A 72089-nucleotide genomic window follows, 5' to 3' on the forward strand; every position below is an offset into this window, starting at 1 on the left:
GGGACCTCTCTCCTCTGCCTGGGTGCCGGGGCCTAAATATATGACAATGGACTGTTACAGTGGTGGGTGACGTAAAGCCTGATTCTCTGCTATGACATGAAGACTGATTCTCTGCTGACATGAAGCCAGATTCTCTGTTACGGGACCTCTCTCCTCTGCCTGGGTGCCTGGGCCTAAATATCTGACAATGGACTGTTCCAGTGTTGGGTGATGTGAAGCCTGATTCTCTGCTATGACATGAAGACTGATTCTCTGCTGACATGAAGCCAGATTCTCTGTTATGGGACCTCTCTCCTCTGCCTGGGTGCCGGGGCCTAAATATATGACAATGGACTGTTACAGTGGTGGGTGACGTGAAGCCAGATTCTCTGCTATGGGACCTCTCTCCAATTGATATTGGTTAATTTTTATTTATTTTATTTTTATTTTTATTCATTTCCCTATCCACATTTGTTTGCAGGGGATTTACCTACATTTTGCTGCCCTTTGCAGCCCTCTAGCCCTTTCCTGGGCTGTTTTACAGCCTTTTTAGTGCCGAAAAGTTCGGGTCCCCATTGACTTCAATGGGGTTCGGGTTCGGGACGAAGTTCGGGTTGGTTCGGATCCCGAACCCGAACATTTCCAGGAAGTTCGGCCGAACTTCTCGAACCCGAACATCCAGGTGTTCGCTCAACTCTAGACATGTTCTATCTTTGAACAGAACGGAAATACGGAAACGGAAGGCATACGGAATACCTTCCTTTTTTTGCGGATCCATTGAAATGATTGATTCCGTATATGGTCCGTATACGGAATGCAAAAGCCTTATCTTTATTCACTAGACCTCCAGAACCGCTCCAAATGGTAGGTCTTTATTGCTTACTTATATTACACCAAAACTGCATAGTAGATACTGCTAAAATAATAAAATTAAACTGTAAAAACCAAAATTTAAAATAAAAATAAAATAAAAAAACAACAATTGTTAAAAAGTCATTCGTATGGGTGCTAGTACCATATTAGATAAGATATTGACATTGAGAGGTCGCTGTTGCATGCATGTACAATCAAGCAATCATGTAGGGCTAATTCTATATACTGCCCAAACGGCACCTTGCCGAATTCGCTGTTGTAATTAGATTGTTTCAAGTGCTTGGTTACAGAATAGAAGTAGCTGTAATATCACAGTAATTTCGATCTCTATTCAATAGTAATGTGCCTCAATTTTGCTTGATGTTGAAATAATTAAACGTGCACACTGTTCAGAAGAATGTCTTATATACAAAATATAAAATGTCCAGGGCTATGATACAGTCTTTAACGTTATATCAATAAAGAAATATACTTCTATAGGTTGTATATAGCTGTTTACTCTGATGTTATAATTTCCATTCACTGGTTTAAAACCGCTATTGTTACGGTGCCCCGATGTTACTACATACTATGCCAGTATGTATTTCTAAATTTATTAAATATCTATAAATCAATGCTTGGCTGAGATTGCAATGTCCTGTTCACACACACTTATTTCTGCAGTATAGCCGTCATTTACTCACTTTTAGATGTGCCGATCTATCAGAGCAAGGTCTGGAGCGAGGCCCGGTATCTGTTGTGGAGTCCCACGTGTTTTTTTTTTACATTTACAGTTGCTGACGGAGTTTAATTTCAACTCAACCCCTTGAAAACCTGTGCTGCAATTATAATAGACATGTCTGATTTACCTCTACATATCCACAAGTATTTTAGCCTCTTTACCTTTCATACTGCAGCCATGGATGCAGTCATACACACACTCTCCACATACATGGACGCAGTCATACACACACTCAACATATACATAGATGCACTCATACACGCACTCACCACACACATGGATGCACTTATACATGCACTCACCACACACGGATTGTCACGGTAGGTAAGATAAGAGAAGGAAACAGAACACGACAAGGCAAACAAAACAACTGACTAGGCTCCAAATGCTAGGGAACAAAGGGGTCACCTCCTAGCAATCCCTCAAACACTTTCCCTAAGTTGCTATGCCCATGTGCATATCTCGATGGTAGATATGCACATGCCCACGTACCTAAGACTATAACACACTGAACCAAACCCTCAGCTGTAGGGAAGAGGGAAACAGACACCCAGCTCCTTCAACAACCAAAGGAGCTAGCGTCACCCTAGAGGCCTAGTAAAACAGACACAGAAGGAAAAATGGAAAAGGACTTATCTAGAAATGTGTTGGAGCAACTGATACACCAAACTTCAGAGCTCACACAAGGCAGAACTATAACCCGCAAAGGCTATAGGGAGAGGGAGGAATAAATAGCCTCACCAATTACCTAAAGAACAACACCTGGGAGGAGGTAGGATTCAGTTCAAACCCACAACAAAACAAACTGTCAGATCCAGTCACATGCAGCAACTCTGACAGATCTCCTCAGAACACCCACAGGACAGGGCGTGACAGGGATGCACTTATGCATGCACTCTCCACATACATGGACACACTCATACATGTGCTCACCATATGCAACACGCCAGACCTGCAGGGGATGACGAAGCGAGGTCACAGTTATGGGCAATCGAGGGTACTCACTATATTTGAAGAACCCTGGGCAGGCGCGTGGCAGTGAAGGAGAGGTAGACACAGTTCCTCTGGGGCACGCTCTGTAGATAGGGACCAGGCCTGATGGTAGTTGAGGTGCCCTGGATGTTACAGGTATTTTGTGTGCCTGGGGCAAGGTCCCTGTGGTATTCGTGACGCCAGTGCCTTTGGACGGTGGCACGCCGGTTGATGGTTGGAATGATGAAGGTACACAAGTATGCAGTGAACCAAACGTAAACTTTACTGGACAATCCAACTTTGTACAGCAGGTGTAGTACAGTCTTGATATTACAGTTCCACAAAGGGGCTTATTCACAATATGGCAGGCAATAGTCATGCAAGATACGCTGAGGGTAAATTCCACAAGCACTCAGCAGCAGGTTGTACCTTTCTCAGAATCAATGTACAGTGTCCCTTCTAGAACTCCTGCTCTGGCTTTATATCTCCCAAGGCCCGGATGCCTAAAAGGGTGGCTTAAATCCTTGGTTACTGACTTCCTCAGGTATTATACTTCTTGCTGTATTTTCTAATGTCTTCTGCCCATCAGGGTCACTTTGCTTACCCTGGGTCGCCTCCTCCTATCAGGTGGATAACTGTAGGTTTCTCCCAGGAGGTTGGTTCCTGCAACTGGGGTATCTCTACTGAGCTGATCCTAGCTTCAGGAGCTTCAGGTGGACGAGGTGACTCCTCTAGTCCCCTGGAATGAACTAACACTTCCCTGTCTGGGCCTTCCTATATGTAATTAGGGCTCTCCAGCTCCCTCTAAAGTCTGGGAGGCTAAACTACACCCTGACAGGCCTGACACTCAGATAATACAGGGAAAAACATGCACATGACATTTAATGCAATTAAACACATTAACCTGTGCAGTGCCCACCTTTACCTAGTGGGACACTAAACATATACATAGATGCACTCATATACACACTCACCACATACATGGACGCACTCTCCACATACATGGACGCACTCATACATGCACTCACCACACACATGAATGCACTTATACATGCACTCTTCGCATAAATGGATGCACTCATACAGGTGAAACTCGAAAAATTAGAATATCATGCAAAAGTCCATTTATTTCAGTTATGCAAATTAAAAGGAATTGCATTAATGCAGCTTAAAATTAGAATTTTGTGAAAAGGTTCAATATTCTAGGCTCAAAGTGTCACACTCTACTCAGCTAACTAATCCATACCCCCTGAGCAAAGGGTACCTCAAAGTTGTGACTTTGGGGTTTCATAAGCTGTAAGCCATAATCATCCAAATTATAACAAATAAAGGCTTGAAATATCTCGCTTTGCATGTAATGAGTCTCTCTCATATGTTAGTTTCACCTTTTAAGTTGCATTACTAAAATAAAGAAACTTTGCACAATATTCTAATTTTTTGAGTTTCACCTGTACATGCACTCTCCACATAAATGGACGCACTCATACATGTGCTCACCATATACATAGATGCACTCATATACACACTCACCACATACATGGACGCACTCTCCACATACATGGGCACACTAACCACACATATGGATGCACTTATCCATGCACTCTCCACATACATTGACACACTCATACACGCACTCAACATATACATAGATGCACTCTGTGGGGAATTACTCCGGTAGACAGGGGTGCGGGTGCAGTATAGAGGCAAATGGAGTCCAGGTAATGAAGAAAAAGAGCGTTTATTTCACACTTGCTCAAACAGAAAAAAGCCGAACAGTCACTTGGTGTTAGTTCACACACAAAATAACAGAGAGCTTCACCTGGCTCCTTTACTGGAATGAGTCCTGTCCTGGCCGATCGCACAGCCACATAAAGTTTTCTCACAGGATGCTGGGCACTCTGTACGCCTGTGTCTGGGTCCAGGCCTCAGCTCCACACACTGCAAAAAAACACCCAGACTCACAGTGATTTTCCCTCCTTCTCCTCCCAGCTGAGGTTGCTGCCTGGGAATTTAAATCCCAGCTCCAAAACCTGGTTCTGGAACGCAGGGAGTAGACACCCGCCCAACTCTTTACCTAGTCCTAATAAAAGCCGGCCCGGATTGGCTTTGCAGCCATACTAAGTAATAAAGGGGTTGTCCTAGTTATGAAAAAAAAAATATAGCACTGAAAATCTGATGGGCAGCAATATATAACTAAGCTAAGCAAGTTTTATGCAAAAAAAAAAAATATATTTCCTCATTTCCATGGTTCTTTTCTGGCCCTTTGTTTACATGCAATAAAAACAATCTCTGCTCCTCCCCCTGCTCTGCTAAGGGAATGAATACAAGAGCTGCCCTGAGTGACATGTCTGCCTGCTGGGAGACTCAGCAGCATGTTGTATGTGTAGGACTACAAGTCCCAGCTGTATAATGACACTGCTAAGGGAGTGGATGCAAGAGCAGCCGTGAGTGCTGGGAGAATCAACAGCAACTTGTCCCAGCTGTATAATGACACTGCTAATACACACAGGATCTTCCCCCTACCTTCTTGTGCAATGCACTCTCTAGTCTGTCAGCTCCTGTGCCCAGAATGGTCACTGCTGCAGCTACACAGTCTGTGCAGCCGAAGGGGTTAAGAATCCTAGGAGAGAGCAGACGGCAGTGAAGGGGGAGGGGGGGGGGGGCGTGGCCAGCACAGTGACGTCTGGTTTACAGGCTTGTAAACAAACTTTATCAGAGCAGGGAGAGAAGCTGACATCACAGGTCATGTGACCCTCAGTGAAATCTGAGAAACCAGCCACTGGAGATAAAATTAGTTAATTGGAAAGCTGTTACATTTGCCTAGTTAGGAACATAGAAAGAACAAAAAAATAACTCAGATAACCCCTTTAAAGGTGTCAACAGCTTCTGCTGTTAACACACAAAATCCGGCTCTTACCTCACCGAGGCCAGGAACCTCGGTGACACATATCTGCCATCCATTACGGTACCCTGCACCTTACCACATCTCATACACGCATTCTCCATGTACATGGATGCACTCATACATGCGCTATATATACCATATATATATAGATGCACTCATATACACACTCTCCACATACATGGATGCCAGGGGCGGACATATCTCCCGTGCAGCCGGTTCAGCTGCACAGGGGCCCGATGTGTGAGGGAGCCCATTCATACTAGTGAGAGCTTCTGGAAGCGCTCACTAGTATGCAAGAGATCGGCGCTTGCTTACTTACCCCTGCGGCGCTGGTCTCCTCCAGCCTGACTGCGTGCAGCGCGCTCTATGACCTGACGCTGTACGCAGTCAGGTCACGTGTGCAGCGCGGGCTGTTGGAGACAGGATAGGGAGAGCAGGAGAGGTAAGTTTTAATTATTTATTTTAGTCTGATCTGAGGTCTGATATCATGGGGCCCTGGGATCTGTCACATCATGGGGGGCCTGAAATAAGCATATGGGGCTGTCTGACTCTGGGGGTCCGACTCCTGACTGAGCAGGGGGGGGGGCCTGAATGAGCATATAGGGGGGGCTGAGCCACTGACATATGGGGGGGTTGAATAAATAAATAACTGATATTGGGGGGGGCTGAAAAAAATAAATAACTGATATGGGGGGGCTGAGCAACTGACATATGGGGGGCTGAATAAATAACTGATATTGGGGGAGCTGAGCAACTGACATAGGGGGAAGGGGCTGAATGAATAAATAACTGATATTGGGGGGGCTGAGCAACTGACATATGGGGAGGGCTGAATACATAAACAACTGATATTGGGGGGGTTCCTCCTGAGTAACTGATATGGGGGGGTCCTGGTCAACTGGCATATGGGGGTCTGTGCAACTGATATGGGGGCGTGAATGGGCATCTGATAGAGGGGTCCTGAGCAACAGATATGGGGGCCTATCTGAGCAAGTGAAATATGGGGGGGCTGCCTATTTTATATACTGTAATATGCAAAATAACTGTTTTATATACTGGCACTCCTGGAGGGCACTATGGAGGGGGGAGAAATATGGGGGCCCTATCTTATACACTGGAACACATGGGGGGGCACTATGGAGAGGGAGAAGCACTATGGGGACCCTATCTTATATACTGGCACACATGGGGGGCACTATGGAGAAGGGGGGAAAGGAGCACTATGGGGCATGTTCCGGGGCCCTATCTTATATACTGGCAGACATGGGGGGCACAATGGAGGGGAGGAGCACTTTGAGAGCCCTATCTTATATACTAGCACACATGGGGGGCACTATGGAGAAGGGGGAGCACTATGGGGGCATCTACTGGGGACGTCACTACGCTCATCACATGGTCATTCACATCACTACTTTGATGATGTCACTACGCTCATCACATGGTCATTCACATGATCCATCACCATGGTGATGGATCATGTGATGGACCATGTGATGAGCGCAGTGACGTCACCACAGGTCCTTTACCCAGGTCCTGAAGAAAGAAGACAGAAGAGATGCCGGCTGCGCGAACAAGTGGATTAAGGTGAGTTAAAATATACAGTATATATATATTTTTTTAACCCCTCCAGCCCTATTTTACTATGCATTCTGTATTCATAATGCTATTATTTTCCCTTATAACTATGTTATAAGGGAAAATAATAATGATCGGGTCCCCATCCTGATCGTCACCTAGCAACCGTGCGTGAAAATCGCACCGCATCCGAACTTGCTTGCGGATGCTTGCGATTTTCACGCAACCCCATTTATTTCTATTGGGCCTGCGTTACATGAAAAACGCACAAAGAGGAGCATGCTGCGATTTTCACGCAACGCACAAGTGATGCGTGAAAATCACCACTCATGTGCACAGCCCTATAGAAATTAATGGGTCCGGATTCAGTGCGGGTGCAATGTGTTCAGGTCACGCATTGCACCCGCGCGGAAATCTTGCCCATGTGAAAGGAGCCTTAGGATGCGGTTTCACACTATTGTGTGCAAGCACGACCTCCGCTGCTGGATTGCAGGGTGGTCGTAACCATGGAAACAAGCAGTGTATAATGTCATGGAAAAATGAATCAAGCCAGCAAAGGAAGCAATATGGACAATTACAGTACATTAGTAAGTGCCTTGTATTAACTTCCTCTACATGATAAATGAAGTGAGACAGTAAATCCACATGACAGATTTCACAATCTTCTTATACCTGGGATACTATTATTTGAAGGGATTGTATTAAGATTTGAAAAGAAAGTATTTTTTAATTTAATTTTGTTTCCAGAAACAGTGCCAGTCTTGTTCATGGCTGTGTCTGGTATTGCAGCTCAGCTCCATTCACTTGGCTGCAGTAAATCGTATACGTTCTCTTACTTTTTCTACACTTTTGTTGCACTCCTTCTATTTATAGCACATAACAGGGTGAACGTCATCCGGTCAGGCTTAGTTTTGCATGTTCTACTATATAAAAAGTATTTTGTTTGCTTTTAATAGGTTCCTGCATTTAACACTAATTGAACTGAGAGACTAAATCCAGGTCATAGAACCTGCTGAGAGCAACATCTAGAGATATTTCTCATCAGAGCGGTGATGTTACGGAGCTGCGCGCTGTTTACTTTCATGTCTTATATCGCCTACAAGGTTTCTATTCAAAGGTAGCTTCACATTTTAGGCCCTATAGGCAAGCAGTGAGTCATGCTACAGTTGTCGTCACCCACTATGCTATTTCATCAAGGGATTGTGCACCGCAGTGTGTCTTCTTTTTTATATTTTATTAAGAGAAATAGAGTCCAAACTAATTGCTGCAGTTTTAAAGAAGGATATTTGACAAAACACATAACCTGCATATAACACACATCTGTACATGTAAAGTAAACTTGCACATAAAGAGTATTTGACAGTATAAAGTGTGGTGCTAAAGTACAGTGGCATGCAAAAGTTTGCGCACCCCTGGTCAAAATTAGGCCTCATGCACACGACCGTTGTGTGCATCCGTGGCCGTTGTGCCGTTTTCCGTTTTTTTTTTGCGGACTCATTGACTTTCAATGGGTCCGTGGAAAAATCGGAAAATGCACCGTTTGGCAGCCGCATCCGTGATCCGTGTTTCCTGGCCGTGAAAAAAATAAGACCTGTCCTATTTTTTTCACGGCCAACGGTTCACGGACCCATTCAAGTCAATGGGTCAGTGAAAAATCACGGATGCACACAAGATTGTCATCCGCGTCCGTGATCCGTGTCCGTGATCCGTGTCCGTTTTTTCCTATCATTTCAATGGCAAACTTGACTTAGATTTTTTTCTCATTTTTCATGTCCGTGGATCCTCCAAAAAACAAGGAAGACCCACGGACGAAAAAACGGTCACGGATCACGGACCTACGGACCCCGTTTTTGCGGACCTTAAAAAAAAAACGGTCGTGTGCATGAGGCCTTACTGTTACTATGAACAGGCAAGTTGAAGATAAAATGACCTCTAAAAGGCATAAAGTTAAAAATGACACGTTTCAAACATGGCGCCCACTCGCCCCGTGCATTGGGTGTCATGGCTGGTGGGTCTTCGCTGTTAGAAACAGCAGAGACCCGCGGCTAATGACCGGTAATAATGCCGATCGCGGTCATTAAAGCCTTTAGATGCTGTGATCAAGTGAGATCACGGCATCTAAAGGGTGACAAACTGGGAAGCGGCATCCTCTGCAGCCAATGAGGATGCCGGTAATTGAATTCAATGTGCTGAGTGTTTCTGAAGAGACTCCGAGTATCGAAGCTGCAATTCTTATCTTGGCCAGCAGGTAGCAGGCCAACATAAGAAATGAGGAATTCTGTACAAATAATGGATCCATGATTATTCAGAATAAAAAAAAATATATATACACAGTATATTTTGTAGGCTCAAATATGAGCTTCAAAATGATAAAAAAATGTAAAAAAAAAATGTTAAAAATATATAAAAAATAATTAAAAAAAATTAAAAAGTTTAAATCCCCCCACTTTCTGTAGAATAAAAAATAAATACATACTAAATCATCAGAAAAAACGCCCAAAACAGCATCTGTGGACAGCCCAATGGTAGTGGTACTGTCTACAGGCACCTGTGGACAGTACCACTCCCATTGGGCTGTCCACAGATGCTGTTTTTGGCGTTTTTTCTGATGCTAAATACCTCTGTACAACTCATACTTACCATTGAGCCATCATAACCTGATGAAGGGGACCTTAGCATCCCTGAAACGCATAGTTTTACTTGGCTAAAAGAATACTCAATAAAGAAGAAGATTCCTATCCTACATTCAAGTGTCCTGGGCGGTGTTATTAACAAGTGCTATATCTACACTTGTTAGTCAGTAGACACTTTTGACATACTTTTGCATGCAATTCTTATGGTATTCAGATATATAGTAAAACTAGGTTCACAGCACATTTGGGCATTACATTCGGTAAATTTCTTCTGACGCATATATCTAACACACTCATAGGTCATTAGCCAAATGTACTGCAATGTTTTAATTGTATACAATGGGAACTCTTTGTCTCAGCTGAATTGTAAAGTAGTGGACTATGCTTTTCAACACAGTAGATATGAGAGAATTGATTCTACATAAATCAGATTTGTTAAAAATGTCCCACATGAATGGCTCAAAATGGAAGCATAATTATAAGAAAACAAAATGGCTGCACACCATTATGTGTAAAGGCCGATTCATTGGCCTGTATTTGTGGGAGGGGCTTGGCCACCTACTTCAACGGCCGGCGCCCTCCCACAAGCGTACGTAGTGCAGAGTCCTTTGGAAGCGCGCGCTCGTACCTGGCTGTTCCTTCGGTGGATCGGGTAAGTGCACAGGCGTGCGTGCAGTGGTCGGCCCTTTGGTGCGTAGGGGCCGCCATACGCTGCGCCTGATTTCACCCCTCCTGCCCGCTTCATAAGCGGCACCTCGTCAGCCTCTGGAAGGGGGGGGGATGGAGCCAACACGGCACCTCATGCCAGAGGGCTGCGCTGCTCCCCACGCGGCAGGAGTGCTCAGCCGGCGGACGGCGCCACCCTGGGACAGAGAGGGCCCCGCACTGAGCACCCTGTCAGGGACACGCGTCAGCTCTCCACGTGGCACTCGTCTCATGTTTGCAGGGAGTGTCAGCCGTTGCCATAATCCATCCCCACGTGGTTCATGATACCAGGGAACTCCGCGTTCCCCACGCGGTTACCATGGAGCACGGCGGCGCATGCAACGGCTCGCTCCTCGCCCACATTAAAGTCTGGCACGGGCCGCCGTGCCGCCTAGATAGGTAGGGGTTTCCATCGTCAACGTCAGGCACTGGTCAAACAAAAAAAAAAAAAACACCCACTCCCACCAGTCACCATACGAACACGTCCTGGTAATTGAGCCTCACGCATTGACTGGTTCTTTTGCATTTGTTCCGTTGTTGTTTTCCAGGTTCTATACAGTGGTTAGTCTGAGAGAAGTTGGTGGGATCTCAATTGATTTTCCTTGGCTACCAAGGTAGTGAGGTACACGTCGGGGGATGGGAAGTGGCTGCCTTCAGGCTGGGGTCTCATGTTTTTTTTTTTAACGTACAGGTCATTTTCATTTTCATTATATACTTCCGTGGAAGTCAGTGCATAGGGATTCTCAGTTGGTAAGTACGTCAGGTCTCCTTGCATGGACTTCCGGGTGGCGGTTCCTGGCCATTCCTTCACGGCTTTTCTGGTTCAGTGTGCATACCTCACGGGAATTGTTCACCTTTTTCATTACGTGGTTAGACAGCTGCACGGGTGCCAGCGATCATCCAGGCTAGTCGGTCATGTCACGTTACTGTTTCCACAGCCGCAATGTCACGTGCATCGGACATTGTCGACGCGTCGGTGGACGAGGTCGTAGCACAGACGTCCGAAAGGGGCAGTACACCGTCCCTACGTGCTTGGACAATTCCTAGGCTGATGGCGGAGTTGACAAAGTGGGGCGTTCCTTTTCCGGCAACCGCCAGGAAAGCAGAGCTATATCGGCTGTGGAGAGACTCCCTGGCACCCAGCGCCAATGATCCCCCTGCAACTACGATGCAAACATCGCTGACTCAGATACACGTCATGCTAAACAGTCTGACGTCGGCTGTCACATCCATGCAGGCGAGGTTGGAGTCCATCGAGGCTCACAGCACAGTCGCACCAGTTTCCTCCCTCGAGGTTCCGGTCGCCTCCACCTCTGCCATAGCAGACTTTCGTTCTGCCCAGTCCGTCCCTAACGTGACTCCCTCCCACTATGTCCCGCTCATCATCAGGAAGGACATCCTAGAGGGTAGGGATGTCAATCTTGCGTCTCTACTCATAGCCTCCAGGGACCTTTCCGACAACAAGATTATAGCCTGTGGGTAAGTGTCAGTGGTGCTAAGGAGCCGTGACCACCGGCTCAACCGCAAATTGTCCATCCCAGAATTCGTAATGGCGTTTAGTCTTTTCAGAGATGTCATTTGCACTGCCAGGCCGGACAGGAGGGAGGATCTAGACCTTTATCTCTTCAGGGTCACAGAGTTGGGTCATAGGTATGGAGGAACCGCGTTCTACGACTACCACTGTTCGTTCGCAGCTAAGGCGGCAGCGGCTCTCTCCCAGTTCCAACACGTCACTGACTGGTCCAACCGGGACACTGAGCTTTTCTGCAGACACTTTGCAGGTCTGAAGGCTCCCTCCTGTTCCGCCTGTCAGTCTATCTTCCACTCGGTCGAGTGGTGCGATAAGTCCGCCGTCAGCACGGCGTCCTACCCCTCCAGCTCCACAGCTGGTCCTCTGGAGGTCTTCAGGCCCCCCAGCTCAGTAGACAAGCTGGGCCGGCCCATCATTCAGCTAGGAAGGGCACAGATATGCAACAACTTTAATTACGCCTCTTGTAATTTTGGGCAGTGCCGGTTGTTGCATATCTGTACCAATTGTTTTAGGGCCCACCCCCGAGTAGCATGCTCATTAAAATCGGTAAGAAATTACATGAGTGTGGTCAATATCAGCCGTCTACAAGAATTCTTGCAAGGTCACCACAACCCTGGGTTTGTACAGTTCCTGGTGACAGGATTTCACGAGGGCTTCCACACGGGACTGATCACGACTCCAGAGTCCACACACGAGTGCAAAAACCTTCAGTCAGCCGAAAGAAATCCCGCCTCGGTAGACGCACTAATAGAAGCCGAGTTGAGCAAGGGGTTCCTAATCGGTCCCTTTGGTGTGCCCCCCTTTCAACGCTGGAGAGTCAGTCCCGTAGGGGTAGTCACAGGCAAGTTCAGCGGGAAGGAAAGACTCATCATTGACTTGTCAGCCCCACACGGCTGCCAGGTCCCCAGCCTCAACTCCCTCATTCCTTCGGAGGAAGTGGGCATGAGATATGCTTCGATCGACCAGGCTATCGCCATCATCATGAAAACGGGCCCAGGGTCCTGGTTATCCAAAGCCGACATATCGGATGCCTTCAAGTTGCTTCCCATCATGCCAGCCCTCTGGCAGTGGCACGGCATCAAGTGGAAAGGACTGTACTATTTCTCCACTAAGCTCACCTTCGGTTCCAAAAGTAGCCCCTGGCTCTTCGATCAGTTGGCTCAGGCACTCCACTGGATCTTGGAACACGTAGTCCTCTGTGAGTTTGTCATCCATTACTTGGATGACTTCCTGCTGATTGAGAGGCCAGGGGCACTCCCCCTAGGGCTGGGCAAGTTACTCAGGTGCTTTTCCCAGTTAGATGTCCCGGTGTCCCCCAAGAAAGTAGAAGGCCCGGCCACAGTCATCACCTTTCTGGGCATCGAGTTAGACTCCCAGCATATGCTAGCTAGATTGCCAGCGGACAAGTTAACTAGGATCAGAGGAGTCATTCACAGGTTCACGGTCACGACCGTGGTCACTAAGGCTGACCTTCAGTCTCTACTAGGCATGTTGAACTTCGCCATGCACATCATCCCGCAGGGCAGAGCGTTCATATCCCGCCTACTCGCGCTCTTGAGTTCCGCCCCAGAACAGGACAGCCCGGTGTGCTTGGACAGTCTAGCCCTAGCGGACCTCCACATGTGGGACCATTTCCTGAGCCAGTGGAACGGGGTCTCCTTATTTGTACCAGAGCTGTTGTGTCAGTCGCCTACAGTCTTTTCAGATGCAGCTGCGGGCTCAGGGTTTGCCGCCATTCTTGGCACCCACTGGGTGGCAGACGCATGGCCTGCCGAGGTGGGACAAATCCCGGGCTTCCTCCAGACCTCGGCGCTGTTCGAGCTGTACCCCATCGTGGTGGCCGCCCACATTTGGGGCAAATTTTGGGCACGTCAGTCTGTTCTGTTCGTAACTGACAACACAGCTGTAGTGGACATTCTCAACAGTGGGCTGTCGAAATCTAGCCCAGTCATGTGTTTTCTCAGACGGTTAGTGCAGCTCTCCCTACTACACCACTTTCATGTCTTTAGTGCGCATGTGCCAGGTGCGCAAAACGGGGCTGCTGACGCCTTGTCGAGGGCTAACTTCTCCCGTTTTTTCCAGATCATGCCAGAGGCAGATGCGACAGGCGCCACCATCCCTCCTCTCGAGTCCTTAAGGCTAGTGTAACCGACCACCTTGAGACGGTCCACGCTCTAATACGCCATTCCCTCTCGCCTAACACTACCAGGGCATACAACACCGGGTGGAAGACGTTCTGCAGGTTTCGAAGAGAATGTCCTCGGGAGGACTCCAGTTTTCCAGATTACATCCTGGCGTTCATTGGTTATTGCCACTCAGTACGCAAGCTCTCCCACGCTACAGTGAGGTCGTACCTGGCGGGAGTGCAACACTTCCTCTCCGTTAGCCATCCCGAACTAGCATCAGTGTTCACCATACACGCTGTCAAAGCCGCCCTCAAGGGTTTGAGCAAGTGCGGGCCTCAAAGCCAAGTACGCAGGCAGCCGGTCACCGGCCCTCTTTTCGCAAACTGTCCGACGCCTTGGACGGTAATCCTTTCGGGGTTTTGGCCAGCTTGGTACTTAAATCCGCCATCTACTTAGCCTTCTACGGCTTCCTGAGACCTGGGGAGTTTACCTGTTCACCAGGCAGCAACAGTTTCCTCACAGTCAGCCAACTGGTCCAAAACTCCGACGGGTTCACATTACTGCTCAAGACGTCTAAGACCTCCCAGTTGGGACCCCCTGTCCAGGTATCCTACTTTCCCACAGCACATCAATGGTGTCCCGTCACGGTGCTTCGTCGGTTACGGTCCGCCTTGTCCGGGGCCGGACCGAACAGTCCTTTGTTACCCTTCAGGGTGGTTCCGCTCACCACCCAGCAGTTCATATCCCACGTAAGGTCACTAGTGGCCAGCACGGGCGGCGACCCTGCCACCATTTCGGGCCATTCGTTCCGCATAGGCGCGGCATCCGCGGCCTCTAAGAACCGAGTACCTGCGCATGTCATTCAGAAACTGGGGCGTTGGCACTCGTCTTGTTTCAACCGTTACATACCACACCCCGAAACCGAGATGTCGGCAGCCTTTCAAACTTTAGCTTTGTAACGTACTTGCAATAAATTACTTCTGCCTACCCGTATGTCTTTTGCCCTCTTTCAGGCGTCCCTCCACGACACGGTCACGGCACAACTCTGACCGCTTAGGGGTAGGGTAGCCCAGGTAGGACAGACACGTACTTGGTTGCCACGACCACAAATAATAGAGATAAGAAATGAGGGTCATTCCAGATAAACGTGGTACAATACCGACTATAAATGGGTTAATGGAAGCTCTTAGCGCACATATTTGATCAAACGTGTGTCGGGCCCATCTACCAGGCGTCAAGGTGGCTTCCGCATATGGGTCCCTAACACTAAATATACTGCCTCTCTGTGGACTTACCTGGCCTACAATATTCAGGGCAGTGTAGAAACCAGCTACATACGTACATTGCTCAGAAGTCCCAGGTAGATGGGCGTGTTCAGTCTAAAAGAGGTGCTACCCTCAATATATTGCAAGAAAATTTAGACTAGAACCTTCAGAATCACAGGTGCATATCCATGAAGCAAACATAATTACAAAAAACAAAATGCCTGCACACCGTTAAATATATAAACAATAGAGCTAAGAAATTGGGTCATTCTAGATAAAAGTGGTACAATACCAACTATAAATGAGTAATGGAAGTTCTTAGCGCACATACGTGTTGGGCCCATCTACCGGGCGTCAAGGTGACTTCCGCAGATGGGTCCCTAACACTAAATATACTGCCTCTCTTGGACTTACCTAAGCCTACAATATTCAGGAACCAGCTACATACGTACTCTGCTCAGAAACCCCAGGTAGATGGGCATGTTCAGTCTAAAAGAGGAGCTACCCTAAATTAATACTACGAGAAAATTTAGACTAGAACCTTCAGAAATCACAGGTGCATATCCATGAAGCAAACATAATTATAAAAAACAAAATGGCTGCACACCATTATACATACAAACATCGGAGCTTCATGGATATGCACCTGTGATTCTGAAGGTTCTAGTCTAAATTTCCTTGTAGTATTAACTGAGGGTAGCGCCTCTTTTAGACTAAACACGCCCATCTACCTGGGGTTTCTGAACAGAGTAAGTATGTGGCTGGTTCCTACACTGTCCTGAATATTGTAGGCTTAGGTAAGTCCAGGAGAGGCAGTATATTTAGTGTTAGGGACCCATCTGCGGAAGCCACCTTGACGCCTGGTAGATGAGCCCAACACGCGTTTGATCAAACATGTGCACTAAGAGCTTCCATTAACCCATTTATAGTCTATATTGTACCACATTTATCTGGAATGACCCTCATGTTTGCTTCAAAAAGGAAGCAGTCGTTTTATAGATCAGAAGACAGAGATAAAGGCATGTTCCACCAAAAAGGGAAATTTTGGGTAATTTTTTATTTATTTAAAAGTAAAATCCAAAAGTGCAGCATAGTATTAACCCCTTCAGGATATCAACTGCACATGTAAGGTGGATGTCCGCACTTTAAAACATCATGCCTTGGAGCCATAGCATTCATAGCATTTCTCCTGATCCTCCTCCTTCAAACCCCAGAGAAGCCTTTTAGTTTCAGTTGCATCCTCTCTATCTTCACTACCCCCTTTCAGTAGGGTGCCTTCTTTTTTCCTTAGCAGAGGTAACAAAACTGAGGAGTTTCTTTCTGTTAATGACTTGTGGAGGAGGATCAGGGGAATGTGGGGGACCCAATGCATAACTGTGTTGTTGGTGATGGTAGTAGTAGTAGCACAGTAGTAGCACAGTGGTTGCAATAGGGGCAGTGGTAGCGCTTGGGGAAAATACAAATCAGTTTATTTAGGAGGCGAGCCAAGGAATCCACAATGACGTATCACAGTCTGATAAAAGTGGTGAGGAGTTCTGAGGAGTGGCCATGCCGGCAACATACAGCTGAAACCTCCAAAAGAACATGGTCAGCATGGAAACTAGTGTTGAGCGCGAATATCAAATTTTTTAAGCGAATATCGGCACTTTGCTAATTCGCGAATATTTCGAATATAGTGCTATAAATTCGATATTTCAAATATATATATATTTTTTTTTATTGTTATATTTTTTCCTTTTTTCACTTCCCTAAAGTTGTTCTTACCTGTCCTTTGGATTCCTGGCTTCCTGGCTGCTCCAGTCAGTGCCCGTTGCCGCTTCTGCCGACTTCCGTGCTCATGGAGCGCCCCCATCACCATGGGAACGTCTCCATATACTAGAATGTACTGTCGGATTTTAGAATTACGTTGAAATCGCAATTCGATTATTTCAAGTTATAATAATCGAATTGCGATTTCAACTTAACACTGCTATATTCCATATTAGGATAGAATTAACGAATTATAACTTGAAATAATCGAATTGCGATTTCAACGTAATTCTCAAATCCGACAGTACATTCTACTATATGGAGTCGTTCCCATGGTGATGGGGACGCTCCATGAGCATGGGATATAGCATTACTAAGTTGAAATCGCCATGCGATTACTTCGAGTTATATTAATCGCATGGCGATTTCAACTTGGACCTGGTTTACTATGGTTGGCTTCAATAGCTTGGTAGAATTAGCGAATATGACGAATGTATTCGTCATATTCCAGAAAATGAAGATAACAAAGTATTCTGCATCTTCGTTTTAGCTACCTATTCGTCAACTTTGCTAATTCTAGCAATCATATAGGAAAGTTGACTATAGAGACAGCTAAGTTTAATTCGCTATGCGATTATATTACTTTGCTTTTTTTTTTATAAATATAATAATTATCAGGTATTATAATTATTCTATTTATAAAAAAAAAAAGCAAAGTAATATAATCGCATAGAGAATTAAACTTAGCTGTCTCTATAGTCAACTTTCCTATATGATTGCTAGAATTAGCGAAGTTGACGAATAGGTAGCTAAAACGAAGATGGAGAATACTTTGTTATCTTCGTTTTGTGGAATATAACGAATATATTCGTCATATTCGCTAATTCTACCAAGCCAACCATAGTAAACCAGGTCCAAGTTGAAATCGCCATGCGATTAATATAACTCAAAGTAATCGCATGGCGATTTCAACTTAGTAATGCTATATTCCATGCTCATGTAGCGTCCCCATCACCATGGGAACGACTCCATATACTAGAATGTACTGTCGGATTTAAGAATTACGTTGAAATCGCAATTCGATTACTTCGAGTTATATTAATCGCATTGCGATTTCAACTTGGACCTGGTTTACTATGGTTGGCTTGGTAGAATTAGCGAATATGACGAATATATTCGTTATATTCCACAAAACGAAGATAACAAAGTATTCTCCATCTTCGTTTTAGCTACCTATTCGTCAACTTCGCTATGCGATTATATGACTACTTTTAAAAAAAATAAATTAAATAATTATAATACCTGATAATTATTATAATTATTCTATTTATAAAAAAAAAAGCAGTCATATAATTGCATAGCGAATTAAACTTAGCTGTCTCTATAGTAAACTTTCCTATATGATTGCTAGAATTAGCGAAGTTGATGAATAGGTAGCTAAAACGAAGATGCAGAATACTTCGTTATCTTCGTTTTGTGGAATATGACGAATATATTCGTCATATTCGCTAATTCTACCAAGCCAACCATAGTAAACCAGGTCCAAGTTGAAATCGCAATGCGATTAATATAACTCAAAGGAATCGCATGGCGATTTCAACTTAGTAATGCTATATTCCATATTCGTTAATTCTAGCCTAATATGGAATATAGCAGTGCTAAGTTGAAATCGCAATTCGATTAATTCAAGTTATAATAATCAAATTGCGATTTCAACTTGGACCTGATATATTCCATATTAGGCTAGAATTAACGAATATGGAATGTAGCAGTGCTAAGTTGAAATCGAAAGTCGATTATTATAACTTGAATTAATCGCATTGCTATTACAATAGCAGAGTAGCCTTTAAGTTAAAATCGCAATACGCGATTATTTAAATCGCATATTAATCGCGATAACTAGAATAATGCCGAATATTCGATTTTGACGAATATAAAACGAATATTTGCTAATTTCGTCGAAATCGAATATGGCACCTGCCGCTCATCACTAATGGAAACTAGTGATGCCAATGATACTGTGGGTGTATGCTCAAAACATGCCAGACCTAGGCCGAGCTCAGTTACCGCTAGCCCTGTGTGAGTATTTCCTCTATGGTGTTTTTTCTTCACAAGGCTGCTTCACAAAACCACAGCCATGTGAAAAATCTGCAGGATTAAAATAAGCCGCCGGCATTCAAACACATAGACACCAACTTTATTGCAGTACATGAGGTGCCTTCAGCAGATCCTGTGGGAAAATAAAATTGGCCAGCATTCCGAATCCAGAAATTTTCTGAATTTTTTGTCCATTTTGCAAAGAAGAATGAACAAAAATTTCAGCCTCTAGATGTGCAAACCTGGTAGAGACATACCACAAAAAACTTGTAGCTGTAATTGCAGTGAAAGGTGGTCCTAGAAAGTATGGACTCATGGGTGCTGAATACAAATGCATGCCACACTTTCCAGATTTTTTTTATTTTTTTTATTTTGAAAACCATGTATCATTTTCTTTGCCCTTCACAATTACTTGCTAGTTTTGTTGGTCTATCACATGAAATCCCAATAAAATACAGTTAGGTTTGTGGGAGTTAGATGAAAAAATTTGGAAAAGTTTAAGGGGTATGAATACTTTTTTAAGGCACTGTAGTTATGGTAATTGTAGAGCAGTTCCTCGCCTTCACCAAAATGTAATTCTTCTCTAAAATGTAATTCTTCTCTATCCTATCAGGTGCAGTATTCTCCATATCCCATCTGTTGGACTTCTGGCCAGGTATCCATAGTGGTGCAGTTCACCGCCTTCAACAAAATGTTATTATTTTGAAAATGTAATATTCTGTATGTCATCAGTTGACATTTTTGCCAGGCAGGTGTCCATAAAAATTGTCTTGTCATTATGGAAATATGGTGCAATTCCGCACTTTCACCAAGATTTAATTCTTTATGATATTTGTACTTCTTCCCAACTGTCCATTTTTTTCTAAATGACTATGGCAGGGGTACTCAACTGGCAGACTGGATTCGGACCGCAGTTGCCAGCTGTCCGGACCCCTGCATGCAGTGGCATGCTAAAGGTGCCGGGTCTCATGCGGTGCCAGAGCCTAGAAGCAATGAGCACTTCCATCAATACAGATGGAAGCACTCATTGCTGGAGTGCTGGGAGCTGCGGTCCTGTCACTCACTGCTCAGCTCCCAGGTCTCCTCCCCTCCTTCAGGCCAGCAGTGCTCTGGATGGTAAAGTAGGAAGACTTCTCCCCGCTCCAACATTCAGCCTGCAGGCATGGATCGTGCTGCCAGCCTGTGTGGGAGGAGCCTGCAGCCCGGAAATCTGCATGGCTCCGCCCACATAGTGTTGCAGAGTGATCTGTGTCTACAGGGGAGAGAGGACTGTGAGCTTCAGGAACGGGACAAAGTGAGTAGTTACTGTGTTTTTTGTTTTGTTTTTGTTTTTAACACAGAGGGGGCACAATTGACATTTATACTCTGGAGGGGGCACAATGGGCATTTCTACTCTGGAGGGGCCACAATGGGCATTGCTAATATTAAGGGGGCACAATAGGCATTTCTCCTCTGGAGGGGGCACAAAGGGTATTTCTACTCTGGAGGGGGCACAAAGGGTATTTCTACTCTGGAGGGGGCACAATGGGTATTTCTACTCTAGAGGGGGCACAATGGGTATTTCTACTCTGGAGGGGGCACAATGGGCATTTTTACTATGGAGGGGGCATAACAGGCATTTCTTACTCTGGAGAGGGCACAATGGCCATTGCTAATGTGAAGGGGGCACGGTGGGCATTGCTACTATGGAGGGGGCACAATGGGCATGTCACCGCCGGCCCTGGGAGAGATCTTAGAAGTTCAAATAGACGGAAGATTCAGGTGTCTATCTGACAGATCTCTCTTGTTTTCATGGTTGCTTACAGGTTTCCAGTTTAGTCATCACTGAATACTTTGGGCAGTTATTGTCACCCAAGGTGAGTAAAAAAAGTAAAAAACATAAAAGTACAAATCACCCCCTTTCCTTAAAATAAAAATACTTAACCACTAAAAAAATAAACATCATGGGCATCGCTGCTTGCGAAAATGCCCATACTATTAAAATATAACAATATTAATGACATACGGCAAATGGCGTAGCGGGAAAAAAAATAAAAACAGCCATTTGCCATTTTCTGTAACTTCAACCACCCAATAATTTTTTTATAAAATGTGATCAAAAAGTTGCACACACTTAAAATTGGTATCACTGAAAAGAACAGATTGCCCCGCAAAAAATGAGTCCTCACACAGCTCCGTACACATAGCTACAAAAAAGTTTTAGGGGTCAGATTATGGTTATGAAAAAATAAAAGTTTTTCCTTAAAGGTTTAAAAAAAAAATGTGTATTAAAACGCAAGAACAATTATACAAGTGTGGTATTGTTGGAACCGTACTGACCTGAAGAATGAAGATAACTGGTCAATTTTACCGCATAGTGTACAGTGTAAAAAAATAAATAAAAACCTTTATCAAAATTGCGTTTTTTGCCATTCTACCCCATTTTGAACTTTTTTTCCTGCTCCCTACTACATGGTATGCAACCGTAAATGGTGCCATTAGAAAGTACAACTTGTCCTGCAAAAAATAAGCCCTCATAAGGCTATGTGAATGGAAAAATAAAAAAGTTAGGACTATGGGAATGTGGGGAATGAAAAACAAAAACGCAAAAATGGAAAATCTCACGGTCCTTAAGGGGTTAATGCTTGGGTTCTCCCATTGACTTCCATTGTGCTCGGGTGCTGGGTGGAGCACACGAGCATCCCGAAGTGTTCTACTCGAGCACCCAAGCACTTTGGTGCTCGACCAACACTAGTCAACAGGCATGAAAATTCTGAGTATCATTTTGAATCTCCATAAGGCCTCATGCACACGGCCATGCAGTTTTTTACGGTCCGCAAACTAGGGAACGGGCGAATTTGCGGAACGGGCGCCACAATATAAATGCCTATTCTTGTTCGCAAAGCGCGGACAAGAATAGGACAAGTTATATTATCAATTGTATGTACAAAGTTTGGACTGTTCCCAAGTAAAGCAACGTTTGGTTCTCCATACCATCTGTGTCCCTCAATTACTACTGCTATAAATCGGTGTGCCACCGTTACAGCCACTGGCGTCACGATCCTTAAAGGGACCTTGCCCCAGGCACTCAAAACACCTGCAACATCCAGGGCACCTCATCCACCATCAGGCCTGGTCCCTACATGTGCCCCAGAGGAACTTTGTGCCAGCCTCTCCTTCACTGCCGCATGCCTGCCCAGGGTTCTCCTCCAAACAGTGAGTAACCCTCGATTGCCCATAACCGTGACCTCACTTCGCAATACCCGGCAGGTCTGGCGTGCTGCAGATCCGTTTTTTGCGGAACGGAAACAGTAACTTATTAATCACCAAACACATGAGCAATGGGGGCTGGGCATAGCCTTTCTACAGTATGGATCTACAAAATACAGATGAAATACGGATGACATACGGATATGTTCTGTGTGCCTTCCATATTTTTTGCGGACCCATTGATTTCAATGGGGCCTCGGACTGTGACAATAATAGGACATGCACTACTTTTTCCGAACGGAAGGGGAAAGAAAATACGTTTTGTGTGCATGAGCCCTAACTCTTTAGAGCCGTGCAGTGAAAGAAGTGGGCACCTTTTCTTTCCTTGGGCACACTCTGATTCTGGAACTCCTGCTTATCGTAGCTGGGTTGCCTGTGATGTTAGGTGCTTGTATGGTTGCAAAGCAGGGTATGTAGAGTGCAATATCAAGCATATGGTGTAGGAGCAAAACAAACACTTTTTCTACTTAAGTGCAAAATAGGAGTTGTAGTACGTCCAACAACAATGAAGCACAGTTCCGTCTGTACACAGTGCACAGAAGCAGTCTTTGTACACCATCTATGGCCGGCAACATCGGCAATGGCATGGCTGTAGTGTCCACTGTGGGATACAGAGTTTTGAAGGCACATTTGGCTAGGAGGTGTCCAAATGTGAAGGATGTCTTAGCGATGTTCCTCACTGCATCAAAGTCTGAATAGCTGCAGTAGCAGGTTATCTTGCTGACTCCTTTGATTGCCCATGGAGATTCTAAGTTCTCCTCTTTCTCTCTTTTTCTGTTGATCTTGCAGAGATCGGTGAGTCTCTGTAGTTTAAGATCTAAAAAGGAGGAGCATAGGTCACTGCTTCCTTCCTCCAACAACTTGAGCCTACCAGCTCCCCAGCTAGGGGTGGAGCCAGCTACCACATAGACCCCGCCCAACAGCTGATCAAGGATGGTTAACCTTGGCCATGCCAACCATTCTTTGCTATGCTGGGTATACATTACATAGCATGGAATAACATTTTACAACATTAACTGACAAACCATTTGCAGAAATCTCCTGCTCTGGGGTACTGCATTTCCACTCAAAACACCCTCATCTTTGGAATAAAGAGAATGCATTTTCAGTACTGTTCAGATGCATGTAAATTGAATGACATTTTCTTAATTGCAGACATTCTTGTGTTTTTTTTTTTTTCAAGTCTGAACAGTTTTGCTATTGGTGAGCAATTTCTTTTCCCATTTTTAATCCTGTGTTCATGCAGAGCTGACACGCTGTGATTCTCCAGCTAAATATTGTGGTCACCACTTTGGGGAATAATTGCATGCACAGCTTTCACAAAAAATGTTTCTTATCTAAGAAGAAAATACAAGGAGAAATATTCGTGTGGAAGAAAAGACTGTAGGGATTGATTAGCATTCATTGTTTTTAACCTTACTATTTAAAAAGCATAATAGTGATTATCAGAAAAAACGACTTTGAGTGAAGATTTATTTTACAGTTCTTCTCATATTCATGTAAAATATAAATGGTATACTTCATCATAGTGATTACAGTGGGAGTGCAGTCATTGCCCACAGTTGAACAGCTGCTACATTGGGTTACAGCTGTAAGGCCCTTTGCAGACGAGTGATACGGATTAAGTCCGGATGCGTTCAGGGTGCGTTCAGTTAAAAATGTGCGATTTCGCTAGCAAGTTCAGTAACGTTTTTTCTGCGATTGCGTTCAGTTGTTTGTTTGTTTTTCGTGAGGGTGCAATGCACATTGATGCGTTTTTCACGTGCGTCATAAAAAACAGAAGGTTTACAAACAACATCTCTTAGCAACCATCAGTGAAAAACGCATCGCACCCGCACTTGCTTGCGGATGCGATGCTATTTTTACACAGCACCATTCACTTCTATGGGGCCAGGGCTGCGTGAAAAACGCAGAATATAGAACATGCTGTGATTTTCACACAACGCACAAGTGATGCATGAAAAACAATGCACAAAGACTCATTGAAATGAATGGGTCCGGATTCAGTGCAGGCGCATCAGGCATTGCGCCCGCACGGAACACTCGCTCGTCTAAAAGGGGCCTAAATGCAATTTTGCTAAATTGTGTATTGGAATCTCAATTTGGTATTCAAAATCTGTTTCATCAAAGGCTTAGGCTCCTGATTTGTCCCAAATGTTTTACACTGCTGCATCTAGCACAGCCTCACTAGAAAATCAGTGCACTATTATGGTATAAGTTCGAAGCTCATAGACATTTCCCCAAATGTCAATGTGTAGAGTAGTGAAGCCACAATAATGAAGATGAGCGGTAACCCGCTGGTTCACTGCTAAAGGGTTAATGCTATGGTTAACTGCTAAAGTTATCAAATGGTTCATTGTTAGGCCTCATGCACACGACCGTTGTTGTGTCCCGTGTCCGTTGTTCCGTTTTCCGTGATTTGCTGCGGACCCATTGACTTTCAATGGGTCTGTGGAAAACTCGGCTAATGCACCGTTTGTCATCTGCGTCCGTGATCCGTGTTTCCAGTCCGTGAAAAAAATAAGACCTGTCCTATTTTTTTCACGGACAATGGTTCGCGGACCCATTCAAGTCAATGGGTCCGTGAAGAAACACGGATGCACACAAGATTGTCATCCGCGTCCGCGTCCGTTTTTTTCCTATGATTTACATGGCAAACTAAACTTAGATTTTTTTTTACTTTCCTTAATGTTTGGAGATCCTCCAATAATAGAGGAAGACACACGGAAACAAAAATGGACACGGATCACGGAACAACGGAACCCCTTTTTGCAGACCGCACAAAAATACTGTTGTGTGCATGGGGCCTAAAGCTGTTAAAATGTTCACTGAAATGTTAACTATACACTTTCAGTGACACACATGGTTAATGTGACTTCACTATGCACTATGTATTCAAAAACGCTATTTATGGGTAGGAAATAGTTAACTGGCAGTCTTTAGTAATATTTGCCGGGTAGTTTGTGGGCCCGATTTTTCCCCTTGTCAGTAGTGAGTTCCTGGCAGGAAGGCTAAGAGTCAATATATGTATGCTGCTGCTGATGTAAAAGCCAGAAAAATCCAGGGACACACCATCTCTGTGAATGAAAGCTACCTGAAAAAGAACCTTTGCTAATAACCAACCTCTGAGGGAAAGAAGCGTTGAATTATTGCTCGATGTTGAGGACTATTTAAAGGTTGTATTTAAGGTTGCATACAATGTGGTGGGAAGCAGGAAAAAATTCCAAATGGGGTGGAATTATAAAAAAAGGTCCTCTTAAGACATACTTGGAAAACATTACATACAGCTCTACAAGTCACACAGGTTAATACAGCACCACATACCTCCTTCATCCAGTGATGTCTCCTCTGATGTAGACATTCACTTTCCTCATCTTCTCCTTTCAGACCAAACCACCATGATGATTTCTTTCAGCCATCTCTCGTTTGGCACACAGACATCTATGTTTCCCGCTTTTCCATCATCCTTTCATCTTCTGAACACCCCATCCAGACACCCCCAATACTGTTCCCACTGTGCTCCCCAAAACTATACTGTAGAAACAGTCCCCCTGAAAATACTGGTACCACACAGACAGTGCCCACTTCAATCAATATTGGCACACGGCACCCAAAAAAACAGTGGCCAGCAAATAGTGCAGTAAATGGTGTCCTCCAAAAATAATTGTGCTAACCTGATACTGTGCCAGGGTTTTCTCCACTGTAGAGTGCAACAGTGGTAACAGTGCCCCCAATAATGTCCCATATTTTGCCCCAGAAGTAATTAGGCCCCATACTAGTAATCATGTTCCTTAGTAGTAAAAAGCCAACAATAATGCCATAGTAGTACTAACTCCCCCTATAATGTGTGACAGTACAAACAAATTCCCCCTTATACAGTACAGACCAAAAGTTTGGACACACCTTCTCATTCAAAGAGTTTTCTTTATTTTCATGACTATGAATATTGTAGATTCACACTGAAGGCATCAAAACTATGAATTAACACATGTGGAATTATATACATAACAAAAAATTGTGAAACAACTGAAAATATGTCATATTCTAGGTTCTTCAAAGTAGCCACCTTTTGCTTTGATTACTGCTTTGCACACTCTTGGCATTCTCTTGATGAGGTTCAAGAGGTAGTCATCTGAAATGGTTTTCACTTCACAGGTGTGCCCTGTCAGGTTTAATAAGTGGGATTTCTTGCCTTATAAATGGGGTTGGGACCATCAGTTGCGTTGTGGAGAAGTCAGGTGGATACATAGCTGATAGTCCTACTAAATAGACTGTTAGAATTTGTATTATGGCAAGAAAAAAGCAGCTAAGTAAAGAAAAACGAGTGGCCATCATTACTTTAAGAAATGAAGATCAGTCAGTCCGAAAAATTGGGAAAACTTTGAAAGTGTCCCCAAGTGCAGTCACAAAAACCATCAAGCGCTACAAAGAAACTGGCTCACATGCGGACCGCCCCAGGAAAGGAAGACCAAGAGTCACCTGTGCTGCGGAGGATAAGTTCATCCGAGTCACCAGCCTCAGAAATCGCAGGTTAACAGCAGCTCAGATTAGAGACCAGGTCAATGCCACACAGAGTTCTAGCAGCAGACACATCTGTAGAACAACTGTTAAGAGGAGACTGTGTGAATCAGGCCTTCATGGTAGAATATCTGCTAGGAAACCACTGCTAAGGACAGGCAACAAGCAGAAGAGAACACAAGGAATGGACATTAGACCAGTGGAAATCTGTGCTTTGGTCTGATGAGTCCAAATTTGAGCTCTTTGATTCCAACCACCGTGTCTTTGTGCGACGCAGAAAAGGTGAACAGATGGACTCTACATGCCTGGTTCCCACCATGAAGCATGGAGGAGGAGGTGTGATGGTGTGAGGGTGCTTTGCTGGTGACACTGTTGGGGATTTATTAAAAATTGAAGGCATACTGAACCAGCATGGCTACCACAGCATCTTGCAGCGGCATGCCATTCCATCCGGTTTGCATCTAGTTGGACCATCATTTATTTTTCAACAGGACAATGACCCCAAACACACCTCCAGGCTGTGTAAGGGCTATTTGACCATGAAGGAGAGTGATGGGGTGCTGCGCCAGATGACCTGGCCTCCACAGTCACTGGACCTGAACCCAATCGAGATGGTTTGGGGTGAGCTGGACCGCAGAGTGAAGACAAAAGGGCCAACAAGTGCTAAGCATCTCTGGGTACTCCTTCAAGACTGTTGGAAGACCATTTCAGGTGACTACCTCTTGAAGCTCATCAATAGAATGCCAAGAGTGTGCAAAGCAGTAATCAAAGCAAAAGGTGGCTACTTTGAAGAACCTAGAATATGACATATTTTCAGTTGTTTCATACTTTTTTGTTATGTATATAATTCCACATGTGTTAATTCATAGTTTTGATGCCTTCAGTGTGAATCTACAATTTTCATAGTCATGAAAATAAAGAAAACTCTTTGAATGAGAAGGTGTGTCCAAACCTTTGGTCTGTACTGTATGTGCCAGTACTTGCTCCCTTATAACAGATGCCAATACTAAAAAATACTTCCTTTTAGTGCCGCCAGAAGAACGAATGTATCCATAGTGGTCCCCTAAAAATGCCCTTTTTTTAAAAAAAAACTGTGCTTTCCCCAGTTACAAAATAATGTCTTCCCCCCATTGTGGCCTAATAGCTGTCACGGTCATATTGTTGTTTGACCGTGACGCGGTTGCCGTGCAGACTGGTTGCCAGTGGCAACGTGTTGTTGTCGGTTTGCATGTGCATTTCCCCTTTAAGGTGTGTCTTCCTGCGGTTTGGTGAGTAAGGGGTTAATCTTGTTCTTGTAGCTAGTGGGGATTTAGGTGTGTCCTTGGTGTGGCCACTATGTGGATATTACCTGTGGCTTCTTGGCTGGAGTGAGTAGTACTCCAGCCTTGTTTGGTGATGGAGCTCTGCTCCTTTCCTGGGTGATTCTGCCCAGTCCTTGAGGGCCACCTTGTTGGACATAAATTGTCTTCCTTTTGTATGCTCCTTATACCCTACCTCACTTGTTGTATGTTAGGTGTGGGTTTATGTTCAGGGTGTGTTGTACGTCATGATTGTTGTTATATGTCTGTTGTTGGTGCTTGTCCCTGCATGTATGTAAGAAGTTTTCCCTGTGTGTTGTGTCCTCTGGAAGGGGGTTGGTTTCCCGGAGGAGTGAACCACTAGCCTGTATGCAGCACTGCCTGGGGCTGCCATGCACCTTGTGGCATGGGGGTCCTGGCGAAGTCTGGTGTGCTGGTACGGCGTCCTGTTTGGTGTTAGGGCTCCTGTATGTATGCACGGGTTCCAGTTGTGGAGACTTCGGCAGGTAAGTGTGTTGTTTTGTGTTTTTACCTGCCGATCCTCTTGTTGTGAATGGTCTCTCCTTTTCCCTGCTATTAGGTCTTTAGAGACTCTTGTTCTTCCATGTCTTGGATGAACAGGACGTCTCCCCCCTGCTCCTATCTGAGGGATTATCAGGGCGACTCAGGGTCCCAGGTTTCCAGGGTATGAGCCGTCCTACCATCGGGGTCCGCTCATACAGTGAAGCGTTAGGGAGAGGATTAGGGACGCTATAGAAGGTGACCTGCTTCCCTTTTCCTGGTATCTAGGCCTAGTGGCATAACCTAACATTTATATTGTACGATGGGGGGTTTCCCCCACTCCCCACCGTGACAATAGCATGCTGCCAAATACAAATAATAAACTTAAATACCTCCATTCTGCTGTCAGAAATATGGCATAGGACACAGATCTCTTCTGGTCTGTGCCCTGAGATACTGTATATGCAGCCCGGCTCAGGCAGCGTAATGATGATGATGACACTGCCTCTAATGGGCTATAGGCACAAGGACTAAATCCTATTAGGGCGAACGGCAGAGCAGGGAGACATTGCTCCTATGCTCCGTCGCAGCATTGAACTGTATCACTGTTCTGAGAACAGCAGTGCATTTGAATATGCAGTGATGAGCACAATGCAAGAACTTATTGCCCAAGGCCTTTCTGCTGCCCCCAACTTGTTCCTGCCTGGTGCTGCCTGAGGTAATCGCCTCGCCTCGCCTCATTGGTACTCATTAGATTGCTTTGCTCATGGAATCCAATGTATTAGCATTGTAGTTTATGAGAATTACATTAAGTTCCTATGGAGCCCTGCTACAGGGGCTCCATAGGAACTAATGTGCAGCCTGTACCACTCCTGAGTACAGAGGCAGCTGCACACTACATCCGGCTCCTCCGATCCCCGCTAGGTCGGTACATGGAATGGAGCACACCTGGTCTTTAATCTCCCAGATGTCGTGGTCACATTTGACAATGGCATCTAAGGGGTGAAATGTACGAGATCGACATTATCGTCGATCGCATACATTAGTTTAAAATAGGAGGCACCCAGTGGCTATGGCATCCACTTCTCTCGTGAGTAGGCGCTATTTTTAAATGCCCGACCACCAATGTAAATTTACATGGGGCAGTCGGGAAGGGTTTAAAGACAACAAAGTTCGATAATAACACCACAGAACACAATTTTTTTTTCGTCTGCTACTGGCCAAAAGTCCTATACTAAATCAAATCCGAAGTCAGAATTGTTGTAACACGTCATGAGATTTTGCTATGCATAGGTATGCCTAAATGAATTAAGCACTTGGAAAGCATTGAATAATTTTGAACAGAACGAATTTTACTCCAACAATTACCTGATCTACATCAAAGTTTGCGTAGTAAACAGTGTATGAAAATGTAATGGAATAACAAAATTTAAAAAAGTCTTGTTTTTCAATTCAAAAGTCTTATTTGAGCAAGGCCCAGTTAAAAGTGCTTCAGACATCTGCTTTTGCGTTTTTGGACGGTCATATTTTCCCGTTGCAAAAACCATCATGTTGGGATTCCAGCGGCTTGATACCTGTTCTCCATTGTAGAAATATCTTTATGGAACCGCTCTCTATGTTCGTCACTTACGTGTCCTAAATTGGGTGGGAAAAAGTCAAGATGAGAATGTAAGAAATGCACTTTCAATGATATTCGGCAGCCAAGTTGTTCATATGCTGTAAGCATGTTGTCTACTAATTCAGCATAGTTTGCAGCTCGTCTGTTCCCAAGGAAGTTCTGCACTACTAGCACAAATGCATCCCAAGCTGCAAGACGCACTCACAGTGTCAGATTCTTGTGCTGATCATTAGTAGTGTATTTGCAGAAATTGTCTGGATCGTTAACACATTTGTGTTTATCCATCTTAAGTTTCAAAACTGAATAACAGATCACTTTATCAAAATCTGTCCAGCTTGCTTTATATACTTACTGCTGACATCAGCCTGAGTGCGTCTGAAGAGGTCTGGACATGTCCATTGGAAAATCTCCAATATAATGCATTAATTTTATAACTGAATAGTCTTTGCATGTATAACTTAACCCCTTTAATCCTTAACCCTTAAGGACCGAAATGTACGGCGGAATTCCGGTCCCCAAACATGCCACCCGCTCGCATGTGCAGCGGGCGCCATAGCTGCCGAGTTTCTGCTATTTTAAATAGCAGAGACCCGCGGCACATGTATGCAATCAGCCATAAGGCTGATCGCATACATTTTCCCTTTCAGATGCCGTTGTCAAATGTGACCACAGCATCTGTGCAGTCCGGAAGCGGAAATCGCACACTTCCGCTCCGGTAACAGCGTTCCCCGAATGAGATCGGGGAACCTGCTACATTGATCTAATAGGCGGATGCCTCAAGCAGGCTTCGGTGCCTATTAGATGACTATACCAATACAGGCCACTAGGTGGCAGCATTGTATTGGAATAGTGCAAATAAAGTGTTCAATGGTGTCTGTATAGACATCAATGAACACAATAGACAATCTAATGATTGCCAGGTATTGTCACCCAAGGTGATTTAAAAAAGATTAAAAAAAAGTAAAAAAAAGTTCAAATCACTCCCCTTTCTTTAAAATGAAAATACTTAAACAATAAAAAAAATAAACATCATGGGCATCGCCGCGTGCGAAAATGCCCATACTATTTAAATATAACAATATTAATGGCATACGGCAAATGGCGTAACGGGGAAAAAAGAATATTACAGCCAATTTGCCATTTTTTGTCACTTCAACTACCCAATAATATTTTTATAAAAAGTGATCAAAAAGTCACACACACTTCAAATTGGTATCACTGAAAAGAAAAGATCGTCCCGCAAAAAATTTGCTCTCACACAGCCCCGTACACATAGAGAATGAAAATAACAGGTCAAATTTACTGCATAGTCTATAGTGTAAAAAAAATTAAAAACCTTTATCAGAATTGCGTTTTTTCCCAATTTTACCCCATTTAGAATTTTTTTCCAGCTTCCTACTACATGGTATGCAACCGTAAATGGTGCCATTAGAAAGTTCAACTTGTCCTGCAAAAAATAAGCCCTCATAAGGCTATGTGAATGTAAAAGTAAAAAAGCTAGAACTATGGGAAGGCGGGGAGTGAAAAACAAAAACACAAAAATGGAAAATCCCTGGGTCCTTAACCACTCCAGGACCGCCGTACGCAGGATTGCGTCATGCCGGCGGCCCTGCTCTTCTGGGTGGACGCATATACGCGTCCTCCCGCGAGAGCCGAGATTTCCTGTGAACGCGCGCACACAGGCGCGCGCGCTCACAGGAACGGAAGGTAAGAGAGTGGATCTCCAGCCTGCCAGCGGCGATCGCTTGCTGGCAGGCTGGAGATGTGATTTTTTTTAACCCCTAACAGGTATATTAGACGCTGTTTTGATAACAGCGTCTAATATACCTGCTACCTGGTCCTCTGTTGGTCCCTTTTGTTTGGATCGACCACCAGAGGACTCAGGCAGCTCACTAAAGTAGCACCAAACACCACTACACTACACTACACCCCCCCTGTCACTTATTAACCCCTTATGAACCACTGATCACCCCATATAGACTCCCTGATCACCCCCCTGTCATTGATCACCCCCCTGTCATTGATCACCCCCCTGTAAGGCTCCATTCAGATGTCCGTATGATTTTTACGGATCCACGGATACATGGATCGGATCCGCAAAACACATGCGGACGTCTGAATGGAGCCTTACAGGGGGGTGATCAATGACAAGGGGGTGATCACGCATATAGACTTCCTGATCACTTCCCTGTCATTGATCACCCCGCTGTCATTGATCACCCCCCTGTCATTGATCACCCCCCTGTAAGGCTCCATTCAGACGTCCGTATGATTTTTACGGATCCATGGATACATGGATCGGATCTGCAAAACACATGCGGACGTCTGAATGGAGCCTTACAGGGGGGTGATCAATGACAGAGGGGTGATCACCCATATACACTCCCTGATCACCCCCTGTCATTGATCACCCCCCTGTCATTGATCACCCCCCTGTAAGGCTCCATTCAGACGTCCGCATGTGTTTTGCGGATCCGATCCATGTATCCATGGATCCGTAAAAATCATACGGACGTCTGAATGGAGCCTTACAGGCGGGTGATCACCCATATACACTCCCTGATCACCCCCTGTCATTGATCACCCCCCTGTAAGGCTCCATTCAGACGTCCGCATGTGTTTTGCGGATCTGATCCATGTATTCATGGATCCATAAAAATCATTCAGACGTCTGAATGGAGCCTTACAGGGGGGTGATCAATGACAGGGGGTGATCACCCATATACACTCCCTGATCACCCCCTGTCATTGATCACCCCCCTGTAAGGCTCCATTCAGACGTCCGCATGTGTTTTGCGGATCCGATCCATGTATCCATGGATCCATAAAAATCATACGGATGTCTGAATGGAGCCTTACAGGGGGGTGATCAATGACAGGGGGGTGATCAGGGAGTCTATATGGGTGATCACCCCCCTGTCATTGATCACCCCCCTGTCATTGATCACCCCCCTGTCATTGATCACCTCCCTGTAAGGCTCCATTCAGACATTTTTTTGGGCACAAGTTAGCGGAAATATATATTTTTTTTGTTTGTTTTTTCTTACAAAGTCTCATATTCCACTAACTTGTGTCAAAAAATAAAATCTCACATGAACTCGCCATACCCCTCACGGAATCCAAATGCGTAAACATTTTTAGACATTTATATTCCAGACTTCTTCTCACGCTTTAGGGCCCCTAAAAAGCCAGGGCAGTATAAATACCCCACATGTGACCCCATGTGACCCCATTTCGGAAAGAAGACACCCCAAGGTATTCCGTGAGGGGCATAATGAGTCCATGAAAGATTGAAATTTTTGTCCTAAGTTAGCGGAAAGTGAGAAAAAAACAAAAAAAAATCAATTTCCGCTAACTTATGCAAAAAAATAAAAATTCTATGAACTCGCCAGGCCCCTCATTGAATACCTTGGGGTGTCTTCTTTCCAAAGTGGGGTCACATGTTGGGTATTTATACTGCCCTGGCTTTTTAGGGGCCCGAAAGTGTGAGAAGAAGTCTGGGATCCAAATGTCTAAAAATGCCCTCCTAAAAGGAATTTGGGCACCTTTGCGCATCTAGGCTGCAAAAAAGTGTCACACATGTGGTATCGCCGTACTCAGGAGAAGTTGGGGAATGTGTTTTGGGGTGTCATTTTACATATACCCATGCTGGGTGAGAAAAATATCTTGGTCAAATGCCAACTTTGTATAAAAAAATGGGAAAAGTTGTCTTTTGCCAAGATCTTTCTCTCACCCAGCATGGGTATATGTAAAATGACACCCCAAAACACATTCCCCAACTTCTCCTGAGTACAGCGATACCAGATGTGTGACAATTTTTTGCAGCCAAGGTGGGCAAAGGGGCACACATTCCAAAGTGCACCTTTCGGATTTCGCAGGCCATTTTTTACACATTTTGATTGCAAAGTACTTCTCACACATTTGGGCCCCTAAATTGCCAGGGCAGTATAACTACGCCACAAGTGACCCCATTTTGGAAAGAAGACACCCCAAGGTATTCCGTGAGGGGCACGGCGAGTTCCTAGAATTTTTTATTTTTTGTCACAAGTTAGCGGAAAATGATGATTTTTCTTTTTTTTTCTTTTTTCCTTACAAAGTCTCATATTCCACTAACTTGCGACAAAAAATAAAAAATTCTAGGAACTCGCCATGCCCCTCATGGAATACCTTGGGGTGTCTTCTTTCCAAAATGGGGTCACTTGTGGGGTAGTTATACTGCCCTGGCAATTTAGGGGCCCAAATATGTGAGAAGTACTTTGCAATCAAAATGTGTAAAAAATGGCCTGCGAAATCCAAAAGGTACACTTTGGAATATGTGCCCCTTTGCCCACCTTGGCAGCAAAAAAGTGTGACACATCTGGTATCGCCGTACTCAGGAGAAGTTGGGGAATGTGTTTTGGGGTGTCATTTTACATATACGCATGCTGGGTGAGAAAAATATCTTGGTCAAATGCCAACTTTGTATAAAAAAATTGGAAAAGTTGTCTTTTGCCAAGATATTTCTCTCACCCAGCATGGGTATATGTAAAATGACACCCCAAAACACATTCCCCAACTTCTCCTGAGTACGGAAATACCAGATGTGTGACACTTTTTTGCAGCCAAGGTGGGCAAAGGGGCACATATTCCAAAGTGCACCTTTTGGATTTTGCAGGCCATTTTTTTACACATTTTGATTGCAAAGTACTTCTCACACATGTGGGCCCCTAAATTGCCAGGGCAGTATAACTACCCCACAAGTGACCCCATTTTGGAAAGAAGACACCCCAAGGTATTCCGTGAGGGGCATGGCGAGTTCCTAGAATTTTTTATTTTTTGTCGCAAGTTAGTGGAATATGAGACTTTGTAAGAAAAAAATAAATTAAAATAAAAATCATCATTTTCCGCTAACTTGTGACAAAAAATAAAAAGTTCTATGAACTCACTATGCCCATCAGCGAATACCTTAGGGTCTCTACTTTCCGAAATGGGGTCATTTGTGGGGTTTTTCTACTGTCTGGGCATTGTAGAACCTCAGGAAACATGACAGGTGCTCAGAAAGTCAGAGCTGCTTCAAAAAGCGGAAATTCACATTTTTGTACCATAGTTTGTAAACGCTATAACTTTTACCCAAACCATTTTCTTTTTTTGCCCAAACATTTTTTTTTTATCAAAGACATGTAGAACAATAAATTTAGCGAAAAATGTATATATGGATGTCGTTTTTTTTGCAAAATTTTACAGCTGAAAGTGAAAAATGACATTTTTTTGCAAAAAAATCATTAAATTTCGATTAATAACAAAAAAAGTAAAAATGTCAGCAGCAATGAAATACCACCAAATGAAAGCTCTATTAGTGAGAAGAAAAGGAGGTAAAATTCATTTGGGTGGTAAGTTGCATGACCGAGCAATAAACTGTGAAAGTAGTGTAGTGCACAAGTGTAAAAAGTGCTCTGGTCATGAAGGGGGTTTTAGCTAGCGGGGTTGAAGTGGTTAAGGGGCTAAAATGTAGACGTGTCAGGCAAATTCTGAGTTCATATTTGGAATCAGTGCACTCATTTTAGTATAAGGGCTCATGGACACGACCGTATGCCCTCCGAGATATACGATCCGTGAGCGGGCCATATGTCCCGGAGCGGCATACATAGTGAGAATGGGAGCGCACAGCATCATAGATTACTATGATACTGTGCCCATCAGGCTGCCTGCGGGACTGCTGTCCTGCACTCATATAAGTGCAGGACAATAGTCCCGTGGGCGGCCCGATGCGCACAGTATCATAGTAATCTATGATGCTGTGTGCTCCAGTTTGCATGATGTATGCCACTCCAGGACAGCTCACGTACCGCATGTCTCGGAGGGTATTCAGTCGTCTGCATTAGCCCTAAATCACATGTTTTTTTCTCAGTAGCAAATTCATTGCTGCGCGGTGTAATCTAAGATGATTTGCAGCTTAATCTTTATAGAGTACCTCGTTTATATAAAAAAAACTGACTTTTGTCACTAGAATTATAAAAGTTCTTCAATGAATTATACAATTTGCTTGATATACTGACTCACATCCTATTGTCTGTCACCAGCATCTGCTAACAACTCACTAATGTCAACTTGATATTGTTTTTGCTGAATAACATGTCATGAAAGTCTTATTTTCAACTCTAAGAATGTCTCAATTCTGTAAAAATAAAGCTGAAAAGGTCAACAGTTATTAATATTTCTCAGTGTTTTGCTATCTAATCACAATTCTCAAATAGCAAGCTGTCATCACAAAAGGCACTACCATAGTGCACTTTAGCAAAATGTCTTGCTATGATTAATGACTCTGGAATACTGTGCAGGATTAGTAATTTATAAGTAATCATTTAATTCTTGTAGTAGAATTATAACTTTAGCAAAGTGGATTAGTATAGTTTTTGCAGTTGGAATAGTCAATTTAATATTTCACGACCGTTGTGTGCATCCGTGGCCGTTGTGCTGTTTTCCGTTTTTTTTCGCGGACCCATTGACTTTCAATGGGTCCGTGGAAAAATCGGAAAATGCACTGTTTTGCAGCCGAGGCCGTGATCCGTGTATCCTGTCCGTCAAAAAAATATGACCTGTCCTATTTTTTTTGACGGACAACCGTTCACGGACCCATTCAAGTCAATGGGTCCGTGAAAGAGACCAGGGCAGACCCCCCTCCCTCCCCAGTTTAAATTTCATTGGTGGCCCAGTGCAGCCCCCCCGGCCCCCCCACTCCCTCCCTCTATTGCATTAACATTGGTGGCAGTGTGTGCCCCCCCCTGCCCCCCCTTCCTCCCTCTATTGTTTAAATACATTGGTGGAAGTGTGCGCCCCCCCCCCCCCTTCCTCCCTCTATTCTTTTAATACATTAGTGGCAGTGTGCGGCCTCCCCTCTCCCCCCCCCCCCCCGATCATTGGTGGCATTGTAGTTCCGATCGGAGTCCCAGTTTAATCGCTGGGGCTCCGATCGGTAACCATGGCAACGAGGACGCTACTGCAGTCCTGGTTGCCATAGTTACTTAGCCTTAGCAATAGTAGAAGCATCATACATACCTGCTGGCTGCTGCGATGGAGGGAGGAAGGGGAGGGGCGGGGAGGCGCACACTGCCACCAATGTTAATGCAATAGAGGGAGGGGGGGGCACACACTGTGCCACCAATGCTATTATTACAATAGAGGGAGGGAGGGGGGGCGGGGGGGCCGCACTGGCCACCAATGACATTCAAACTGCCTGGCAGCCCCTGATCTCTTACAGGGGGCTATGATACGCACAATTAACCCCTTCAGGAGTGGCACCTGAGGGGTTAATTGTGCTGATCACTGCCCCCTGTAAGAGATCGGGTACTTAAGGAGCCTAGACATGTATTAGGGGCAGACTGAGGTTGTCTGCTGAGAACCTGCATCCTGCAGAGGAAAGTGCAGATTCAACTGTGAGTGCAGCAACCTACAAAAGTTGCAGAACTTAATTTGTCATGCAGGGTGGCTGCCCCATGGTTGCACAGTGGAAAAAGTATTGCACGCCATTATTTCTGGATGCTTATATTAAAGTCAGATAGAGAAGGGCAGTGTGGAGAGATTTGCTTTAAAGATACATCTTGTACTAGTAACTATTACATCTGCAGCCATGTAACCTTTGAGAACTGTGGAAATTTCAAACTGCCAGTCCATGCATGCTGAGAACTGTACCCTACCCCCTGAGGACACACAACGCTAAACACATGTTGGGGATTGTTTTAAGGCGCCATACTGGGTCTGTATTACTTGGGTGTGCAGTTTTGTATATCAATTTGGATATATGTTCTGCTTTACTTAATTATATCTTGCTGTTATTATTCTGTTATTTAAGTGAGGCCGTACTGGACGCAGTTTGGGGAGGCCGACATGAGTGGTTTTGGTGGGAGGGGGCCGGTAGTGGTAGGGTTAAGTGGAGGTAGGAATTGCGGTGGGGTGGAGTTAGAGGGGGGTGGTCTAGGAAGGTTATATTAAGGGGAGTGGGGACGGAGCCATTTTAGATTTGAAAACTGTGGAGACAAAGCGAACTCCCACCCTCCCTCCCTTGGGGAAGGCTTTGGGGGGTAGGTGTGTGTGTGTTATGTCGCGGCAGTCTAGGCGGTGGGAGGTCCTCGAAGTTGGTGGTAAGGATGCTTCAGGTGAATTGGAGGGCCTCAATGGTGGGGCTGGACTCCCATGGTTGGACAGTTGGCTCGGATGAAAGGGGTCCGTCAGGTGGTCTCCGAGCTGGTGCTTTACGGCTGGAGGCAAGACGGATGTGCCAGTTTTTGGGGACTTGTGTTTTAAACGAATTTGGGGCTTCAAGGACCTCCCTCGTCATGGGTATAAAAATTGTAATGTTATTTATGGTTACTGTATTTAGGTTAATAAACGGCTGCTGTGGCCATTATAATCCAAGCTTTTGGTCTCTGTGTTTTATTTGGGGGGAATTTGGGTTAAATGGGTGGTCGAAGCAGCAAGAGGGGGGCCCCCGAGTATATAGCCAATAACCCACTCATGGCCATGTATTTGGTGCCTCATCTGTGGTGTGTGTCAATACCTTATATTCATTTATTTTTTAATTGTGTATCATAATAAAGTATCTTAATTCTTACAATTATATATGTAGAGTGTGTTGTGTATCGGTGTTGCTATGCTGAGAACTGGACCTAATGTACCTGAACTTGATTCTTCAGTAAGGAACCATTCTGCTGTTAACCTGGTGTCATTATTGCCTTCACTGTCACACTGCACCGCCATACTATCATTTGCTGCCAGCTTGGTACCCTGCCTTGTAACCTCACAGCATCCATGAACACCAAGGGCACCCCGAACCACTACCAGACAGGAGAACCCCAAAACCAGGGAACAAGAGGTGCACACTTCCCATCACTGCACGGCCAAGGGAGCAACAGAGACAGAGCTGTCACTGTGAGCACAACTACTGTCATCCTCTCCACCGCCTCTGTGGTCCACTGCACCTGTAGTATATTAAACGAGGTCTGGAATATTTATCCAACTGATGGTGCCCCACAGAAGAGCTGGTATATTCTTATGTACAGGACATTGAGTAGATTTACTAATCCTGTAGATGGATTAAACTTAGACCGGCTGCCTAGACCTGCACCAAATTTATCACAGTGGCTCAGGCTGGGTGATAAATCTGATGCAGGGGTAGACACTTTTGTCTAACTCTATGCTGACTATTGGTTGAATTAGTTTGCAATAGAATTTTGAGGCAGAGTTTTGGAGATATTTTGAGGCAGTTCCTTGCATCGTAGGCCATGCCCCCTTTTCCTGCGAACCCCTTCCAGTTAAGCCATGTCTTCTTGTAGAGCTAGAGGCAGATAATTTCTGTAAACCCATATGTGCAAAACTGTTCCACATTTTGGTGCAAATATGCTAAAATCTAAATGCACTCACATTAGTAAATGTGGTCTCCAGTTCAGTGTTCTATGAAACATCGACCAGAATAGAGCATGCCATCAAATTCTATGTACATACCCTCAGTTCCTATTTAGAACTGGAAGTCTGAATTACACTGCTGTCTGTGATCCAATCTACTGGTGGTCTGTCTGGGCCATCCAGAGCCTGTTCACGTTGTGTGCGTGCCTTCACGTAACCACTGCCCCCAACAACACCTCGGTCAGAATGACCTAGTGGGTGAGCAATTTGTTAAAATGACAATCCTCCTTCAAAGCCCCCCCTCAAAGTCTATTAACTGGGCCAAATGTCTTCAGGTGTGTCATAGGGGCATGTTTAACAATCAACGATCTGTCACCAAGGGTACACTACCCAAAAGTAGCCTCTGAATGTCTTTTTACAGGGCATTGGGGGAAGCACCTTTATGCCCTCTTGTGGCAAGGCCCAGTGTCTAATAAAACACCTGTAATTATTTACAGTTACAACAGCAATCTGACATTTCTTTTGGGTGCATTATATTTTTTTTTGGTCAATGAGCATATATCTCTTAAGTAAAAATGTCCATTTCAGTAAATATTTGTGAAGCATCTTTTCTTGAAACTCTTCAGTGTGCCATTCCTCTGTTAAGGGCTCATGCACATTACCGTTTGATGTTTTGCAGTCCGCAAAATATGGATACCGGCCAGGCATCCACCCTCTCTGTATAGAATTCATTTTATTCCCACCCCCCTTTCTAAATTCAAAGCATAGTGCCGGGTGCCCCCAGTATGGTGCACAGTGTGTGCATACCTAAAAAAAATATATACTTACCTCTGCTCTGTTCCACGTTCGGTTGTCCCTTCTCACTGGCAGCATCATCACATCTTTCCGCAAGACCCGTGACCTCTAGCGCCAGGTCTCACAGAAAGGGTGTATGTATAGGGATGTGCGGGGCCCCTGCCGGGCCAGGTCGCGATCGCACCCTCTGCGATCATTACTCCCCTGGGAATTTGTAAAATCTGTATATTGTAAGCTTATTCATTTATAATTTGTAGCTTTTTTGAATAATGTGGGTCCCCTTTAACAACTTGGCAGAAAACAATAAACCATGGGGTTATATCTACTGACGATTTCTTGATTTTAGGTGGCAATGCTGTTTGATAAGATTAAAGAAATTCTGAATGATTCCATCCGCGTGTTCCTTCCTATACATTATAGAACGTGAACATCAGGTGGGAATGTAAATGGACTGCATCTGAATGTTATAATATTTGGAATAAAGTCACAGAAGATGTTTCTTTTCAAGAGACCAAATAACTATGTGCTGCTGCAGGAATTCCTGAATATTTATTCTGTATTTTGACTTCTGAAATTGATAAATTTGTGTATGATTTTTCCCCCCAATTTTCTGCAGTGTTATGAACATAATTATATGTAGGAATCACTGTGCCACCTTGAGAATTTCAGAGGGAAATCTTTATGCAAAACATCCTTACCAGGGCTGTAAAAAATCACGATGCCCAAGATATAATGAATGTAACAAGGCCATCTGGGATATGGATTCACTGGGTTGCTAGAAGATTTTATTTTGACAAAAACAGGCGGCAGACTCTAACCAATTATGAGTTTTCCAGTCTTAACCCTTGCAAGGGAATCCCAGGTCACTTACGCTGTAGTACTCTCCGTTAGCAACAGGTGATATGTAGCTGGATTGCAAACATGAAGTGACGATACAAAGACATCATTGTCAGGAGGAGCAGAGGTTGACACAGTCAGAGTTTGGTCTGTGGGACCTGGAGGAAGCAGATGCCCAGGACGGAGTTATTAGGCTGGAAATACACCTCTCCCATAGAGAATGAATAGAGTGGCAGGGCACTGCCTGCTTCTCCACCAAGATGGACCCCCAATCTCAGGACCAGTGGGGGTCCCAGCATTCGAGCGCCACTGATCAATTAGCACATCCACTTTAAACTCTCAGTCGATCTTTATTTGGAAATTTCAGGTTCACAGAGGCACAAACTGAGCGTTTTTTTAATCAGTTCAGTAAAATTCACAGAGGCACAATTTCTTACAGCAACAAATTGTCAGCAAACTTTGGTCAGATGGAGTGGATCCTTTCTTTTGCTTCTAGTGACTTCTGGCTGGTAGACCTAGTTGCATGTGGCTGTGTCCGTATTATGCCCCTCAGGCTACTGAGGCTGTTAATTCTCTTGCCTGTGCTGCTGTAGTATTTCTTCCAATTCCTAATTCTTTACTCCAAACGGGTCTTAATTAGTCCTCTGTGGTCCCTAGGAAGGTGACTCACAGGATCAAAAGGTCCACACGACAACTCAGGAGGTCTTAGTGCAGGAGCTACCTGCTCCGTACTTCAGGTTTCTCTCTCAATTCTCCGAGGTTACTTGAAGTTTCGATAAGGAGACTCCTGATTCTAGGGTTTTTGATTAATGCGAGACATCCTTTCAAAACATTACAATAATAGCCATGAACTTACCTGACAATGCACTTCATGGACAGATTTCTTATTTCTTGGAGATGAAAGAGCTACTTTGTTTCAGGTGTACATATTGGATGACGTGAACTTCAGACATTTAGGGCATATCCTGTGGGTATGCTATAAATGTCTAGCTTGGAAAACCACTTTTCAGGGTATCTGTCAGCATGTTTCTGGATAGGGATGGGCGTACCAGGTTCAGATTATCTAAGAATTCCGTTATGGTTTTCGCTACCACAGACCATAACTTATGGTCCGTTCTAGTGGAACCCATAACGGAATTCTTAGATAACCCGAACTTTGTATGATGAATTTGAAAACACAAGTTCGCTCATCCCTAATTCTGGACTATTATCTGCAGTAATACATGAGTAGTGCTGCAGATAACGACTCCAGATCATTATTTTTAAAATTTTACTTCTTAGGGAACTTTCACACTAGCGTTAGAAGAATCTGGCAGGCAGTTCCGTTGCTGGAACTGCCTGCCGGATCCGGAAATCCGTATGCAAACGGATATCATTTGTTTCCAGATCCGGATACGTCTGACAAATGCATTGAAATACCAGATCCGTCTCTCCAGTGTCATCCGGAAAAACGGATCCGGTATTTGGATCCGGCATTAATACATTGCTCCGGAATTTTGGCTGGAGAAAATACAGCAGCATGCTGCCGTATTATTTCCGGCCAAATACCGTAAAATGGACGGAACGGAAGACATCCTGATGCATGCTGAACGGGTTGCTTTCCATTTAGGATGCATTAGGACAAAACTGATGAGTTTTTTCCGGTATTAAGCCCCTATGACGGAACTCAATACCAGAAAACTTTAAAGCCTCATGCACACGTCCGTGAAACACGGTCCTTGTGATACCGACCTGGATTTCTTCTGAGTGCAGGAGCGCAAAGGCGTCATTGGTTGTTATGACGCCATGCGCTTCCTGCTTCTGCCGCCGCAGTACAGTACTACACTGGTATAGATAATGGAAGATACCAGTGTAGTAAATGGAAGATGGGTTACTGCAGGTTCTGGTAGACTGGGAGTTGTGGATAGAAGACATATCCCACAGTCTGTGGCTCTCCATAATTCATTTGCAGCACTTTCAGAGTGCAAGAGCAACATGGCTCAAGCACAGTGGGTGAGAAACAATCATCTCCCATGCCTAAAGTATGCAAGACTGCAGCCAAAGACAAAACGGAGAATGTGAGGACTGATAGTAAGCAGCTTTTGGTGGGCGATTCCATCATAAGAGGTGTGAAGTTTGAGGAGAATGGGGTTGTGAGATGTCTCCCTGGTGCTACCGCTAGCAGGGATAGACGACGGATCCTTAATATTGTTAGGCAAGCAAAGCAGGGAAGGGAGGTGGATGTTATTGTCCATCTTGGGACAAATGATCTGGCTTGCAAAGAGGTTTTAAAGGTGAAAGAAGCTTTTCACATACTTTCAGTTTTGCCTGTGCATAACCTTCAGCATGACAGGAAGATGCGCATTAAGGAATTCAATGTATGGCTTGGTGAATGGTGTCTGAACCAAGGGTTTGGCTTTGTGTCTCATGTTAGCTCTTGCTGGAATGGAAACTAACTGTACAAGAAAGATGGTTTGCATCTTTCTCTCAAGGGAACGAATGTCCTCGGTGAACAGTTCCAAGTATTTGCTAAGGAGCATTTAAACTAGGAAAGGGGGGAAAAAGAGTGATAATCCAGCAGTCCAACTGCTCCCCTGAACAATGCCAGAAGATGCCAGTAGCACAAAGGTTAAGAAATGACAAGCTCAGATTCTTGTCTACAAATACTCGCAGTTTTAGGGAATAAGATCAATGAACTTGAGGCTATAATGGCATCTGAGAATATAGATGTAGTGGCTGTTACTGAGACGTGGTTCAATGGGAGTAATGACTGGGATATAACAATACCAGGGTTCTCTCTATACAGGAAAGACAGAGAAGGCAAGAAGGGGGAGGGGTGGCCCTGTATGTTAAAGATAGCATAAAATCTAATTTGATACAAGTTAGCGAGAACAATTTAGAATCAGTTTGGGTTACCTTGCAGCTTGATAATCATAAGGTAACTCGTGTAGGTGTGATATATAGACCACCTAGCCAAGTCAAAGAATTAGATGATCTACTATTTGAGGAAATAGCTAAAATGACCGTGAAGGGGGAAGTTATCATTATGGGAGACTTCAATCTTCCTGATGTAAACTGGAAAACCAAAATAGCTAGTTCTGCCAGGAGTACAGATATTCTAAATTCCCTACTGGGATCATCTCTACAGCAAGTAGGAAGGAGGCCATTTTAGATTTAGTATTCACAAATGGGAATTTGGTATCTCATATTACTGTAGGGGAAAGCTTGGGATCTAGTGATCACCAGTCAGTGTGGTTTACTATAAGTACAGTGACTGAGCCACACCACATAAAAACAAAAGTTTTAGATTTTAGAAAAACAGACTTTTCTAAAATTAGATTAGTGGTATACGAGTCCCTATCAGATTGGAACAGTTTCATTGGAGTCCAGGAGAAATGGGACTACTTAAAAGTGGCACTATTGAAGGCAACAGAAAATTTTATTAGGCTTGTCAGTAAAAGCAAAAAAAGAAGAGACCACTGTGGTACTCAGCAGAAGTGGCCAAAATCATTAAAAACTAAAAGATAGCATTTAGAAATTATAAAAAAAAAAAACTAGGATGACAGGCAAATGTAAAAGATTAGGCAGAGAGAGGCCAAACAAGTTATAAGAGCTTCTAAAGCATAGGCAGAAGAGAAATTAGCTCAGTCAGGGAAAAAAGACGATAAGGCATTCTTCAGATACATAAATAAAAAAAGGAAACTAAAACAAGGAATTACCAAATTAAAAACAAAAGAAGGAAGGTATATGGAAGAAAATAAAGAACTAGCTGACTGCCTCAATGAATACTTCTGTTCAGTTTTTACAAAGGAAAATCAAGGAAAAGGACCTCAGTTAGGAAAGAAGACTAATGAATCTTTTGATGCATGTGTCTTTACAGAGGAAGAGGTTCTAAGTCAGCTGTCTAAAATTAATACAAATAAGTCACAGTGGCCTGATAGGATACACCCAAAGCTATTAAAAGAGCTCAGCGGTGAACTAGCAAAACCATTAACAGATTTATTTAACCAATCACTGGCAACAGGAGTCGTCCCAGAAGATTGGAAATTAGCAAATGTTGTGCCCATTCACAAGAAAAGTAGTAGGGAGGAATCTGGCAACTATAGGCCAGTAGGCCTGACATCAATAGTGGGAAATTAATGGAAACCATACTTAAGGAGAGGATTGTGGAACATCTAAAATCCCATGGATTGAAAGATGAAAAACAGCATGGGTTTACTTCAGGGAGATCATGTCAAACTAATCTTATTGATTTTTTTGATTGGGTGACTAAAATAATAGATGGTGGAGGTGCAGTAGACATCGCTTATCTAGACTTTAGTAAGGCTGTCCCACATAGATGGCTTATTAATAAATTGCAGTCTTTGGGCTTGGACTCACATATTATTGAATGGATTAGGCAGTGGCTGAGGGACAGACAACAGAGTGTTGTAGTCAATGGAGTATATTCAGACCATGGTATTTTTTTTTTTTTTTCGTTTTCTCTTTATTTCCATTTCATAAAGACATATACATTCTAAACATATCAACTCTGCAATAAAATTTTTAATATCAGCAAGAAATGATTACATTCTCAATTTATCAAAACCAACAAATTTTTCTATGCATAAGAATGGAGGGGGAGAGGGGGACGTAAAAATAAAATAAAAAAATTCTTTCAACTATTCAGCCCTAAAGTAACCATTTTTTCCATACTTCATCAACACTTTTTGCTATTTTCTATGGCCCTCCATCACCCGTTCTTCTTTAATCAGATTATCGACTGCTTTTCTCCACTGTCCCGCTGTTGGAGGGTCTACCCCTACCCATTTCTTAACCCTGCTTTCACACCTGAGCGTTTCCCAAACGCGCGTTTCTGACGCGCGGTTTTTGTAATAGTAAACGCGCGTTTGACGCGCGTTTGTGTCATTGACTGCAGTGTCCTATGGCCACAAACGCGCGTCAAAATGCCCCAAAGAAGCTCAAGTACTTGTTTGAGCGTCGGGCGTTTTACAGCGCGATCGTACGCGCTGTAAAACGCCCAGGTGAGAACCATTCCCATCGGGAATCATTGGTTTCTCCGTGTTGAGCGTTTTACAGAGCGTAGGAACGCACTGTAAAATGCTCAGCTCTGAACTTAGGGTAAGTATAAGGAGTCTAGCTTGGAATAGCACTTTACTCAGAACCGTTTGTGTATCTCTATTTAAGTTCAGGTGTTCAGTTGCCCCCAATATACAAGTCACAGGATCTTCAGATATTTGGACCTTCAAGATTAAATATACAGTCTCTGCTATTTCTGTCCAATATCTGAACAGTCTTGGACATCTCCAGAAACAATGTATTAAGTCAGCATTCTCTCCCCCACATTTTGAGCATTTGTCCGAGGCTCTCACACCCATTCTTTTCAACATCCATGGGGATCGATGCAGCCTATGAACTACAAAAAACTGTGAGATCTTATCTGAACCCCTATCAGAGACCCCAGAATAACTTCTAAGAGCATCTTTCCATTTCTCTTCTGTAAAAGATGGTATTGTTACCAGTGGGTTACCTCAGGGATCTGTTCTGGGACCCATATTGTTTAATATCTTTATCAGCGAAATTGCAGAAGGCCTCGATGGTAGGTGTGTCTTTTTGCTGATGACACAAAGATTTGTAACAGGGTTGATGTTCCTGGAGGGATACACCAAATGGAAAAGGATTTAGTAAAACTAGAGGAATGGTCAAAAATATGGCAACTAAAATTTAATGTTGATAAGTGCAAGATAATGCACCTGGGGCGGAAAAACCCAAGAGCAGAATATAAAATCTGTGATACAGTCCTAACCTCAGTATCTGAGGAAAGGGACTTAGGGGTCATTATTTCAGAAGACTTAAAGGTAGGCAGACAATGTCATAGAGCAGCAGGAAATGCTAGCAGAATGCTTGGGTGTATAGGGAGAGGAATTACCAGTAGAAAGAGGGAGGTGCTCATGACGCTCTACAGAGCACTAGTGAGACCTCATTTGGAGTATTGTGCTCAGTACTGGAGACCATATCTCCAGAAGGATATTGATACTTTGGAGAGAGTTCAGAGAAGAGCTACTAAACTAGTAGCATGGATTGCAGGATAAAACTTACCAGGAAAGATTTAAGGACCTTAACATGTATAGCTTGGAAGAAAGACGAGACAGAGGGGATATGATAGAAACTTCTAAATACATAAAGGGAATCAACAAGGTAAAAGAGGAGAAAATATAAAAAAAAAAAGAAAAACTGCTACAAGAGGACATAGTTTTAAATTAGAGGGGCAAAGGTTTAAAAGTAATATCAGGAAGTATTACTTTACTGAGAGAGTAGTGGATGCATGGGATAGCCTTCCTGCAGAAGTGGTAGCTGCAAATGCAGTGAAGGAGTTTAAGCATGCATGGGATAGGCATAAGGCCATCCTTCATATAAGATAGGGCCAGGGGCTATCCATAGTATTCAGTATATTGGGCAGACTAGATGGGCCAAATGGTTCTTATCTGCCGACACATTCTATGTTTCTATCTACATGGTATAGGAGAAGGACACAGTAGGTGCGGGTGAAGTTCCATCAGCCTAACATAAGAAAGAGAACAAAAAATAAGTTTGTGTAACATCTACACTGGAATAAACAAAAAGCAAACACATACATATTAAAACCAATATTGAATAAAGCAGCACAAAGATAAGCCACTCAGGCAACACAAATTATTTTCTATTCACAAGTTGTGACATTCGCCTTCACGATTTATATGCTTGAATACATTTTTGCTGAATTAGTATATGAAGTCGGATCAGGTAAAGAACGGTGACATAGTGTGGATTCTGCTCACTGACATTGCTTGCAGATATTTACTCAATGCACAGGGCATTATCACCGAGTTGGCATGTGTATTACATTAAATCATGCATGTACTACAATAATAACTCTAAGATGTATTACCCACGGAAAAAGAAAAACCTTGATGTCAGGACTGTGTATTTAGAAAGCAAATGTCAACTTGTATTATTTTGTCTTTAATAAAACCTCATAGATGAAATGTATAGTCATGGGTGTGTTGTATGAAGAGATCCATCATTGCATCTAAATAGGTTGACCACCCAAACACCATTATAGTGAACAATGCTTTCACTGGAGCCTTTTATTGTCTTTCGTGCTTCTTTTAAAAAAAATGTAGTATATATTAAGGCCTCGTTCACAAGGGCGAAATTTCCGCGCGGGTGCAATGCGTGAGGTGAACGCATTGCACCCGCACTAAATCCGGACCCATTCACTTCTATGGGGCTGTGCACATGAGCGGTGATTTTCACGCATCACTTGTGCGTTTGTTTGAAAATAGCAGCATGCTCTATTTTGTGCGTTTTTCACGCAACGCAGGCCCCATAGAAGTGAATTCGGCTGCGTGAAAATCGCAAGCATCCGCAAGCAAGTGCGGATGCGGTGCGATTTTCACGCACGGTTGCTAGGAGACGATCGGGATGGGGACCCGATCATTATTATTTTCCCTTATAACTTGGTTATAAGGGAAAATAATAGCATTCTTAATACAGAATGCATAGTACAATAGGGCTGGAGGGGTTAAAAAAATAAAAAAAATATTCACTCACCTTAATCCACTTGTTCACGCAGCCCGGCTTCTCTTCTGTCTTCAACTTTGCTGTGCAGTAGGAAAAGGACCTGTGGTGACGTCACTGCGCTCATCACATGGTCCGTCTCACCATGGTGAGGAATCATGTGATGGACCATGTGATGCGCGCAGTGACGTCACCACAGGTCCTTTTCCTCACAGATGAAGCCAGAAGAGAAGCCGGGCTGCGAGAACAAGTGGATTAAGGTGAGTTAAATAATATATATATTTTTTTAACCCCTCCAGCCCTATTGTACTAAGCATTCTGTATTAAGAATGCTATTATTTTCCCTTATAACCATGTTATAAGGGAAACTAATACAATCTGCACAACACCTAACTCAAGCATGAATTTCTGTGAAGAAGTTCGGGTTTGGGTACGAAACATGCCGATTTTTCTCACGCGCGTGCAAAATTTATTGCAATGTTTTGCACTCGCGCGGAAAAATCACGCATGTTCCTGCAATGCACCTGCATCTTTTCCCGCAACGCCTGTGTAAAACCAGCCTAAGTCTTGGCATTTCTTCAGGTGTTTTGCACCTTTTCTATAGGGGAAATATAGAATGAAGAAAACACTAGTGGACAAACACACAGATCTACTAATCCTGTTGATGACATTCACTTAGACAGAGTAAACCAGCACCAGATTTATCACAGGGGCTCAGGCTGGATGATAAATGTGTGCAGGGATAGACACTTTTCTCTGACTCTGTACCTTGGTTGGCTTACTTTGAGAATTTTATGCCAGAATTGTGCTGCATTTTTGGTGTAAAATTTTATATTTTAGGCCCCACCCCTTTCCTGTGAAGATCCATCCCTTCTACTAAGGCCCAGCCCACTTTTGAGCAAGGACAAAAAGTTTATAAATCCTAGTTGTGCCATTTTGTGTTCCTTTTTAGATGGAGTCTCTGTACAGCATTCAAATATATGGGGTGAAATTTGTTATCTCTGAAGTCGTGCAAGACTTTGTTGAATAACTTCGGATTATTCAACTTTAAAACAATTTTAAAACTGGGATCTGAAGTTGGCTTCAGATTCAAGTCTTAAAATGGTTTTCAAGTTTAAAAATAGAAGTCCCAAGTTATTGACCGAAGTTCCTCAAGACTATGGAGATAACGAATTTCATCTCCGTGGAGCCTATACATTTGAATGCTGTATGGAGATGGATCTCTGTACAATATTCAAACTAAGTTTTGACCAAAGCTACTACGGATATATGATCCAAAGCACGCTTCGCTCATCACTAATAACAAGCTCATAGTTACAAACGTCTTTGACAAGCAATAGGCTTAGTAGTTACAGTCTCTCAATGAGGGCACAGGCTTAGGCCCCATTCGCACGACCATATTTGTTGCTCAGCATCCGATCTGCATTTTTTGAGGATCGGATGCGCACCCATTTATTTCAGCGTGACTGCAAAAAATGCGGGTAGCACTCTGTGGTACCCCTCCCAGGATTTGCTCATCCTTAAAATAAATATTCTTCATATCATGGCATATCACATTGGTGCAAGTGGCATGCATAGCATTATATGAATGCTTGCATGCTCTTGCAACAGTCCAACACTTTAACTAGGTGGTATTGCCACCACACAGGGTCATCGATATTAGGTAGCATTAGTTACTACAGTTTTCATTGCAAAATGTGCAAGGCTCATTTCCAACACTTCATATAGCGCCCCCATAGCAGTACCCAAAGAACCCTACAGCTGATGTAACTACAATGACTCCAGTCCAAAACAGTTACAGCAACACTCTCTTTATAATAGTGACAGCCTCAGGAGCAGTGCTAGCCATAAAGCCAGAACACTGTTTCTCAAAGGGCACCAATAATAGCTCCATCCACTGTATAGTTTGTAGTGCTGGCGACTGCCCAAAACAACCAATCTAGGTCATCCAGGGGTGCAACTACCATAGTTCAAGGCCTTAGACATTTTGATGAGGACTGGATCATGCTGGATGCTCCTCATGAAAATGGCTAAGGCCGTGAACAAGGTCTAGGTTGGACTGAAACGTTGGCCAGTGACTAAATATTACATTCTCTGGATGGATTAAAAAAATATAACAAAATAAAATAAGAAGTTCATGCAACAGAACCTGCAGTGCCGTGGTTTGTTCTAAATTCATGAAGATTTAATGTACCACTGAGCACCGCCTACACTCTAGAGGTGTGCCGCTCAACTCTCTTGTCTCAACTTCCATAGTGGCAGACCATGAGACTGCTATGGGGCCCAGTGCAAGAGGGGGCCCAGTCTTAGGTGGGATTATCGCATCTTCTACTGGAGGTGAAAACTTAATCAGGACTCTACTTTTAGCAAATGAGAACAACTTTTAGTAAATGAGACAGTGGAAAAAATGGCCCAAGGGTCATCGAAAAGAGTTTAGGCAGAAACCCTTCTGTCCTGTTTAGGGGACCTGGTTTGATCCTTGCTATGGGGCCCTTACTTCTCTATGTACGCCACTGAGGTCATCTATATCTGTAGCCTAAATAACCCCTTTAAGATTTAAATGTAAAAAATATAAATACAACACAATTATGGCACTACCTAGTATTCCATAAAAGCATTTACACAATTCTATTGTTGATTTACTTCTTTGTCACAGCAACAAGCAGTGTTTTTTTTGTTGTTGATTGTTGGTGGTGTGGCAGTATAGTGGCTTTGTGCTGTACCACTAAAGCAAAATTATATTTTCTTCCTGGCTGTGTTCCCTTATGATGATGTCATAATGGTCTCTGTGTTAATTGACAGGTTATGCTCCATTACGATGATGTCACAGTAGTCTCCAAGTTCATTGACAGATTGTGTTCTATTATGATGATGTCACAATAGTCTTTGTGTTAATTGACAGGTTATATTCCATTATGATGATGTCACAGTAGTCTATGTGTTCATTGGCAGATCGTGTTCCTTTATGATGATGTCACATTAGTCTCCTTGTTCATTGGCAGATCGTGTTCCTTTATAATGATGTCACAGTAGTCTTCATGTTCATTGGCAGATCGTGTTCCTTTATGATGATGTCACATTAGTCTCCATGTTCATTGGCAGATTGTGCTCCTTTATGATGATGTCACAGTAGTCTTCATGTTCATTGGCAGATTGTGCTCCTTTATGATGATGTCACAATATCCTTTTCCTTTATTCTTTGACTGTAGTGATGTCACAATAGTGTTTTCATTAATCCGTGCCTGTGATCTACTGTGATGATTTCAATGTAATGTGATGTAAATCTCAATGTTGCATTGGACACGAGGCTGCGATGTGACAAGCTTCACTCACAAAGAATCCAACAAGAAATCTAGCACGAGACTTTGTGTGACAGTAAATTGCAGACAAGGTGCACAAATGGTTTTGATGTTGTGACTTTTGTGAGTATTGCTGTGGTACCTCACCCAGTCTTATTCATTAGTTGTACAGTAATAAGCAGAGGGTAACTAGTAAATACTGGGCATGTAAGCAAACTTTTGAAAGTATCCCTCATACTTGTGCAGATTTGACAACTGCTTTTTAGCATAGTGAAAATCTGTTGTACACTCTGCCACCTACTTGAAGCAGAACAGAGCACGCTGCAGATCTGTGTGGATTTATTTTCTGTGTGAATTATGTTTTCAAAGACCCCATGCACTTAAATTGCATTGTAGTTCGCTGCAAATCCGGCATAGATTCCTCAACTGTGAAAATGCTCTAATACAAAGGCTACTCGGTGGTCCTTCTCAGCCAATGCTTATTCACAGGTTTCAGATTTTTGCTTTCCTTTTTCCTTGGTTTGTAAAAAATTCTGGCGAAAAAATTTGAGAATTTGACACAATGAACAGGACAGCTTAGCCCCAGGCCGCTTCCATTAGAAGTATGTACCATGGGCGAGTCCTCTGGACTACATAGGACGGCCACAGCTATTAGGTTAGTTAGGCTAGTTTCACACTAGTGTTAAAACTATCCAGCAAGAACAGTTTATCGTATTCGGCATTGCCAGATACTGCCTTTCCACCCCAGAACCCAATGACTTTAAAAGGGGTTATCCAAATCTATCAATCCCCCCCCCATATGCCGGTTCGCTCACACAAAATATACTTACCTCGCTCCCTGCACCACTCCTGGTCCCCGCACCGCCGCTGCTGCTTCTCCACCTGCGCCAATGAAAACATCCGGTGTCGAGGGGGGGAGCAGCCAATGGCAGGCGGGAATGGGGACAAGCCTCCCTAACATTGCGGGTGATGCTAGGTTGGCTCGTTCCCGTCCCCTCTTGCCATTGACTGCTCCCTCTCCAACACCGGATGTGTTCATTGGCGCAGAAGCAGCGGGAGAAGCAGTAGGACCAGCGGGGACCAGGAGCGGCGCAGGGAGCCAGATAAGTATATTCTGTGTAAAGGGTCTGGCATATGGGGGGGGGGGGCAGTTTATAGTTTCGGATAACCCCTTTAATAGTTCCATTATAGTTAATGGGGTCTGGCGGGTCTTCGGCCCGTTCTGACTATGCTGGATATGATGACAGGAGGATGCTGCATAGTGTTTCCTACGGAACCCCTGTCTGTAGCAGGGCTCCATAGGAAACTAGTAAAATCATCATAGACCCCAATGCATTGGAGTCTATGAGAATAGCCATCTAATGATTGCTTGTTATAGTTCCGTATGGAAACTATAAAAAAGTGTAAAACAATAAAATAATTTTTTTTTAATAAAAAATAGGAAAACTTTAAATCACCCCCATTTCCCCCCCCCCCCAAAAAAAGGGATATCGCCACGTGCATAAATTCACATACTATAAAAATATAAAAATATCTTCCCCATGCGGCAAAACGGAAAAAAACATAAAAATAACCGATTTGCAGTTTTTGGTCGCTTCATTTCCCACAAAAAAATTAACTAAAAAGTGATCAAAAAGTCGTACACATATGGCAAATGGCTCTTCCCACATAGTTTGAGCAGACTTGATTCAGACCTATCTTGGCACAAACTCTAAGGCCCCTTTCACACAAGCGAGTATTCCGCTTGAGTGCAATGGGTGATGTTAACGCATTGTGCCCGCACTGAATCCGGACCCATTCATTTCAATGGGTCTGTGTACTTAAGCGTTGCTTTTCACGCATCACTTGTGCGTTGCGTGAAAATCACAGCATGTTCTATATTCTGCGTTTTTCACGCAGCCCTGGCCCCATAGAAGTGAATGGAGATGCATGAAAATTGCATTGCATCCGCAAGCAGGTGCGGATGCGATGCGTTTTTCACGGATGGTTGCTAAGAGATGTTGTTTGTAAATCTTCATCAATGCGCGTTGCACCTGCGCGATAAAAACTGAACGCAATCGCAGACAAAACTGACAGAACTTGCTTACGAAATCGCTAATTTTTAACTAAACGCATTTGGACCTAATCCGTCACGCTTGTCTGCAAGGGGCCTGTAACGGATCTCCTGGCACCCTGACCGGGTACCTCCGTCGATGGGTGCTCCTAGTGCTTCCCGAGGGCTCCAAGCACTCAACTTAACACCATAACCACCACAGACCCCACGAACCGCCGCAGCTTGGTTGGGGTCTCACCGTCCTCCACCCATGCTGGACCCAAGACCAGGCTTTAGCTTCCAGTGGGTGAACCTCTCCTAAATCCAGAGAGCAGGAACCATGAACAAGCTCTTACAAGAGCTTATACTCAGGGGAGTATTGTGATATAGCAATCCCCAAGAGTGTAGTTATCCCATTCCCCAAACATGAGCCAAAACTTCAGGAAGGGGTAAAGCAGGAACTCTTTATTTGAACACACAAGCATTGATTTATACACATCTTCCAACAAGGTTACCACCCACAGGGTTTTGTAAAAACAGCCAATAACCACGTACAATACACTCAGACACTCCCACACAAAATCCTCCCTTCTGCCTGTGATGCAATCAACAAAATACAATTACCAATAACACAAAGGCTACAACCCACCTAGAATCCTCCCCTCTGCCTGTGATATAATCATGGTACACCATGGTTAACATAATCATCACAGGCAGGCGAATACACAATGTCTTCTGTCCTGGAGACAACCGAGACGTAATTCAATTATCTCTCAGGACAAAGGGACATCGCCAATACACACAGAGAGACAATGGAACAGACCTCACTACTCAACGTATACAATGTCCCACCCTTTACAATGCATATAGACATTTAACATCCCAAAATGGCACGAATTAGACCAGGGGTTCAAGTTAGTACAAGTCCTTTGTGAACAAAGGAAGCCTGGCTGATGAGAGGGCCCATAATTCTGGGGCAAGAGGCTGGTAGCCAGGCCCCTCCAAAACCCAGTGGCGAGGTTGGTTTCGCCACAGGGCCTAACTCAGGTGAGCTGGAATTTCCTGCTCTGTGTTCATTAGTATCAAAATGCAAGAAAAACTACATATTTTTCCTGCTTCCCGCTACATCATATGCAATATTAAATGGTTTAGTTGGAAAGTAAAACTTGTCCACCCAAAAAAAAGCCCCCATACAGCTATGAGAATGGAAAAATAAAAAAGTTAAGGCTATGGGAAGGCAGGGAGCGCAAAACGAAAATGCAAAAACAAGAAAACCTCTGTGGTAGAAAGGGTTAAATTGAAATCTAGATAAGAAAGTATTTGGTTCTCTATGCTCATTTACCATATTTATAAACAAACTCCATAATGTGCATTAAAGAGCTACCACGTGACATAATTTGCGTCTTGTAATTTTAATAAATATGGACAAAATAATTGCTTTCACACTGGAATCAATTAAGCACAACAGTTTCTTATGTGTTTCTCGCTGAGAATAATTAGGAACGTTAATGTGTTAATCAGTGTAATCCAGGCAGGAAGCACATGCAGAACACTTACCCGGTACCATGCCATTCATTAGATGACATCAACAATCATCAGATAATGACACAATTTATGTGAAATAATATGTGAAATTGATTTTACATTTGGCCCACCTGTGCAGCATCAGTAATAAGATAATGAACGTAAAACAATATTTTGACAATTTGCCATAAAACGGCATAAACTTTCCACACGGTTACCACAGTTCTCAAAAATGATTTTCCTGAATGTAGCTCGGCTGGTTAACTGGTCCTCATTGAAGAGATCCAGCAGTGTATGGAGACTTATGTGCAATGCTCCATGGGGAAAAAAAGTATGCAAATTAGCTCTCCTTCAGAAGGAAGAAACCTCTCATATTTAAAATCTCATATCAGCCAAACCAAAAAAGGAAAAGGAGAGCTGGTTTGCAACTACAATGTTGGTCCATAAGCTGCAACCACAATAACATCCTGTTCACATGAGGACCAATGGTGGGATAACATTCTATCTCACTTTAAAGGAAAATGTAGATTTTTTTTTTTTCAGAACATTATTATTGGGGAGGGCCATCTTGTCTGAGCTGTTTTAACAGCATTTAGAAAGCATTAAGAAAATTGCTTTACAGAAGCCCCATTTCAATAGACACAATGGTCAGGAGGGGACCTCACTGACTTCTATGGGGGAGTTTTCTAGGCTTTGTGACCTGTGCAGAGGTCATTGTACAAGGAAAGAAGCAATAAACTATGACAATCACCTATTGTGACTGGTGGATGATGTCTTATCTATACAAAGAGGCAGGATTAGAATGACAGATAAGCAGATAACTGCAGTAAAATGCTCTGTATAAACCAAGAAGTGGTGCCAATTATTAGACATAGTGGCCAGTGAAAAACCTGCAGGATTTTATGGTTTTTTGTTTAAATATATGGAATACATGGAAAATAAAAACATCATCAAAAATTCTTTAAAAATATGTTAAACATAAAAAAGTGATTTAAACAGCAGATCATTTTCGGATGACAAATTTCCTTTAAGCCAACCACAAGCTGGTATAAAGTTAGACAAAGATATCTAAACATGTATCATCCAGCCTGATCCTTGAGATAAATCTGGTTCAGGTCTAGACAGCCTGTTTGTACCATCTACAGGAAGGCCCGGTGCTATAATAAGGCAGACCAAGCAGCCGCCTTAGGGCGTTGAGAAGGGGGGGCGGAAAAATGTAACTTTTTTTTTTTCATTAATCACTTGCATGCCGCCGGCCTCCTGCGGCTGTTCTCCTCTGTGTGGTGGTCCTCACATCTTCTTTCTGGGCTCCCGAATCCTGACAAGTTGTTTGAGGACCTTTCCCACTCTGCCAATCAGTGGCCGCAGCTGTGTCACGTGTCAGGGCAGTGATTTCCCGCTGAGCCAATCACTGTTCTGACACATGACACAGCTGCAGCCACTGATTGGCTGAGTGGGAAAGGTCCTCAAAGTCTTGTCGGGAGCACAGAGAGAAGATACCAGGACACAGAAGAGAAGGGGAGCTGCTGCAGACGGGAACAGGCCCAGGTGAGGAGCAAAATTTTTTACACAACATTAATAGAGGGGGAAATGTGCCATGTTGGGAGGTGATGTGACATGGAGGGATAAATGTGCCATGGAGGGGGTTGAAATGTGACATGGGGGGGGGGGGGAAATGTGACACAAAGGAGGTGATGTGACATGGAGGGGGAGAAATGTCACATTTCTCCCCCTCCATGTCACATCACCCCCCTATGTCACATTTCTCCCCCTCCATGTCACATCACCCCCCTATGTCACATTTCTCCCCCCTCCATGTCACATTTCAACCCCCTCCATGTCACATCACGCCCTCCTTTATACATCACCCCCACCGATTTGTGGGTGTGGGGGGGGGGGGGGCGCCGAAATGTAGCTTTGCTTGTGTGGGCAAAAATCCTTGCACCGGCCCTGTCTACAGGTTAAGGGTCCATTCACACGTCCGTTGTTCTGGGTCTGCATCCATTCCGCAATTTTGTAGAACGGGTGCATTTGAATTGAGTGCTGTCCGCATCTGTAGTTCCATTCCACAGCCCTAAAAAAAAAAAATTTAGGACAAGATTGTGGACAATGACGGATGTGTGAATGGACCCTAAATAAAGTAAATCTTATTTGTTAGTAAAAGAAAATATATATTCCACAACAGACAAGTAAGGAAAGCTGACCAGTCAAAGAAAGGGATCAGATCATATAATTCTAGATTTCACCATCAAGGGTATATCAAAGCCATAGAAAAAAATCAGGGGCCTTTCTAGCTGTATCCTTATCTCTGCATTATGTCTATTCTCCCGGCATTTATTTCTCCACACGACATGATGAGCGGCTGTACTTCTGTACGTATGGTGCCTGGCTGAACAGAATTAACATTTGTTAATTGGGGCATAAAATGAGTCATAATCTGCAATCCAAAATGGCTATTCTAAAAATGACAAACTTATACATATCATAATTAGCAGAAGAGATTTATTACACTTCCATTAAAATGACTAGAAAATGTTTTATGTCATGGCTGGATAGAAATGTAGGCTACTGTCAGGACCATTTACTGTGTGATTTTCTGAATTTCCATATACTTGTCAGTGTGCAATATATGAGATTTGTGAGAGATGCCTAGAAATGATTATTTTTTCTGTAGACTGAATGAGTGAAACTTAAATTATTCATTCATATATATTAGAGATGAGCAAATTTCCCATTCATTTGAATGAGTCTGTCAGATTGGACCCGAATCGAAAGTGCTCCCATTGCCCTGAAAGTTGTGTATGACAGTCTGAGGTCCACTAGGACTGTATCCAACCCCTTTCAAGCTCTTTAATGTCAAGACAACATTAGTAATATCAAAGTGAAAGTAACATATATAGCTAGGGGCAAACGCATGCTAACTGTTGGTAAAAAACTGCCGGTTTAATAACACACTGCACTATTGCAGTACCCAAGATTAAGGGCATATCTGAAAATTGTTTATTTCTTATGCAATATTATGTATTAAATGTTATGCTATGTACGCATCCAGCATAGCTACGTATGGATGGCACAGCCAGGGTTAATTATCCTAGCTCTGCCCTACTAGGAGGTTTGGTGTGGGCTGGGCTACCCTTAACCAGGAGTCTAGTATTAGCAGTAAAGAACCCCCCCCCCCCCCCCCCCGATCTGATATAGTGAACCTATCCTGAGGATAGAATCAAGTGTGCAGGAACAGCACTCAATGGTCCGTACTTCTTACAGGAAGATGCAGCAGCCCCGCACCAGCCGCGGATCCAACCAGCCAGAGCATATGTAAAAATCAAACAGCGGGGGCAGCATCTCCCATCATTTCATCTTTATTGAGGACTTCATAGCATACACAAAATTACCAACGTTTCGGCTGAGGATAGGTCATCAATATTAAAATCCCGGAAAACTTCTTTGAGATGTTATTGACCAAAATTTTTTTTTCTTTCAAAGAGAATAATTGGTCCTTTTTTAATATTTAAAATATATATATTTAGTAGGCTTAAAATAATGTGGACAGTATATAAAAATTTTGGCAATATACCAACCACTACCTCATTATTGGTTCAATCATTTTTTTAATAAAGATTTTTAAATCTGTATCTATGTTTCTTGTTTTAAATAAAAATTTGTTCAAAAAATGGCAAAATTCGCACCCTGTGCTTTCAGTTTGGGAAGCTTGGTTTGGCAGCTGTTTATTGTGAAAGGAACACTGCTCTTCTGACATGAAGTCAGAGCATCAAAATTATTATTTTTGATGGTGTGTGTTCCTGCCCTACCATGGCTGTATGGACTGTAATCACTGCATTAAGAGAAAACAGCTCTGTGCACCTTTCATCCTGCAGATTTTTAATGATGCTGAGAGTTCACATGAGAGGATCAGCAGTCAGTCAGGGGAAAACTGCTTTTATGGGGTGTTTACCAGAATGAATACATGGGTGAAATTTGCACAACTGCATTTTGTAATGGAATGATCTAAAATAAGAAATAGACCTCCTTGCGCTCCCGGCCTAAGGGTCTGCAACAAATCAGCCAAGCCTGGCTGATCCCGCGGCTAGATGTCGGAAAGGAGCTGTTGTCCTCCTTGGATATATGATATAAAGGATAGTTATATCACCCGAGGGTGATGTAAGACACCAGCGCTGGAATAGCGGAAAAAAAAACCCCGTCTGCTTAATCCCTATATTTCTAGAGTATGTGAGTGGGTGTAGGGGAGAGGGGGGGAAAGAACAAAGGTGGGAAGAGAGAGAAGGTGCAAATGACAGAGACCTGGACTCACCAGTGGGCAGTCCGTAGCGTTCGCTGTCTGTGCTGAGGATGCAATGAAGGCCTATACAATCAGGTAATAGCGCAAGTCTTCCAGTGTGCAATATGAAGATGAAAGTGTACCTGGTAAGTTCCTGCTTTAATAGGTTCCGAGATGCGTCTTCTTCCAATTCTTTTTCTCTTTTTCAACGTTCTTGTCGGTGTTCTGCAATAAGTCCTTCTTGCTCACCTGCTAGCACGAACGCTGCCCCGGCCGGAAGCAAGCGTGGTGCGAGGGAGCTTGTTGTTACGGTCGTCCTGGAAACCGCTTCGGTGACGTCACCTCCGTGGATACCGTAGCCTCCGTGGGACAAAATTACCTCCAACGCGTTTCAGAGCCTATCGGGCTCCTTCGTCAGGGATGGTTGATACATTGTCCGTGGGGGTTTAAGTAGTTGGTCCGGTTTCCATGACAACAAGTATAATCTTCTATCAAGCTGATATGTAGATAAGGGGACGTTATATTTATTACAGATGTATTCCAACTCATGCATACATGCAACTGTGATGTGTCTATATGTATGTATTTTATCTATGTTATTGAATAGTTCATAAAGTTTTCCAGGCGATATGATGAGTACTGTTTGTTTGAAAAATGTAGGAATATAGGGAGTTCCTTAAATATTTTATTGGCTGGGTTCATTGTGATGGTCATAAGTTATTATTGAAAAGCAAAAAGTTCGATTTCCTGATTCAACCCGTTAGGTGCCAGACTGTTGCATTTGAAAATCCATTGACTTTCGATCCTGGACATCAATTTGATGTAATCCCCTCCCCTGCTATCCTGTTTTATTTTTTCAATTCCTGCAAAGCTTGATCCCAAAAATTTGCCTTGATGGAATTCAGCATAGTGTCGTGATAGCGGGTGATGATCTGCCTTTTTATGTATATTGTTAACGTGCTCCCTAATCCTGGTTTTCAGCTCTCTTTTAGTGCGTCCTATGTAGATTTTTCTGCACGGACACCTAATGGCATAAATAACACCCTTGGTATTGCAGGAAATATAGTCCTTGATTGTGAATTTGCCCTGTGGGGTGTCAAATTCCAGTATTGATTTGGTTTGGGGTCTCGATATTTTACAGTTTTTGCATAATCTGCATGGGTGGAAGCCTTTTTTAACATTGGATTTCTTCATCACCAAATTCCTTTTAGTGGATGGGGCTACAAGGTTGGCTAGGTTCGCAGATTTTTTGAAAATGAATGTTGGATTGGGGGAGATCTTGTCCCCAATTATTTTGTCGTATTTTAAAATGTCCCAATGTTTGTGGATAATTTTCTTAAAATGATTTGCCCCTGCACTGTATGTGGTGATGATGGGTACTTTAATGTTGTGAGTGTCATCACTTATATGTTGTTCTTTTTGTATTGTTTTTTCTTTTAATAGTTTATTCCTATCAATGTCACTCACTTTCTGGGTGATGGGGATCAAAGATTCTTCCTTATAGCCTTTCTCAATAAATTTTTTATTTAGTGTGTCCACCTCTTTGTAGTAATCTGTATTGGTGGTGCAGTTTCTACGGGCTCTTATGTACTGACTGAAGGGGATATTATTAAGCCATATACAGACGTGGACAAAATTGTTGGTACCCTTTGGTCAATGAAAGAAAAAGTCACAATGGTCACAGAAATAACTTTAATCTGACAAAAGTAATAATAAATTAAAATTCTATAAATGTTAACCAATGAAAGTCAGACATTGTTTTTCAACCATGCTTCAACAGAATTATGTAAAAAAATAAACTCATGAAACAGGCATGGACAAAAATGATGGTACCCCTAACTTAATATTTTGTTGCGCAACCTTTTGAGGCAATCACTGCAATCAAACGCTTCCTGTAACTGTCAATGAGACATCTGCACCTCTCAGCAGGTATTTTGGCCCACTCCTCATGAGCAAACTGCTCCAGTTGTGTCCGGTTTGAAGGGTGCCTTTTCCAGACTGCATGTTTCAGCTCCTTCCAAAGATGCTCAATAGGATTGAGGTCAGGGCTCATAGAAGGCCACTTTAGAATAGTCCAATTTTTTCCTCTTAGCCATTCTTGGGTGTTTTTAGCGGTGTGTTTTGGGTCATTGTCCTGTTGCAAGACCCATGACCTGCGACTGAGACCAAGCTTTCTGACACTGGCTAGTACATTTCTCTCTAGAATTCCTTGATAGTCTTGAGATTTCATTGTACCCTGCACAGATTCAAGACACCCTGTGCCAGACGCAGCAAAGCAGCCCCAGAACATAACAGAGCCTCCTCCATGTTTCACAGTAGGGACAGTGTTCTTTTCTTGATATGCTTCATTTTTTCGTCTGTGAACATACAGCTGATGTGCCTTGGCAAAAACTTCGATTTTTGTCTCATCTGTCCACAGGACATTCTCCCAGAAGCTTTGTGGCTTGTCAACATGTAGTTTGGCATATTCCAGTCTTGCTTTTTTATGATTCGTTTTCAACAATGGTGTCCTCCTTGGTCGTCTCCCATGTAGTCCACTTTGGCTCAAACAACGACGGATGGTGCGATCTGACACTGATGTTCCTTGAGCATGAAGTTCACCTTGAATCTCTTTAGAAGTCTTTCTAGGCTCTTTTGTTACCATTCGGATTATCCGTCTCTTAGATTTGTCATCAATTTTCCTCCTGCGGCCACGTCCAGGGAGGTTGGCTACAGTCCCATGGATCTTAAACTTATGAATAATATGTGCAACTGTACTCACAGGAACATCTAGTTGCTTGGAGATGGTCTTATAGCCTTTACCTTTAACATGCTTGTCTATAATTTTCTTTCTGATCTCTTGAGACAGCTCTTTCCTTTGCTTCCTCTGGTCCATGTCGAGTGTGGTACACACCATATCACCAAACAACACAGTGATTACCTGGAGCCATATATATAGGCCCAATGGCTGATTACAAGGTTGTAGACACCTGTGATGCTAATTAGTGGACACACCTTGAATTAACATGTCCCTTTGGTCACATTATGTTCTGTGTTTTCTAGGGGTACCATCATTTTTGTCCATGCCTGTTTCATGAGTTTATTTTTTTACATAATTCTGTTGAAGCATGGTTGAAAAACAATGTCTGACTTTCATTGGTTAACATTTATAGAATTTTAATTTATTATTACTTTTGTCAGATTAAAGTTATTTCTGTGACCATTGTGACTTTTTCTTTCATTGACCAAAGGGTACCAACAATTTTGTCCACGTCTGTAGGTAGATGGCAGCTTTCCAGGGGGATGAAACTGTTGGTGTCTGTAGGTTTGTGATATGTTTTGGTCTGTATTTTCCCGTTTTCAATGAATATGGTTAGATCTAAAAAATGTATTTGTTTTTTATCAAAGGTTGGAGTGAAGTGTAAGTAAAATTCATTTTTATTTAAGTTGGTTAAAAAATTGTTGAGGGATGGTGTGTCCCCTCTCCATATAAAAACAACATCGTCGATAAATCTTCTCCAGAGGACCAGATCCGCACCGAGCTCGCCACTGGGAAATATGGCAGACTCCTCCCATCTGCCCATATACAGATTTGCGAAGCTCGGTGCGAATCGGGTCCCCATCGCGGTCCCCCATGTCTGGAGGTAAAATTCCGATCCATATTTAAAATAATTATGTTCCAGGATGAATGTAATACAATCCCCAGTAAAATGGATCTGTTCTTCTGATATGTTTTTGTCCTTTCTTAAAAAATGCTCTGCAGCCTCCCGGCCTTTCTTCTTTTCAATGACGGTATAGAGAGCAGTCACGTCTAACGTGCCTAAGATAAAATTAGACTCCCATCGGATCCCTTCTAGGATTTGCAGTATATGTTTCGTGTCCCTCAGGTAAGCCGGTAGTAATAGAACTTTTTCTTGTAGTAGAATATCGACATACTTGGATAAGTTTGAAGTGAGACCGTCGATGCCTGAAATTATTGGTCTGCCAGGGGGGCTAGTCTGATTTTTATGAATTTTTGGCAGGTAATAGAATATGGGGATCCTGGGGTTTTGATTGTTAGTGAAAAGCATTTCTTCCTTTGAGAGTACTCCCATATTTTTACCTTTTTGTATTAATAGGTTCAATTTACGTTTATACATCTCAGTAGGATCTAGGGTGAGTTTTTTGTACGTTTTATCATCAGAAAGGAGTCTGAGGGATTCTTTATCGTAATCACTTTGGTTCAATATGACTAATCCACCTCCTTTGTCTGCTGGTCTGATAATGATAGATTGATTGATTTGTAGTGATTTAATGGCTCTAATTTCACCCTTGGTTAGGTTATGGGGCCCTCTCCTTTTTTTTGGGTTAGTACGAAGTAGATCCCTAATAACCAATGATTGAAAAGTGATGATGGAGTCTGAGTATTCTGAAGCAGGATTGAATTTGGAGACTGGTTTTAAATTGGTGTGGGTGAATTTTTCCTGGTTATTATTATCAGTTCTTATCATTATAGTGTTTAGTTCCTGGGATGTATTATTGGGGTATGATTGCACAACTCCAAAAAGCTTTGCAGGAATTGAAAAAATAAAACAGGATAGCAGGGGAGGGGATTACATCAAATTGATGTCCAGGATCGAAAGTCAATGGATTTTCAAATGCAACAGTCTGGCACCTAACGGGTTGAATCAGGAAATCGAACTTTTTGCTTTTCAATAATAACTTATGACCATCACAATGAACCCAGCCAATAAAATATTTAAGGAACTCCCTATATTCCTACATTTTTCAAACAAACAGTACTCATCATATCGCCTGGAAAACTTTATGAACTATTCAATAACATAGATAAAATACATACATATAGACACATCACAGTTGCATGTATGCATGAGTTGGAATACATCTGTAATAAATATAACGTCCCCTTATCTACATATCAGCTTGATAGAAGATTATACTTGTTGTCATGGAAACCGGACCAACTACTTAAACCCCCACGGACAATGTATCAACCATCCCTGACGAAGGAGCCCGATAGGCTCTGAAACGCGTTGGAGGTAATTTTGTCCCACGGAGGCTACGGTATCCACGGAGGTGACGTCACCGAAGCGGTTTCCAGGACGACCGTAACAACAAGCTCCCTCGCACCACGCTTGCTTCCGGCCGGGGCAGCGTTCGTGCTAGCAGGTGAGCAAGAAGGACTTATTGCAGAACACCGACAAGAACGTTGAAAAAGAGAAAAAGAATTGGAAGAAGACGCATCTCGGAACCTATTAAAGCAGGAACTTACCAGGTACACTTTCATCTTCATATTGCACACTGGAAGACTTGCGCTATTACCTGATTGTATAGGCCTTCATTGCATCCTCAGCACAGACAGCGAACGCTACGGACTGCCCACTGGTGAGTCCAGGTCTCTGTCATTTGCACCTTCTCTCTCTTCCCACCTTTGTTCTTTCCCCCCCTCTCCCCTACACCCACTCACATACTCTAGAAATATAGGGATTAAGCAGACGGGGTTTTTTTTCGCTATTCCAGCGCTGGTGTCTTACATCACCCTCGGGTGATATAACTATCCTGCATTTTGTAATGGCCACCCTGGCCAGAGGTGTAGAACAACGCTGTCAATTACATAGCTCCCATAGACTCTGAATGAGACCTATGTGTAAGGTATGTCAAAAATAGGCACCCCATAAAAATAAACTAATATATATTACATGTCCAGCTTTAACAATCAAGAATAGCTTAAAGGGGTATTCCCATCACAATGATGACTGTTAAATCTGTTAATGATTTGACAGTGATAATTTTTCTAAATACATTTTATTTCCCAATTCCCACCCTTTTTGAGAAAATAAGTCCCCTCTTACCTGATTGTTGTCTTTCGTCTCCCCTGGTTACGGCCACCAGTCCTGTCGAATGCCGCGGGGCTGTGCTTGCACAGAAGACTGAAGATTCTCTCCCGGCCGGGTGCGTTCAGGACATTGCGCGGCCAGGAGAAAAACTTCAGTCTTCTGCGCAAGCGCGGCCTGGCCGGGAAAAGACGTCAATCAAGCACCGCCGAATCCAGGAAGTGAACGTCGCGCTGGACGAAGGTAAGTATGAAAACTGAAGATGGGAATACCCCTTTAATAATAGGAAAGTTAAAATCATGGCAATTCTACTAAGTCACCAGTAGATGGCAGCAGAGTGCTTAAAGCCTGAATGACATAGTACTGCAAATTAGCAAGGTAGGACTAGGAACTTTAAACACAGATCTTTGGTTCCTGGAGGACAGTATATCTTGTTACTATTCTGCCGCTCAGACTGAAGGTCATGTGTTTGTCACTGCAGGTAAGAGAACACACATTAAGGGCAATAAACAGGGTAAAATGATTTAATTCACATCCCTGTAATCAGCTAAGGCTGCTGGTGATGCAGTGTGAGTAGATTACCCTGCACAAATGTTAGTGAAGTAAACTGATGTGTCACATGGTACTAATGCATAGTTAATGCAATTGCTATAGGAGCTGATGTTAATAATTACTCTTCTATTCTAATATTTTGTTTTCTGTGATGCAGGTTCAGGAATAATAGAGCAGCACATATTAATCAATTATTATCTTTTCCAAGAAGGTTATATCTGTTTGTGTATTAAGATGTAGGGACAGAATATGTTGTTACTATTCTGCCTTTCAGACTGAAGGTCATGTATTTGTCATTGAAGAAAAATGTTAAATAAAAACACTTCTGGTTTCACCCAGCCCGCTCCCTTCACACATTGGAATTATTGACTATACTCTCAGCATATGTGCAACAAAATTTGTGGCCCGTACGGGGAGCAGGTGAAGAAGACGCGGTCCCGGAAGTGAAAAAGAGCGGTTACGCGAATTTTAGAGGAGATTGGGATATTAACCCTTGAGCACGGCAAGCGAGCACAGATGGACCTAGAGGGGATGTGTAACATCCCAGAGTTATGTTACAAAACTCTTTTGCCCCGCTACAACCGGTTAAGTGTATCTGCATTGTCATCCTGTGTAATTTAACATCACATCCTCACAAATGTGCATTGAAATCCTTGTAAATGTAAATTGCTGTAATTTACAAGGACACCAGCAGGTGGCAGCAATGTGTTTAGCAGGGCCTTAGTAACAATTTAGCATATCTAGAGTGGAATAGTACATTCCAGTTTAGCTCCCCCCTCTGTGAGCAGAGTGGGCTCGCCTATGTCCTGCCTCATGGGGAGGGAAAGAAGTTCAGTTAGTGTGCCAGCCACACCTGCTTGGGGAAGGCTGTGCTGGGAGGGGCTCCCAGTTATAGGGATCCCAACCCAGGTGGGGAAAGGGACTTCTGCAAACAGAGACTGCCCTATGCCCGGTCCACAAGAATATTGGTGCCAGCCGGTCAGTAGGTTGCCAGACCCCGGTTATCAAAACATTAGGAAACAGCGATGCCTGCATTGTCAGAGGTATGGACACATTGCAAAGGACTGCCGTCAGTTAAGCGGGTATCCCCTGAGGTCGAGGACCGCCCCTCAGGAGGAAGAATACTAGGTCCCAAAGATCCAGCCTTTATGCCAAGGTATGTGGGCGCCCGCCCCGTGGTGGAAGTTGACATCAACGGAGGGAAGTTTCCTGCTTTAATTGATACTGGATCTCAAGTGACTACCATCCGCCAAGCAGCATTTGACACATGCTGAAACGGAGCCCAACTGATACAACCTCCTGAATCTTGGCTCCAGATCATAGCTACCAATGGCAAACCATACTGAACTCTCATGCCAAGGGGTAGTCAGATTCAGGTCCCAGATGATGACAATTGCCCTGTGGTCCTGGGAATGAATGTACTCAGCAATTGCTACTCTGAAGTGCTGAAAGTCTTAAAGAAAACCCTGCTGACTACATCCCATGAAACTCAATGGGTTATACACCAGACCATTCGAGTGCTAGCCGCCCAACAAAAATTCAGCAATCAACGGGCAAAATCTGCCATGTCCGCATCAAGGATGCTCACCCTATCAAACTCCAGCCTGGAGCAGAGACTCTGATATGGTGCAAGGCTTGCATCGGTATCCAAAGTCAAGATTATCAGTGTCACGGATGATGTTGCAGATAGCTGGAAGTAATGAATAAACGTCCGACTGGCTTGATCCCAAACTAAGGAGCATATAGGTGACCCCTATAAAAACCCTAAGAGCTCACCCTGACTGCTAAGCACATACAAGGGTGTCAAAGGTAGACGATTGTATGCCCACGTACCTAAGACTGTGTGACACCTGAAAACCCTATAATAGTGAGGGGACACGACCACCGGCTCCCTGCACTTCATACGGAGGGAGGCAGGGTCACCTAGAATCAAGCCAGCAAGCAAACACAATACATGAAAGGACTTATCTGAACAAGCAGCTCCAGAAGCCTCCAGCACTGAACACTTCATCGAGGAAGTAGTATAAACCGCAAAGTGAGGCAGTATGGGAGGGAATAAAAAGGAAAGAGGATTAGTCTAAATAGGTGACACCTGGGAGAAGGAAATGAGATGAGAAAGTGAAACCAAAACAAAGAACATCATGCAAGAGGTAGAGAAGGACGTCTGTCAGCCCTTCTCACAGAACTGGCAGTGACAATCAGGCCCTTGTGGAGCAAATACATCTTCAGGATCACCCCCTTGTCCTAGCCGCCAGGAGCATGGTCACCGTGTCCCAAGGAAAGGTACCCATACACTTAATCAATCTGGGTGATGAAGCTGTGAAACTAAAAAAGCACTATCCAGTGGCCTGCCTATACTACATCCGTCAGCAGGATATCCTGGATTATCCCACTCTGGACTATGGTCAGACTCGCTTAATACAGCACACCATTCCAACCGGCACTCATCCTCCAATCAAAGAGAGATACCGACCAACCCCTTCTGCCATGTACCAGCAAGTGAAGAAGATGGTGCAGGATATGAAGACAGCTAATGTCATCCAGGATAGTCACAGCCCCTGGGCTGCCCCCTTGGTTCTGGTAAAGAAGAAGGATGGAACCATCCATTTTTGTGTGGACTACCGTAAGATCAACAACATTACGCACAAGGATTCGTACCCCCTGCCACGAATTGAAGAATCCCTGGCAGCTCTGGGATCTGCTGCTTACTTTTCAACTCTGGATCTAACCAGTGGCTATTGGCAAGTTCCCATGGCACCAGAAGATAAAGAAAAAACAGCTTTCGCCACCCCAATTGGTCTGTTCGAGTTCAACAACATGCCATTCAGGCTATGCAAGGCCCCTGGGACATTTCAGAGACTCATGGAAAGATGTCTTGGACACAAAAACGTTGAGACTGTGTTGTTGTACCTGGATGATGTGATCATCTACTCTAAGACCTACGAGGAGCATTTACAGCACCTGGCAGAAGTGTTCCAGACTTTGATCCAACATGGACTGAAAGTGAAACCTTCAAAGTGTCACTTATTGAAGCCCCAAGTGAAATATCTGGGACATGTTGTGAGTGCAGAAGGCGTGAGACCGGACCCTGACAAGATAGCAGCAGTACAAAGCTAGCCGACTCCCAAAACAGTCATAGGTCAAGAGCTTCCTCGGATTTGCAAGTTACTATCGGAGATTTATCACGCACTTTGCTTTGATTACGGAACCTATCCAGGAGCTTGTGAAAGGTCACCCTAAAGGATGTCAGAATTCCAAGATACCAGTGGAGTGGAATGAAGAGAGAGAAGCTGCTTTCCAACTGTTGAAAGAAAAACTTACAGAACCTCCAGACCTGGGTTATCCTGACTACAGCCTACCATTTTGCCTCTATACTGATGCAAGTAAGAAAAATTTGGGACCTGTATTATCACAGACACAAGCTGGAACTGAGTCATTGTCTATGCCAGCAGATCTTTACGAGAGCCAGAGCGGAATGACCATAACTACAGCTCGTTCAAACTGGAGTTCTTAGCCTTGGTCTGGGCTGTAACTGAGAAATTCAAGGACTACTTAGCTGCTACACCTTTCACGGTCTACACCGACAATAATCCGCTAGCTCACTTGAACACTGCAAGTCTGGGAGCTATAGAACAAAGATGGGCCTCTAGACTGGCGAACTTCAACTTTACCATTAAGTACCGAACTGGGAAATTTAATGATAATGTCGACGCTTTTTCTAGGCTACCTGCCCAGGAAGAACCAATTTCTACTGATGATCAGTGAGAAGATGTGGAGATGCCAATATTCTACTCCCGATTTGCCCGACAGGAGGCCCTACACACTAGGCGCCCGACCTCTAAAGTCACTTGTTTTCCACAGACCTGTGACCCCTCACCTCTAGTTGAGGAAGAGCTCTGGATTAAACTACAATCGGAGAGCAGAGCCATTGGAGAACTGTTGGATTATTTTTACAGCGGGCGCATACCGGAGAGAATTCGACGGCGGAGAGCTGACTCAGAGTTAGTTCACCTCTGGCGACAACGGAAACGACTCTTCCTACAAAGAGACCTACTCAGGAAAACGCTTGATCCAGTCAAGGTCTGGTCACTTTGAAATCCAAAAAACGGAAGCCACCATCAGACGACGTTTCTACTGGATTGGCATGAGAAGTGACATTGAAACCTGGTGTCGACAGTGTCCCACCTGTGCGGTGGCAAAAGGGGAAAGACATGATCAGCGAGCCCCCCTTCATCCAATAGTGAGTAAAGGTCCTCTTGAAATCGTGGCAATCGACCATGTGAAACTGGAACCCAGCAGATCCGGGTATGTCTATGCTATGACAATCATAGACCACTATACCAAGTTTGTTGTGGCTGTACCTGTAAAGGACTTAACTGCAAAAACTACAGCTGCTGCCATGTGGTAGAGCTTCATTCTGCGATATGGTTGTCCTGACAAAATACTTACTGATCAGGAATCTGCATTCGAGTCTCAGTTATTCTATGAACTTTGTGCCTTGTACAACTGCAAAAAACTGAGAACTACCGTATACCACCCTCAGGGAAATGGGCTGTGCGAAAAAATTATCAGACACTGATCATCATGCTCAAGGCTGTACCGCCTCACCAGAGGGCTGAATGGCCATTACTCCTCCCTGAACTAGTGTACCTGTACAACAATACAACCCATTGCTCCACTGGGTACACTCCATACTACCTCATATTCGGAAGACATGGCCGTCTACCCACAGATCTTGCCCTTGACGTCCCTGTGCCGGACGCTGAACCACTCATTCCCCAATCCGAGTGGGTCAAAGAGCATCAGAAACACCTGGAGGACGCCAAAGAAATAGTGGACTCTAAAATAGAGAAGGCTCAACAAAAACAGGACTTTGATATGCATGCACATGCTGAGAACAATCACCCTGTAAGTAAACTGGATAGTCGCTGGGAGCGTGAGCCATATACAATAGTGGCCATCCCCTCATCAGAGGTCTACGAAATCCAGAGAGAGGATAAAGGTACTCAGCGAGTCCATCATAACATGCTTAAGAAATGCCTACAGGAACCTGTTCAGGAGCAGCCAAGAGAAGAGGATACATCACCTGAGCTGCCATTGTCTTCAGAAAGTGAGACTCCAACAGAGTTGCCTTCCATGCTTGACCCCCTTCAGTGGTTCTTTCAGCCTCTAATCCGAGTCCTGATGCCAGTTGCAGAGACCACTGCACCTATGGAACCAAGTTCATCGGCTGATCCTCCTTCACAAGGCCCAGACTCTATTTCAGCCCTCGGTGACTCTGGATTATCCTTGCGGAGATTCCAACGGACCAACAAGGGTGTGCCACCTATCCGTTATAGGGAATTCTCAAAGTAATTATTTAGTTACAGAGACTACAGGAGCCAAGCCATGGACACATTTTGACTGGTAAGCAACATTGCCTACTGTTTATTGTTGACATTTTTGGCATTTTTCATCTCACCTTTTTGTGTCTGGACTTAATGGAATCCATCTATCAGCCAAACCATGCTTTATATTGGATTACAAATTATTTTTGATTTTCGTGTTTTTTCCTACTTGATACAAGTTATGCAACGTTACAAGCTTGCATCCAAAGAAAGGACTCAAAAGTCTACCCGAGCTCTTTGTGGCTTATACTGTTTAAATATTGCACTAATTTTGCTTACATGTTTACAGGTTGAGCATTGTTCAAGTACTTGTGCCCATTGTATGGACTCTTTTACAGATGC

Source organism: Bufo gargarizans, chromosome 3 (assembly GCF_014858855.1).
Source record: "Bufo gargarizans isolate SCDJY-AF-19 chromosome 3, ASM1485885v1, whole genome shotgun sequence".
Taxonomy (NCBI): domain Eukaryota; kingdom Metazoa; phylum Chordata; class Amphibia; order Anura; family Bufonidae; genus Bufo; species Bufo gargarizans.